The 71,024-nt window shown below is 40.3% G+C and overlaps 1 long non-coding RNA gene and 1 pseudogene across 2 annotated transcripts in view; both read right to left on the bottom strand.

The window, feature by feature from the left end:
• Positions 1-755, bottom strand: part of LOC309643114 (oxysterol-binding protein-related protein 9 pseudogene) — a 5,585-nt pseudogene extending 4,830 nt beyond the window's left edge. Inside the window, exon 1 of the transcript in view lies at positions 1-755. This exon is cut by the window's left edge and continues 4,830 nt beyond it. The product of the transcript in view is annotated as an oxysterol-binding protein-related protein 9 pseudogene (transcript).
• A 9,676-nt stretch (positions 756-10,431) lies between these two features.
• On the bottom strand, positions 10,432-56,909 carry LOC309643156. The gene is made up of 3 exons (XR_014253587.1): positions 46,296-56,909; positions 45,369-45,503; positions 10,432-22,702 (listed from the first exon to the last, which is right to left on the bottom strand). It is a non-coding gene; the product is annotated as an uncharacterized lncRNA (long non-coding RNA).
• Positions 56,910-71,024: the final 14,115 nt, after the last annotated feature.

The following is a 71,024-nucleotide window of genomic DNA, read 5'->3' as shown; positions in this document are numbered from 1 at the left end:
TATTAAGGGCTGTGGGGATGAGCCACTCTGATGGAATTCATCCGCATCATAGAATTCATCTTCACTGCTAGAATAAGAGAACTCTGGGACTGTGTTTGGAGACAAGTTGACATGGCTTGGAGAAGTCAGACTGCTTCTAGGTGGTGAGTGCCCACTGCCTGTACTATTTGGTGTTGGAGTCTGATGATGTCCCAAGGTAGCTAATACAGGTCCAACTGGTAGAGATGATGGACGCTCTGCTCTGACTTACACAACTGAGTGGGTTCTGGAGGTAAGACAGTCTGGGAAGGCATTGTGTTGATCACAGGTTCCAAGGGACTAGGTTGATATATTGCATCTACAGGATTAATAGTACTTTTAGCGATCTGCAGCAACACAATGCAGTGTTTAATTGATTCTGCCATGCTATTTGTTGTCTCTTTGAGAGTTTCAGTTTTCTTTCTCTGTTCATCATCTTTGCAGTTTTGAAGTTTGTCATCAAAAAGCTTTAACTGTTCTATCAAGATTTGTAGGTAAGCATCAGCCTCTGTAAGTTTCTTATCAAAGTCTTGGACACTAGGAACAAATCCTGAATCCAAACCTCCGCAAGCAGCCGTCAAGAAAGCCATTCGCCAAGGCCCCCGCCCTCTGGGCCTCCAGGGGAGGGAGCCGAGGGCTGCTTCCGGGCACCCCCTCTTCTCCTCCCTCCGCCGGATCACCGGGCTGATGTGCAGTCGGTCCGGTCAGCTTCAGCCGGTCCCCCGGGCCAGCCCCTCGCCCCCTGGAGCGACTCTTGATGGGAGGCTTGAATGGTATGAATCGGCCTTGGGAAAAGCCACGTGAAGAGTTGTGCAGACAAGGGAATAGCAGATATAAAGGAAAACCCCCAAATGATCTGAGACCAGTTTAAAAAAAACCCCAAAAATCCCTCAGGATACACATGTTTTTCTTTGTCTGCTCGTTAAGTTCAAGGAACACATTGTTCCCATAAAAGATGGACCTGCAGCTTAGAGGGGATGGTAACATGGGTAGATGAGAAAGAGAACAGACTTGTAAGATTTCTCTTTTCTTTGTGTCTTTGGAATGGAAATGATAGACTACTGTTGCTAAGAGGGAAGAGAAGATGAAGAAAGAGAATGTAAGAGGCATTGCCTACTTCTAGATGCTTTCAAGGATTCTGCTTGGTGGGAACTTTGTCCCATTTTTTTTTTTTTTCCATCCCTTAGAAATGATTGCAATCTTGGGGCAAAGAGATGATGTTAGCATTCCTATAATTCTTTTGCATAATCTCAATGGCCAGGGCTTTACTGAAATCTGAGGTTTGGTCATCATCATCTACTTGTTTTTAGAAGCTGTTTCTCCTGAAATTCTCTCTTCCTTCTGGCTTAAATTTCCCTTAAGGGGTTGATGAAGGGAGAGGTGCAGGTTAGATTATACTAGTAGAAGAGGGGCCAGGTCCTAAGAGAATTTGTCCCTAGAGGAAAAAAAAGAGAGAACAGAGGGACTCCAGCTGTGTGGGGCACAGAAGGGTGAGGCTTCAAGGGACCGAACTGGAAACCTCCATCCCTTTCTCCTCCTCCAGACCCCGACTTCACCTTCCTCTTGTGTCCTTTAATGCCCCCGCCCTTTGCTCTCCTTCCCAGCAAACAATTCAAATTTGGCTCCATCTTAGCCCCAGCAGGAAAACTAGTGCCCCAAATGTTTCTGGAAACCCGGGAAATGCCATTTTACAAGCACCAGAAGAGAACTCAGAAGGGCATTCAGTAGGTGTGCCACGTGGTCAGGTGTGGGAGTGTTGCTTTGTCCAATTCAAAATTCTAATGTAGTGTAAAATGAATTTTTTCTTCAGACAGTTATATATACGGTTATTGCAGAGTTTTAAAGCATGAATCTAACAACCAAAATCCCAGAATTTTTTAAAATTAATTTTCGCTTTACAATGTTGTGTTAGTTTCTGCTGTACAGCAAAATAAATCAGCTATGCATATACATATATCCCCTCTTTTTTGGCTTTCCTTCCCATTTAGGTCAAAATACCAAATTTTGAGCGCTTAGATTCTTAAAAAGAGCAGGACGCCTCTGAAGTTCTAGACACGGTGGTAGGTTCTAGGGACTTTGTGTGAGCTGAGGTCTCTGCTGTAGATGAAACCTGCTGAACCACTGCTGACCATCCTTGAGGAACTGTGGGAAGCAGGAGAGGTAGACACAGCGAAGGACTGGCACACGGGGACCTGATTTTCAAAAGGGGGAGAGCGGCAGTTTTCTCAAAACCTACGTGTCATTGAGCCTGCAATCAGTGTGGTGAGGCCCCCAGCTGCGCTCCCAAAGCTTCACCAAGGAAGAGATCATGTAGATAAGCATCCTTTCCTTCTCTGAAGGGGTGACTGGACTAACCAGTGGGGGTAGTTCAGTGCCCCTGGATTTCTACAGGATGTGTGCCAAGGCGGCACACAGCATCCTTGTGGCTAAGAGGAGGAGGTAGGAGCGAGAAGTCAAGGGTGTTGGCAACTTGTTGAATAGCCCCACGCAGAGGATAACAGTGAAATGATCAGTGTCTGTCTAGAAGGACAGTCAGATGGTGAGGCCCCTGGTCTCAGTATTGTCAACACTTTAAAAAACCAGGTATTATAGTAAATAGAAAGTATGCTAGTCAGATTTGCCAATGACACATGTTAAGATTTCACTTAGTGAGATGACAGAATTAGAATATACTCCCCATTCCAAGTGGAAAAAAAAAAATTGAAGTTGGTAGGATGGAACAAATTTGATGAGGTGACATTAAGGGAAATAAATGTGAAGTCCGTTATAGGGGACCAGAACAGAAAGACAAAAAGCCAAGTACGCAGATACAGGATGGGGTGACTTGGCTTAGATATTTGAGTAGCACTTAGGAATTTAAAGTGTCACTTGGATATAGTTGCCACAAAAGCAGTTCCGTGTTTACAGAAAGACAGTGCTTAGGATAAAGCTATTGCTAAGTGTGTTTCATCCTGTGCAGGTCAGATTATACTCCACCTCTGCAAAATGTTTCAAAAAATTGGAGCACGTGCAGAGGAAAGTGACGAGGACTTTGAAGGAAGGAAACCCAAGAGAATGAGGAAGTATTGGAAAGGAGCTTGTCAGGATGTCAAAGGGGAAGTAAACATTTCATTAGTGCTAAAGGTTACATCTAGGACCAGTAAGGGGAATTTACAGAGAGACACATCATAGTTTGATTTAAGGACTTTCTGTCAACTAGAACAGTCTGAAGTTGGGAGGCCAAGAGATTCCTATAGTCAGTGGTGTTTGAACGTCACTTCAGTCATCAGAAGAGTGTAGGAGAGTCATTCATGACCTTTAAGGCCCCCCTCAACCTTGAGAGTCTTTAGTTCTTTAGTTAGTAAACAACTAACCATTTATTACACAGTGACACGGATGTAGCTTTTTGGGTCACTTTTCAGCTGCAGTCTTAGGAGTTGTGGAAATGGAATAATAGAGACCTTATAATCCCTCCTGCCATCCCAAGGTGAAAGCCTAGAGAGCAGGCTACAGGCCTTCAAACATTTTTAACCATCTCAGTTCTGATGTCAGCAAGGAGAGAATTGGCAAACTGAGGCAACTGCTTGATTGATATGTATAAGGCCAAGTGGGTATAAAACCATTACCTGGAAACTGCATTTCAGCGTGGTCTCAGGTGTTATCTGGCAGAGGGCTCATTCAAGGCTATGGATGGTGGTCTGTCATTTAGCAGAATGTCATTGTGATCAGTGATCCTTTGCCTATTATAATTAATATCAACCTTTCTCTCAGTGCTGTAATTAAAAAAAATAGGTTTTGTTGGTCCTGTCAGGCTCATTGCATAGAAAATGCTTCCCAGTTTCAGATACAGTGGGGCTTAGGTGATGTGAGTGGTAGACACAACTAAGTGCTACCTTCTTTAGGTGTATAAACTCCCTGTTCCATCCACAAGACGTGTGTTTATTCAAGGGACAGGAATATTAATGATAACATGTATTTTTTTCTTTTACTGCCTTATATAAAATATATGCTGATCAATACAATTCAGACCTGTATTGAATATTAATTTTATATTTCATGGATCTTGGTAATTAAATTCAGTGCTGCACATTTACCTGAGAAACTGGTAAAATTTTCATAAAAATAGTTTACCATAAAAGTTCATAATCATTTTTGACCCTAGCATAATTCTTTTTTGCACTGACAGGACACGCCAAACAACATAAGAGTTAAATATTTTCTAACAATACTAAGCTCAGAAAAGAGCTTACTTAGTATTTTTTTCTGCTTGCCTTACATTTATATTTGTGTCACAATACAAATAGGGCTTTTACAGTTCAAGATTAATGCTACGGTTTTCTCTGTTCATTCTATATCATCCAAACTGCAGTTGGACCAAACAACAACAAAAAATAATGAGCCGAATGCTGAACAACTCATTGTAAAAATATTCATGGACATACAAAGTCAATATCTGAAAAAAGATCCCAGAATATATGAGTAACTCACCACTTTTATTTTGGCAAAACTTCAAAGAACTGTTGTCACAAGTCAATAAAAACATGTAAAGCCCCGCCAGAGATGAGCTCAGCGTAGAGAGTTTTTAGGGAGCAGTCCTACCGTCCTCATTATTAGTAGTAATAATGTAATAAATAATACCAGTAGCACCTGAATCTAGAGTCAAGCAGGTCATCCATCTGATATGTAAGAGGTCTGTTTTTCACTTTTCATTTGTAGGAGTTATTATATTTTTTAAATTAATTAATTAATTTATTTTTGGCTGTGTTGGGTCTTCGTTTCTGTGCGAGGGCTTTCTCTAGTTGCGGCAAGCAGGGGCCACTCTTCATCGCGGTGCGAGGGCCTCTCACTATCGCGGCCTCTCTTGTTGCGGAGCACAGGCTCCAGACGCGCAGGCTCAGTGATTGTAGCTCATGGGCCCAGTCGCTCCGCGGCATGTGGGATCTTCCCAGACCAGGGCTCGAACCCGTGTCCCCCTGCATTGGCAGGCAGATTCTCAACCACTGCGCCACCAGGGAAGCCCCTATAGGAATTATTTTTAAAGTTTTCTGCTGGTTCACAAATAGCTGATTACAAAGGAATGAGAACTAGTAACCTAATTGTGCTTCCAAGTAGCATCACCGGCTTAGTGTGCAAAACCAGTGGATTGAACGGCAGGCTCAAGGATTGCTTAATCTAACCGCTGCTCATCTTCCCCAAACAGCCTTGTCAGATGTAATCTGCTCTATGGCAACCCCTGCTCAGAAGGCAGCCTTGGAAGTAAAATGTCCACTGGTGTTCACAAAGCTCTCCTGTTTAACAATCACCGTGGTGTAGAAAGCAAGGACGATTCTTAGGTTTAACAAAGTAGAGTCCATGAATCCTTTAACCACGCCTGTAGGAGTAAATGTTTCTAGTGAAGAGCAACAAAGGGAAAAGTCAAGAAATACATTGCGTATCCTTACATAGTATGTCTGCTAATTTTTCTTTTATGACTTTCTTTGGATTTAATGATTAGAGGTGGGCTGCCTTGAATATAAATGTAAGCAATTGTTAAAGAAATTACTTCCAAGAAAACAGGCAGAATCTTTCCTCCATTAAAAGGTTTTCATCAGTTAAACACTCTCATATCTTAGGGCAGATTTTAGTGTTTGGAGAAAACGAGGTGCTGGAAGGTAAGATTATCACGAAATCCTAGGGCTGGGGGATCATCAAGAGGTCATTTGGTTCATCTTCCTGTCTCCATTCAAAATAGCATCCAGGAAAGAAAAGTGTTCACCCTCTTCTTGGAGCTTAGACCTCTTTTTGAAGATAGCCCTCTTTGTTTGTTTTTGTTTTTAATGAGTGCCTCATTTCTGAAGGAATACTGAAAAAATTATTTGGGGGTTGTATCATAGAAACACTGGAACTATCAATACAGTGAGGAGGGCAGCACCCTTTGGGTCTTCTATTCAAAAGAAACAACCCTGGCAACTGAATTGATGCTGTCAGTAACACAGAGGAAACTAATTTCTTAATAGAAATACTGGCCTGGAGGAAACCCGAGGCCTGGGAGAATGTGAAAAGAATACAGATTCAAACCAAGCATTAAAAGGATGAAAAATCCAGATGAAGGAAGATGATTTAGTATTACATTGCTTGCAGAGGACATTTTGGGAGAGAACTGAGTTAGATATTAAGAACTTATTCAAAGTGGGGAGGTATGGTAAACACTGAAATGAGTTCCTGTTTAGGTTATACAATTTCAGTCTTCGGTGATGATCTTTTTTTTAAAGAAAAGTTTCTAATATTTGAACTAGTTTAGGCAAAATTATTGGAAGTTGGAAAGATGACCTCATTAAATTAAATCAGAATGATTTAATAAACGACATTTGATACCTATTATTTTCTAAGATGAAAAAATAATCTCCAAAATTTTACGTCTATCTCCATAACATGAAATACAGTCGTCCCTCAGTATTAGCAAGGGGATTGATTCCAGGACCCCACAGATACCAAAATCCAAGAATGCTCAAGTCCTTTATATAAAATGGTATAGTATTTGCATATAACCTCTGCCCATCCTCCTGTGTACTTTAAATCATCTCTAGATTACTTATAATACGTAATACAGTGTAAATGCTGTGTAAATAGTTGTAAGTACAATGTAGATGTTATGAAAATAGTTGCTGGCATGGCAAATTCCAGTTTTGTTTTTTGGAACTTTCTGGAATTCTTTTTTCCTGAATATTTTCGATATGCAGTTGGTTGAATCATCTGTGGATGCAGGGTCTGTGGATTTGGAACCTGCGGATACAGGGGGCTGACTATAAGACTCCTAATACCTAACATGCATGGTCAAAATCCAGAATATTTTATCTGTGCATCACTAAGCTTATAATTAGTTAGTAGTACCCTCACTCCTACCAGCTCCAATTAAACAGATTTAAGACCTTTTTTCAGATTAGTTTTAGGTAAATAATATAAATGTATACTTGGAAGCAAACAAATGTGATCAATTAACAAAATGTGATCACTGGAATTGGACTCATAACTAATTCTATAGCCAGACCAAATAATGAGATATGAATAGACAATGAAAGACAGCTGTGAAACTGCTTGGTATAATAACTATTGTTTCTCTTTGCTTTTCCAATTCCCTGATAAGGAGTGTACAATAAATTCTTAAGTTCACTATGAACACATGTCGTTGTGTTCATAGTGTTCAGTTTAAAATCAGATTCCAGGGACTTCCCTGGTGGCGCAGTGGTTAAGAATCCACCTGCCAGTGCAGGGGACACAGGTTCGATCCCTGGTCCGGGAAGATCCCACATGCCACGGAGCAACTAAGCCTGTGCACCACAACTGCTGAGCCCATGTGTCACAACTACTGAAGCCCGTGCACCTAGAGCCTGTGCTCCACAACAAGAGAAGCCCTTGCAATGAGAAGCCCGCTCACCGCAAAGAAGAGCAGCCCCCTCTCGCCGCAACTAGAGAAAGCCTGCGCACAGCAATGAAGACCCAATGCAGCCAAAAATAAATAAATAAATAAATAAATAAAAAATCAGATTCCAAGATATACATACAGGTGAATGATCAGACAGGGTTTCTCCAAACGTCCACAGAGATAAGAGTACCACTTACAGCAGTGGTCCCCAACCTTTTTGGCGCCAGGGGCCGGTTGTGTGGAAGACAATTTTCCCATGGACTGGGGTGGGGGGATGGTTTCTGGATGATTCAAATGCATTGCATTTATTGTGCACTTTGTTATTATTACATTGTAATATATAATGAAATAATTATACAACTCACCCTAATGCAGAATCAGTGGGAGCCCTGAGCTTATTCTCCTGCAACTAGGTGGTCTCGCCTGGCAGTGACGGGAGACAGTGACACCCGACGTGTGTTGCTTATGTCCAGTCTACTCTGTAGTCTCGTTTTGGTCACTGTCACTGCAGAAAACCCTGCTTCACAGAGGTAGGATGTTGGAAGTGGAAGCAGGCTTTTCAGTGCTTTTGTGGCCATCTCAGGAAATCCTGCCTTGACTTTAATCCGGAACGTATAGAGATCTGAAGTTGTCTCAGACAAACTTTTCAGGCCACCGTCATTTGCAGTCTCAAGCAGTTGGTCCTCGTCTAGCACTGGCAAAGTCGATTCACCGGGCTTAGTCACAAATGGGTCGCGGATCCATTCCTTCCCAGTTAGGGGTCTTTTGTGGTTGGGAAGTAATGCTCAAGCTCTTTTGAAAGCTGGGATAGGTGATCGTGCACCAGCTGGGAGGAAGAAGGCCCTGGCTCAGTCTCTTTCAAAATCTCTGCTAATGTTTCAAACGTGTCAAAAATCCCAACGTTCACTCATCACCCTCATAGTTCCAGTTTGGCTTTGAATGCAGCCACTTTATCTGCAGACTTGAATACAGTTGTCATCCTCCCCTGAAGTGACAGATTGAGTTCACTGAGCAGGTTGAATATGTCACACAAGTATAAGCAAGTTTTGTGACCCATCCTGTGTCACTGAAATGTGCTGCCAGTAGTGACTGTTTTTCTAAAAGAAATCTCTGGAGTGGCTCTCGTAACTTAAAAACCCTGGCCAGTGATCTACCTTTAGAAAGCCATCTCACTCTTGTGTATAAGAGAAAGACGTGTGTGTTCTGCGTCCGTCTCCTCACAGAGCTGCATGAACAGACGTGAGTTAAGGGCGTGTACTTTATAACGTGGTTGATAATTTTAATCAGGTGACATTTTTCAGCTAGCCAGCATTTCTCTATGGATGACACAGTGCGTAGACTCACATTCAGAAGCGACCTCTTTGACCCAAGTAATGAAACCAGAAAGCCGTCCAGTCATGGCAGCCGCTCCGTCCGTGCATATACCGACACGAAATGACCAGTTCGGTTTTCCTGATATGTAATCATTCAAAGACTTGAATAGTTCTGCAGCTGTGGTGTTGGTTGGCCACAAAAGTGCACATTACATAGCCTCATGCACATCCTCCTGAAAAATACATCACACAAAATGAAGCATTGTTGCCTTGTTGTCAACATCAGTAGACTCATCAACCTGGATTGCGTACCACGGTGACTCATTAATCCTCTCTAACAATTGTGTCTCAATATCCTCTGCTGCTGTTGCATCAATTTGTCTAGTTATGGTGCTAGCCGAAAGATGAACACGTGCCGCCTTTTGAACTGCAGCCTCTCCTGAAAGTTCATGACAAGTGTCCTTAGCAGCAGGCAGGATCAACTATTCACAAATAGTAAAGGGCTTCTCAGCTTTAGCAATGTGGTTAGCCACTAAGAATGATGCTCTCAGTGCAGACACATTTGATGAAGTGGTGGCCTTCAATAATTGCTTCTGTTCTTTGTGTTCACATTTTTTTCTTTTGAAAAACTCCAAAGGCTTGTCGTTTAACGCAGGGTGCTTGGTCTCCATGTGGAGAAGCAGTTTTGAAGGTTTCATGGCTTCCTTGGGTAGCCGGTCACCACATATTATATAAAGCAGGCTTGGAGAATGTGAATCACCTGTTGCAGTGAACCCGTAATTTAAGTAGGAAACTTGGTATTTTCTTTTAAATGCGCCTTTCTTTTTGTTGGCAGTCTTAGAGTCTTCTGCTGTCTCATCATTGGGTCTTTCCCCCTTTACAAAGAAGCTCCCCAGCGACGTTTGCTTTTTATTCATTTTGGCTAGGGTTAGCTTGTTGGCTCACCATAACTGTGGCTGAGACAATGCTCATTGCAGGGAAAAGGCGCAGACGGAAGTGGTAAATAAAATAATGGGCAGACTAAAATAAGTGTCGGATTCTGACTTAAAGCCTGCCACCAGATGCAGCTGTACAATTGAAGTACATCATCTCACTTGCCACTATAAAGCCTGCCACCAGATGCTGCTTAATTGCCTCTTGCCACTCACTGATAGGGTGTTGATATGAGTCTGCAAGCAATTGACTTATTATGGTCTCTGTGCAGTCAGACCTCTCTGCTAATGATAATCTGTATTTGCAGCCGCTCCCCAGCACTAGCCTCAACTCCACCTCAGATCATCAGGCATTAGATTCTCATAAGGAGCGCGCAACCTAGATCCCTCGCATGCGCAGTTCACGGTAGGGTTCGCGCTCCTATGAGAATCTAATGCCACTGCTGATCTGACAGGAGGCGGAGCTCAGGTAGTAATGCGAGCGATGGGGAGAGGCTGTGAATACAGATGGAGCTTCGCTCGCTCGCCCACCGCTCACCTCCTGCTGTGCGGCCTGGTTCCTAACAGGCCAGCACCGGTCCATGGCCCGGGGACTGGGGACCCCTGACTTACAGAACACCCACTTCTTGGGTGAGATCTGGGTTTAGAGTTGTTTAGAAGAAATAGCCCATAGGACCAGTGTTCATTCTCCAGCAGACAGGGAACTTGTTGCTAGTAGTAGAAGGTAAGTAAAGACATAAGTTTAGTTGAAAGGACATCTGTCAGACCCGAGTTGTTTTTTTTTTTTTTTTTTTGGCTGCGTTGGGTCTTCACTGCTGCGCGCGGGATTTCTCTAGTTGTGGTGAGCAGGGGCTACTCTTCGTTGCGGTGCGCGTGCTTCTCATTGCGGTGGCTTCTCTTGTGGAGCACGGGCCCTAGGCGCGCAGGCTTCAGTAGTTGTGGCATGCAGGCTCAGTAGTTGTGGCTCACAGGCTCTAGAGTGCAGGCTCAGTAGTTGTGGCTCACGGGCTTAGTTGCCCCGCGGCATCTTCCCAGACCAGGGCTCAAACCCGTGTCCCCTACATTGGCAGGCAGATTCTTAACCACTGCGCCACCAGGGAAGCCCCAGACCCGAGTTTTATTCTCACCTCTATTACCTACTGGCTGGGTGAACCTGCACGAGGAACTTTATTTCTCTAAGGACAGCGTTAGACTCGCTGTCATTTCTTACAAGCATTAGTTTCCTTTCCTGTGGGGTGGGGAAGGCATTGTGATAGTATGTATGGGAGTGGCTGTATTTTATAAGCAAATATATGAGATGAGAAGTGTCTGTCTCCCTCTAGCCTCAAGTTCCAGAAGTGGAACTTCTACCTCTGTATGTGTGGCCAAGAGTTACATGACTTTAAAATGAGGTCATTGACAATACTCACATTAATTAAAAAGCTTTTTACAGCAGAATGTCAATATATTACTTTACAGTAAGAAATATATCTATCAAGCTAATGAGTTATATTGACTGCTGTATTTTCTCCCTGTAGGTACAGATATAGATGTAGATATAAATATATGTGAAGAAGAATTATAATCAATGAACTGGTTACCACGTGAATCTGAGTTCAGAACCAGGGGAATAAGTTGGAAGGTGTAAATGGCTGATGATTCAAAGCCATGGAAACCTAATGGATTTTTCTCTCTCTAGGGATACATTTGCCACATGGTCTAGAGACCCATGTTCTTGGGCCGGGATCTTCTTGCCCTTTTGGTGCTGGAAAGGCCCTGCCCATATTTGCTGCTTTGAATTTCCTTTTTCAGTACCAACTTCTGATGGACAAGAAGGAATGTCTTCCTTGTAAGAGTTTTTAAGTTCAGTGTACACTAAAGCTGAAATTTTAGGCTGAAATACCGTTTATTACTTTGCATGGAAATGCTAGGTAATAAGTGTATAAATGCTGGGCTGGCTTTATCTGGAACCAAGATTAAGTTTCAGCAACTTCTCCAAATGCACTTCCGAAAAATCATGAATACTTGGTAAGTTCTCTTTTTGAAAAGGAACACAGTGTTTCTACTCAGCATGAACATTATTTTTCAGTTTTTCCATATAAGAATCCTTCCTCGAAATGGTTCTTTTTCACAGAAGCTAACAGAATTATATAAAAAGATGACAATCAGTGAAAACAGAAATACCATAATAGTGGGTCCTGGGGTTACAAGACTGAGAACCTGGGAATCCAGCCCAGTTCAACATTGACAATAATGGGGCGCACATTCATGTCTCATATTCTGTGAGGGGTGGTGGAGATGAGCAAGTGTAAGGGAGTCTTCCCTGGCTCTCGGCCCATTTAGTCCATTGTTGAACCAGAAAGTGGCGTAAATTCATGGTTCTCCTGCAAGGCTGTGTAAGGACATGCAGTTCTCAAAGGAAAATGATACGTCCAATTTAGAAGTGGCAATATGGGTCAAATAAATGTAAATGGGAAGAATAACTGCTGTCGAAAAAGTCTTGGAGGCTTCCCTGGTGGCACAGTGGTTAAGAATCTGCCTGCCAATGCAGGGGACACGGGTTCGAGCCCTGGTCAGGGAAGATCCCACATGCCGCGGAGCAGCTAAGCCCGTGCGCCACAACTATTGAGGCTGAGCTCTAGAGCCCACGAGGCACAACTACTGAGCCTGCGTGCCACAACTACTGAAGCCTACGTGCCCAGAGCCCGTGCTCCACAACAAGAGAAGTCACCGCAATGAGAAGCCCACGCATTGCAGCGAAGAGTAGCCCCCGCTCACCGCAACTAGAGAAAGCCCGCGCACAGCAACGAAGACCCAATGCAGCCAAAAATAAATAAATAAATAAATAAATAAAAAGTCTTGGACTGGAAAAAGCCTTGTGGTATTAGGTATTGGAACTGCAGTATATGAGGGAAGCTATAATGGCATTTCATTTGGGTATTTTATTAGTTGGAGGGATTTTTAGAAGGTTGAAATTTGTATACTCCGTATATTGCTCCCATATTTTGAAATGTTTCTTTTAATTATATGTGTATTTTTTCCATTTTTATAGCAGAGTAAGATGGCTAAAACCTCCCAATTTCTGTCTCTGTCTTCATTATATGAAAGTAATCCACAGTGTCCATTTAAAGGTCAACTATATCTAAGTCTGAGTTAGAAACCTGCACACTGAGGTGCTGATTCCTTTTGTAACTGATCTCTAAGCAAGTAGCATGGGGATTATATTTCAATGACATTCCTCTGTAGTAATGCTCCTGTTTTTTTAAAAAAAATTCATTTTCAAAACTTCTATGCCTTGATTAAATAGGTACTGTACAATAGATCCCATAACGAATGACACAAATTAAAAAATATTACTTCATAATACATTGTCTTACTGGTAGATCTGATGTAATGGAGTTTATATTTCAGTAGGTACAACATTTTTAATAATAAAAATACTTGCATAAAATTCATATCATAGCACTTCCTGAATCTTAGGTGCTCTCTTAGTTTCAAAAATACATTTTAGGGGCTTCCGTGGTGGAGCAGTGGTTGAGAATCTGCCTGCTAGTGCAGGGGACACGGCTTCGAGCCCTGGTCTGGGAAGATCCCACATGCCGTGGAGCAGCTAAGCCCGTGCGCCACAACTACTGAGCCTGCGTGCCGCAACTACTGAAGCCCGTGTGCCTAGAGCCCGTGCTCCGCAATGAGAAGCCACTGCAACGAGAAGCCCATGCACTGCAACAAAGAGTAGCCCCCGTTCGCTGCAACTAGAGAAAGCCCACACACAGCCGCGAAGACCCAGCACAGCCAAAAACAAATAAATAAAATAAATAAATTTATTAAAAAAATACATTTTAATTTTGAAAGAGACAATTTCTGGGAAGAGTTTAAATACCCAGCACACACGATGTGTTGTGAATCATCTGCCTTTGACAGCTAACATGCCAGTAGTTACGCTTTATCAGAAACTTTTGCATGTGAAATTAGGGCAGGGACCCTCTGCAAGGAATTTTTTAGACTCTTAGTTTTATTGGCTAAATATAAGAGTCCTGAGATCAATAAGTGAAGGAGAATTACATACTATAAATTATCATGAGAAGAAAGCACATTTCTAATTAATTAATTTTTGACTTACGATCAAATGACTGAACTTTGTGGTGCTTTGTCCTCTAAATTATAAGATAAGCGTGGCGAAATGATAGTAGAGGGGTCTAGCTGAGTCAGTGCTTAGGAAGCTTTTTGAGAACCTTGGACTGTAAGTGCTGCACACGTTGAGGGGGCAGTTACAGGGATAGCATAGTAGAGTGCATTATGGAGAAATAATGCAAACGATAGTGTTGCCAGAGATGTTTCCCTTTCTGTTAAACCTTTAATATATCACTTAGGTGTGATTAGTTTCTTCTCCGTACAAGCAGCCACAACCGTCATCGCACTGATGGAAAAAATTGATAAAGAAGAGGAAAGGAAGAAACGAAGGCAGAAAAATAAAGAAGGCAGAAGGAAGAGAGCCAGATAGAAGGCACACAGTCACAGTTATTCCGTGGGCAGAAGTCACTGATCAGATCTGCTTGCTCTTCCACTCTTGCCAGGTGTAGTTATAAGCCTTTAGGTTCTTTATTTTACAGTTAAGATTTTAAACTCTGAAAATCTCAGCATATCTTTTCGCTGTCACTGGACAGGTGCCATGTGGTCATTTTGTAGAAGGACCATTTATGACCCACACGGACCAGAGAGGGGAGAAAGGGGGATGGTTGATTTAAATACCCTAATGCAGAATTTACTGTGGATTTAAAGTCTCTGACTTAATGTTGCATTAACTACTGGTGGCTGCTTTACTGCCTTTAAAACATGCATATATAACTGGATACTGTAATGCTTTGAGGGTAAAATATATACTAACTCACACTAAAATAAATACTCTTCACGGTGAAGTTCATGTAGACATAAATTAATCATTTACCAGTTAACCAATATGCACAGGAAAGAAATAGATCACTTATTAAAGGTTGCCTCATCTATAAAATGGGGAAAAAAACTGCTGATATATTTTACAGTGGTGCTGTGAGGGAAAATATATGAAATTATTGCTAAGCAGTCTATAAACCATAAAATACAGTATGAACATTAAATTAATAATATTTGTACTAATTCAGATTCAACACACTCTGCCTTAAATATATCTCTTTTCCTATCGAAGTATGCACATAACCAAGCTGAGGCTTTTTATTTAATTTTTATTGGTGTCTTTGGAATTCTGCAGAGCATCGCAGAAGTTACTGGTCATGTTAGAAACTTTTCAGTCCCAACATTTCTGAGACAAAGTTCTTGGCTGTTCACATCCCCAATCCCATTTTTAAAGTTCTTTCCCGAAGGGTCTTAGGTCTTTCACTTGCATAGACATAGCAGTTACGAAGGGGACATCGGTGTGAATTTTTCAATCAGGTGGAAGTGATGAACATGCTCTGTGGCTTGGTTTATTCTAAATTATGGACTGAAATCGGGAAGCAATGTTAAATTAGCGGGGGGGTACGTCGGGTCTCTGCATATTGCATCGAACTCATCTGAGATGTAAACGTTCTGTGCTTCAGCAGCGTGGCCTGAAGCAGCAGGGTTTCAAGGATATCATGCTGCTCAAAACGTTACAGGCTTGAGAGATAAATCAAGCTCCTGTTTCTCAGCTCAAGTTCAGAAATGTCGTTCAAGGGCACAAGGGAGAACTAAGCAATATAAAACATATTTCCCTCACTCTTCTACCTTTTCTTCTTCTTTTTTAATGGAATCTTATTATTTAGAAGAGCAGCTTGTACAAAACCTGTAATCCATTCAGCACATTTTTAACATTGTCAAGTGTCGCTTTGACTCTCAATGATGAAACACATCAGGCATTTCTTCACTCACCTCCTTTTTATAGCGGCCGTTAATACAGAAATACCTCCTCATCTTCCACTATGAAATGACAAATGGCTGACTGGAGAAATCTGAAATATTGCCAAATCTCCCCTCTGTATCGTGTGTCATCAGCAATGATACACAGCGACTAATCTTTGGTCATGAACTATATTTATGGCTTTCTTGTCATCAGGAGGTATGTATTTGCTCGAATCAGGTTTAAGGCTCTAATATTTATGCTAGGAATGTGTGTGCTAGAAAAAGTCTACCTAGGTCCAAAGGAAAATAACCCTCACATTTTCTTTCATTTAACTATTTTGAGCACTTACTTGGCATTTTCATCAGTATCTCTTTTTTGCATCAGGATTCACCCAGGAGTGTTCTGATTAGGAATCTAATCTATCCCAGTCAATTTACCCTTTTGCTGATAACAGTCTCCTTGTCTAATAGGAAAAGTAACAGGGAAAGGAACATGGCTAAAGTGCATACTTATCCCAGTCGAAGCTTATCAGAGATCAAAAGGAAACACAGTGAAACCGTTTCCTCCATTTCCTAAATCCAACTCGGGGTTAGGGGCATTGAAGTTTTCCTAAAGGAACTATCATAAGGGCAGAGCACCAGAATAAAAAACCAGGGAGGCAAAATTAAGGCTTAGAGGGAAACAAAATAAGGTCAGTAAGGCAACAATTCTACTTCAGTTCAAGTTAACTAATACCAAGTGCCTGATACCAGCCAAAACTAACCAAAATCACTGCCCGCATAGAGCTTACCTTCTAGTGGAGGGAGACAGACAATAAATAAATGAGCAATAAATGAGTCAGTTATATAATTTATCAGATGGTGGCGATTATCATGGTGAGAAACACATCAGGGGAGGAAAATAGGAATTGGTGGGAAGGGGTTGCATTTTTAGAAGGGTGGTTAGTGAAGATCTTACTGAGAAGTTGACATTTGAGGGAAGACTTGAAGGAGATAAGAGAGCAGCTCATGTGGATTCCCTGGGAAGAGTGTCCCACATGGGACATAGCATGTGCAAAGGCCCGGAGGCAGGAACATGCCTGCTGTGCTGGCAGAACTGTAGCAAGCTGTAGTGATTGGAGTGGAGTAAGTGTGGGGATGGGGGCAGGAGGAGAGAGTGGTCAGGGTGGGCTGAAACATAGATGGCCTGAGGACCATTGTTAGGCTCTAGCTTTTACTCTGATTGTAACAGGGAACCACTGGAGAGTTTTGAGTCAGGGAACAAAATGACCTGACTTATACTTTATTGACAGATTGGGAGTTTGGGATTGGCATGTACAGACTGCTATACTTAAAAAATAGATAACCAACAAGGGCCTACTGTATAGCACAGGGAACGCTGCTCAATATTCTGTAATAACCTAAATGGGAAAAGAATTTGAAAAAGAATAGATACATGTATATGTATAACTCAGTCACTTTGCAGTACACCTGAAACTAACACAACACTGTTAATCAGCTCCGCTCCAATATAAAATAAAAATTAAGAAAGAAAAGAAAAGAAAAGAAAATAGACGGTAGGGTGCAAGGGTGGAAGCAAGGAGATAATTAAAATGAAAAGTTCAGCTCTCCTCTCTGCATAAATTTAATGAATATGAGCCAGGAATTGGGAGACAATAGTTCAGAGTTATATGCAAAGACCCTGAAGTTGTAACTACACAAAGCTAAAACTGGTTGGAAGAGAGAGTTCAATAAAGCAATCCATTTCCTCAGCACCAAATGTTAAGTCTGAAAACATTTTAAACTAAGTTGATGAATAACCAATGATAAAATTTTAAGGCTTGGGGACTTTGAATATCTATTGCTAAGGAATAGATTAAAAAAAAAATATCCTTCCTTAACACAGGGTCTGGGTTGTGGAATCAAACAGATGCCGGTTATGATGTTGAAATTGTCTCCTCAAGTACCTTTTGGTCCTGGAAACCCAAAAAAAGAAAAAAACAAAAGAAATCAAGACCTTTTGGTTGGAAGCTGTGGAAACTTGAAGAGTTAAGGAGAATGCAAACCAGCAAGAAAAATGAAGGAAGCCATAATTTGGATTAATTGTGTTTTTATTTTCAAATTTAAAACATACGAATGATGGGAAGAAAAAAAATAGTTGAGTCTCCTTCAGGGAACAAAGAAATGGAGAAATGAAAATACTGACGAAAGGTGAATTCAGCTTATAGTCACCCTTCCTGGCAGTCTGAATTATTAGGTTATGCAGCAGAGCTCTCCCCATTTCTCCTGGGTGGTTTGGGTTTGGAACAAATTGGACCTGAAAAAGTGTCAAAATTCACAGTAGGATCACCTACTCACATCACCATTTCTCTCTCTGAAGTAGGTTACTACATTCACCTAGGGAAATTTCTATTGAATTATAATTAGGTGGCTAATTAAAAAGTAGATTATCAACTGTATTAAAATATGAGAGAAAGATGTGCACATCATTTGTTCTTTAATTTAGGAAATCCACTGTTTCCTTAAAAATATTCTCACTGGAAAATTCCATGTATAATATGTATGTTTTCTTTTTTCATCTTAAATCAGTTTTATTGAAGCAAGTCTAAGATTTTGTTTATTGAGGTAATGGAAATAATTTGAGCTTCCTCTGTTAATTAAAAAAAGTACCTATATATCATAGTTATCATTCTTTAGAATGAGAACTGATGGCCATGCAAAGCAATGCAAGGTTCCCAGAAGAAATAATAATAATGAAAATAATAACTGCTACCATTTATTCACTGCTAATATACGTCAAATGCTGGATATCTTATTTAATTCCCTCAACAATCCTATGAGGTAATTTTATGCCTATTAAACAGATGAGGAAACTGAGCTCAGAGAAGTTAGGCAAATTATTCAAAGTCACACAGCTTGATGGTTATAAAGCTGAAATTCAAACTCAAGTCTTTTTGACCTAAATAATCTTGCATTAAGAAGAGTTCCCCCACCCTCAAAGCTAAAGCTATATGGTTGCATTCAACTGGTTTTGAAATTGATAATGTTCATGTACCATATAAACAGTTAATCAGGATCTTATATTAATCAGAAGACCATATTTCCTAGCCATTTGTCCAAACATCAGTTTATTTTATAAAGTAAATGATCGTCAGGAGACTCCTGAGCCATTCCTAACAGCAGAAGTTAAAAAGTCACCTGTTACTGTAAGTTATTATTTGTCTTTCCTATTTCCTTCGAATTTCTAAGAAGGTAAAAATTAAATGATAGCCCTTGAACTTTGGTATGATCCTATTTATGAGCCTGCTACACTAGTCAAGTATTAAGTGGGTCAGTCTGTCCCTAAAAATTGGCCACCCCAAGTAGATGACATAGCTGACAGGCACGACTGACTGTGCTGGGATGGGCTTCCCGAATTGCTTATTCAGTCCTGATACCAGGCAGGTTACTTGGAGTTCCTTCTCAAATAAATAACGACAACAACAACAATGTAACGATACTAATATTTACTGTGGGCCTGTTGTGTGTCACACACTGTGCTCATTGCATACACCACTTCACTTTGCTCCGGGCTTTCTCAGTTTTGGTACTACCGACCTTTTGGGCTGGATGAGTTTTTGGAGTGGGGAGGGTTGTCCTGTGCATCTTAAGAAGAACTGAAACATCCCTGGTCTCTACTCCCCAGCTGCCAGTGGCGCACCCACCCCCTCCAGTTGTCACAGCCCAAAGTATCTCCAGACATTGCCAAACGTCTCCTGGGAGGGCAAAATCGCCCCCAGTTGAGAGAGAACCTCTGTTTTACTTCCTCAACAACTCGAGGGAGGTCAGTACTATTAGATTAGTAATATTACTGTTGAGGAAACTGTGGCTCCAGGAGGGTGAAGTAAATGCCTGAGGTCTCACAGTTAGTAAATTACGGAGATGGAATGCACGTAGATCACCTGCCTCTTGAATGCTGTTATTCCATGGTTGAAACTCATAAGTGAAGGAGTGCCCTCTTTCCCACCCTCTTCACTCTTATATTTCATCATGGGGTGGAGCAGTGGGAAGGAAGAGAGGGTGCACGAGACATAGTACACAGAATTTCTATTGTATCATGGTCTTTTATTTGACAGATTAATTCCATTTTAATTGGAGTTCTGAAAACTAACGAAAAAAAAATTACAAGTGTTAGATGGTCTGTTCTCAGGGTTTTTGAATCTGATTGAATTCTAACCAATTAGCATGCCATTATGGAGGAGTATTACGTTGAGAATCAATATTACACTAAACACTAATATTTTATTCAGTGTTAAAAATCTATACAAATGGTAATACAAGTGCTTTATTCCTACTTTCTCTAAATGAGAAGAAGTCCTTCCTTAGGGCAATTCCAGCTACAAAGAAAATGTTATCTTCTGAGGAGACTATTGGTATTAAACTTAACATAGATCATTGCTTAAATGAATCAGTAAGATTTAAGTGAATGAAGTTTGTTTATTTTATTGTAAAGTGTATAAGTTTTTCAGGGTATCAAAAATTGTTTTCCTTTTAATACCTATAGTATAATCCCATGTTAAGATGACAACAAAATTACATTATTGACCAATACTGCTAAACAGGACAAAATAACTGTCATATTCTGATTGTAGGATATCATTTCTTTCTTCCTTTTTTTCTACAATATTTCTACCCATTTTTTTATTCAGATATAATCTTAGGCTGGAATTGGAACCTATATCCAGATTCTGCATTTTACGTCTTCTTTGCAAAGAGGAATTAATACACCTAGATAAACAGTAAACTAGATAAACATCTAATAAGCACCTAGAAATAGGTCACCGAGGCAAGATTTAACACCAGGATTTTAGGAATTCCCTGGCAGTCCAGCGGTTAGGACTCTGCGCTTTCACTGCTGAGGGACTGTGAGGGCATGGCTTCGACCCCTCGTTGGGGAACTAAGATCCCACAAACCGTGAGGTGCGGCCAAAAACAAACAAACAAACAAAACCGGGATTTCAGATCTGCTTTGCATATTGTGCCCCTTTGTGCCTTTCCCAGCATCTGACCTTGCCACGTTCTTTAATTTCAGACCCTGGGTCCACTGTGTGCACCCTGTGGCTCTTCCTGGTCCCTCCCTTCATCTCGCCTGTCCTTCTTCTGCTTCTGCTCTCCTAACTTCAGTAGCTTTTTCAAGCTTCCAAGCTAGGGTAGCACCGCGAGATTACTATAGTTTGGATCTAATGAAGGCATTTACAATTTTTTTTTTTTTATCACTTGTGTACTTTAATTCCCAACTTCTCAAATATTTGAAAACCTTAAGCAAACTATGCCTTTTAAAACGTACCTAACTTTGTGAATGACTATACTTTGTTCTTCAGTATTAGAAAAGTTTTTCTCTATACTTTAGTGATCTCCCAGTTGGGTTGGCAAGATCAGTCAGTTAATATGCACATACTTTGAAAAAGCGACTCTTTAGGAAAGGGATGCTTATAATCCCATGGCATTATTAGGAGTTAAAAACTGCCATGCAGAACGAAAGCAGGAAAAAAAAAACTGAATAAATGAAACTAACCGAAAAATTAGAAATTGAAGGTATATTCAGCATGGCAATCACCATTACAAATAGGAAAATTTAAAGTAAGAAAACATTTAATTGGTTGACTTCTCTAAAATATTGATTGGATTTCATTAATAAACATTTTATGCATATGGCTATTCTGAAAGTTCCTTTAAAAAAAAGACTAATGCCTTAATGAGAGGTATTATCACATGAACATATTTGAATCTGGCTTATGAAAAACGGGACTTGAGAATTTAAAATGTGTGCATAAAATGCAAATGGATTTAATTAACTGAAAGCCCATAAGACAGAACTTCTTCAAATAAGCAATTACTTTGGGGACTAATCGTGTAAATAGGATCCTGATTCATTAGCACAAATACCCATATGAGAGAAGGATCAGCAAATTTTATTCTTTAGATTATTTATGCACACATGGTAATATCTCATTAATTTAGGACTTCAATAAATTTAAAATCTTTTGATAATTTGATCATGAGCTGGGCTGACGTTTACCTTTCTTTTGCAAACATTTTATTTATAGGTAGATAACATATGGTGTTTTAAACATTTATTTCCAGTCTTATGTACACTTTTAGACACAGAATAAGCTATTTTCAGTGAACCTCAGGCACTTTACAAGCTCCTACATACACCCAATCTATATGCTAATAACAAAATGTTCATATGATTTATTATAACAGGTCTCCTTAAGGATTTCTGTTTTATAATGTTTTGTTGAAGTTTCTATATGTAGTTTAAAGTAATAAAGCCACATTTGTTTAACAGTTATCTATAATTCATCCTTCCCACAAGTTCAAATATGCCCACATCCCTAATTCATTAGAATAAATGTAATTTTGCAATATTCACATCTCTACATATAGACAGAATTTTTCTTTTCAATATGCATTAGAACCCATAAAGAAAAATAAAATACAACGAAGAGTGAAAATAAATGATTTTGTGAGTGTGGGCAGAGGAGAGTGAACTGCTTCAAATCATTTTAAGTCCTTTAGGCACAATGCACTGGTGAGAACTCAACAATATAGCCCTTTCCTCAAAAGCCAATTTCGCTCGCTTCAGATGACTCAGTTCTAATCACTTGCAAAGTGATAATAAGTTTTTCCAATTAAAGACAGTCAGTGTCCAGGCCCAAAGGGGTGGATGCTTCAAACTAGGGCATCTGGGATGAAGAGAAGTGCCACTGCACAGCAGTCTGGCATTTGGAAATCTTTCTTGTATGTGGCCATGACTTTTCAGCGTCCACATGTCAGTTTTCTGCACAGATGCCACTCACTAAGGAATCTCAAAAGTGTTTATAAAGTGAATAGAAGAATTATGTTAATTTAATGATCAAAACTCATACATAGGTCTACATATGAGTAGATCAAAATGACTAAAATTCTAAACCATGTAAAACATATGTAGCATGGATTAAAAACCACAACTGAACTAAAAAATTGAAATTCCCCTCTTTTATGAAACATTCTGAGGACAGATCTAGATACTGGAAGTTATGTCATGTTCCCACAAGAAGTATTTCCATTTCTTTTTGAGTATTGTGCGAGGATTAGAACTACCCATAGTAGTAGTTACTTACCACATGAAGGGGAAGAATGAGCTTCAATTCCATTTTCATAACTTAATCAAGAGTACTTGCTGGAAGAGGCCTCTTTCATGTGCTTCTGGGTAGTTATAAAACCTGGGTAGGAGATACAAGCGTGGAATGTTTTATCATCAAGAAGAAAACTTTACAAGGAATAATAGTTTGTTACGTCAGTGATTGTTTCCCGTCGGAACGAGAGCTATCCCAGCCAACCGTATGCTATTTACAGATCAACTCGGTGCCCACAAAAGTTGGAGCAAGAAAGGCTGAAATGACTACCGCCATTAAAGAAAGGAGACCGGGGGCCGTCCACATCCCATTTGGTATTTGTCTGGGTGAAGTGAAGATCCTTAACTTTTTCACCCAGGCTCAGTTCCTTCATCTCTCTTGTGGGAGTACTCATGCCAGCTATTCGATGGGCCGCTCTGATGAGCAGATGAGACAATGTGTAGAAGGACATTTAGTTAACAGTAAAACGATTTCACTTATTTCTGCTCTGACTGTATCATAAGGATTTGAGGTGGCTTCCAAAAAGAAAAATGAAGAAATATGAATAAACATAAGAAAATAAGGTTGAGAGTAAAAAAGGAAGAAGTGTATATACTACCTATGTTGGTCAACACTTGAGATGATTGAAGTTACAATTTGGATTTGAATTTCTTGGTAATTTAGGAAAAAGGAAAACATAATTTCTTTTTAATCTCCTATTATTAGAAGGGAGAAAATACATCACTTCCCCCAAAGAAGCCAAGTATTTTATCCTCTTGATACGAAATTCATAGAAAATTCTTACATGTAAAACACGATACAGGGACACTGAGATAAAATGAGCTATCCCATTTGACAAGAGTAGAGCTGACTACCTACCATGAAAATGGAAGGGCAAAAGAGTACTTTTGCTTGGAGGTAGTTATTACTGCTATGAAAATTGTATTACTCCTAGAGACAAACCTGAAGCTTGAATTAGGGAAATCCTAAATGTAAGCCCACCTCACTCCCAGTTAACAAATGATCCAGCTCTCCTCCCTTGCTGTGCCTTCCTAACAAACATACAAGGAGCTCCTTAAGTCATGTTGTCAGCAGTGAGGATAGTTTCTGAAGGAAGTCACTGATTGCTCATGACTCTAGGCCAGTTGCTGTTCATGAATAAACAGGTGGTAGAGCTGCAAAGATAATGAATGCAGACGTGATATAGTACTGACCGCCGCACAGCCCATTTTGTGAGGCCATTCCAAAGGGAAAGGATGAGAAAGGGAAAAGATACAACCGCATGATTATACTGTAAACGAAACAAACCACAGCATGGAGCTCTTCCTTGAAATCCACATGTTTTCCTGACTTCCTTGAAACCTCACTTCCAATCTTACAGGAAACACCTCTTAATTTTCCTCTTTTGGCTCTTCTTCTTCTTCCCCTTAAATGTGGACCTTCCTGAAGGCTCTCCACTTGGCAGCAATTTCATTCACACTCCCACCTTAAATTGTCTTTTTTGATGCTTCTCCAGGCTGGATTCTCATCCCCATCCTCTCCCGAATTTGCTCTTCTTTTTTGTGCCTAACGTCAGTGGCATTGTCACCCTCTGTGGCTTGAACCCTTTGTGTCATCACCGCACCTCCACGCAAAACATACCCGCCTGACTATGGCCACTTGGCGCACAAACTTCACTTCCCTTTTACACGTCCAAGGCCTTTGGTGATCAAAAACTCACCCAGCCTCCACCATCTCCCATCCAGGCGATGGGCTCCAATCTCATGTACCCCTGCTTCCAGTCGCCATCATTTTGCAGATTTCGGGATGGATCCTAGTTTTCTTCCTAAACCTCACGCTTCCCCACTTGCTTGAAAACTTCAAACAGCTCTCCAGTCCCTGTAGGATCAAGTCTAAACCTTCTCAGCAGAACTTGCCGATAGCTGAGATCAATACATTTACCACTTTTCACAGAACCTTTCTAGTCCTACTAAGCCATTTCCCCTCTCTGTGCCCCCCTCCCCAAAAGCTGTTTCCTGTCTCCATGACTTTGGTTACTAGCTTTCTGCCTATGAAATGCTCCTCTCTTAACAACCAGTTCAAATACCACCTCTTTCAGGGATCTTCCTGAATTCTTGTGTAGAATCCATTGTACCCTCCTCTACAAACCCAAGGATCCTTAACTGTACACTCACTACAAGAATCACATTTATAGTACTCTGGCTTTATTTATTTATTTATTTATTTATTTTATAGAGCAATTTCAATATTTATTAAGTATCAGATTGTATTATACAATTCTATATTTCTGTCATCTGAATTATTTTTTCAAATCGAAATTGGTTTTGGTCTTTTCACTGCTAAGGAAATTTATATTACCTTATGCCTAGTAGTAATTTAATATGGACATGTCAATTTAAATCCTCAACAGTCACCATCATGTGAAGTCCTATTTTCTCTTTCCCTATCACTTCACGGAGGGTCTTCATCTTCCATTAGATTATTATTATTTTTTTTAACATCTTTATTGGAGTATAATTGCTTTACAATGGTGTGTTAGTTTCTGTTGTATAACAAAGTGAATCATCTATACGTATACATATATCCCCATATCTCCTCCCTCTTGCTTCTCCCTCCCACCCTCCCCTATCCCACCCCTCTAGGTGGTCACAGAGCACCGAGCTGATCTCCCTGTGCTATGCGGCTGCTTCCTATTAGCTATCTATTTTACATTTGGTAGTGTATATATGTCCATGCCACTCTCTCACTTTGTCCCAGCTTACCCTTCCGCCTCCCTATGTCCTCATGTCCATTCTCTACATCTGCGTCTTTATTCCTCTCCTGCCCCTAGGTTCTTCAGAACCATTTTTTTTTTTTTTTTAGATTTTTAGATATATATGTGTTAGCATATGCTTTTTGTTTTTCTCTTTCTGACTTACTTCACTCTGCATGACAGACTCTAGGTCCATCCACCTCACTACAAATAACTCAATTTCGTTTCTTTTTATGGCTGAGTAATATTCCATTGTATATATGTGCCACATCTTCTTTATCCATTCGTCTGTCGATGGACAACTTAGGTTGATTCCACGTCCTGGCTATTGTAAATAGAGCTGCAATGAACATTGTGGTACATGACTCTTTTTGAATTATGGTTTTCTCAGGGTATATGCCCAGTAGTGCGATTGCTGGGTTGTATGGTAGTTCTATTTTTAGTTTTTTAAGGAACCTCCATAGTGGCTGTATCAATTTACATTCCCACCAACAGTGCAAGAGGGTTCCCTTTCTCCACACCTTCTCCAGCATTTATTGTTTGTAGATTTTTTGATGATGGCCATTCTGACCTGTGTGAGGTGATACCTTATTATAGTTTTGATTTACATTTCTCTAATTAGTGATGTTGAGCATCCTTTCATGTGTTTGTTGGCAATCTCTGTATCTTCTTTGGAGAAATGTCTATTTAGGTCTTCTGCCCATTTTTGGATTGGGTTTTTTTTTTTTTTTTTTTTTTTAATTTTATTTATTTATTTTATTTTTATTTAATTAATTAATTAATTTATTTATGGCTGCATTGGGTCTTCGTTTCTGTGCGAGGGCTTTCTCTTGTTGCGGCAAGTGGGGGCCACTCTTCATCGCGGTGTGTGGGCCTCTCACTATCGTGGCCTCTCTCGTTGTGGAGCACAGGCTCCAGACGCGCAGGCTCAGTAATTGTGGCTCACGGGCCTAGTTGCTCTGCTGCATGTGGGATCTTCCCAGACCAGGGCTCGAACCCGTGTCCCCTGCATTGGCAGGCAGACTCTCAACCACTGCGCCACCAGGGAAGCCCGGGTTGTTTGTTTTTTTGGCATTGAGCGGCATGAGCTGCTTGTAAATTTTGGAGATTAATCCTTTGTCAGTTGCTTTGTTTGCAAATATTTTCTCCCATTCTGAGGATTATCTTTTCATCTTGTTTTATGGTTTCCTTTGCTGTGCAAAAGCTTTTAAGTTTCATTAGGTCCCATTTGTTTATTTTTGTTTTTATTTCCATTTCCCTAGGAGGTGGGTCCAAAAGGATCTTGCTGTGATTTATGTCATAGAGTGTTCTGCCTATGTTTTCCTCAAAGAGTTTTATAGTGTCTGGACTTACACTTAGGTCTTTAATCCATTTTGAGTTTATTTTTGTGTATGGTGTTAGGGAGTGTTCTAATTTCATTCTTTTAAAAGTAGCAGTTGTGGCTTTATTTTTGATAGCTGTAAATACAGCATCGTGAAGAGCTCTCAGAAAGCTTATAATCTAGCTAGGGAAACCCTGCTTTATTCACATTTCTAACTGCCCTGGTGTAATACTTTATGCTTGAATATTGTGGGTACCATATAAATAATAGGCGATAAGATGGTTTTTTTAAAGTCAAATGGCACCATGAAAAGCTCTGAAGATAGGGTTACGGACACCATTTTAGAAAAAAAAAACCCAAATAGAGGTAGAAGTGTTACTTTTCTCTCTTCATTATTTTAACATATGTGTTTGATCAATTTATAAAAATCAAGTAATTGTTTACATCCTATCTCCCATTAGGGATAGAAAATGTCTTCCTGGTCCCTGTCCTGTTGCCCTACGCATATAAGATAGTTTCCTATTTGTTGAATGAATAAGTGGTGACTCATCCACTTATCTCTCTCCAGTTGGCCTCCAATCTTTCTCTTCCCCTTTATAGCCGCACTGCTGTAAATAATTTCCGATGCTCGTCTTTCTTTTCTTACCTTCCAGTCTGCAGCTCACACCACTTCAGTCTGACCTCTGCCTTACCACGGTGCTCACTGTGATGAGATACAGCCTTTCACTCCTTTCCCTCTGGGTGGGCTCACACGTTGGTGTTGCCCAGGGGCAGGGAGGGAAGTTGAGGCTGCAGCTCATGCCACAGAAGTTGCGGAGAATGTACTCTGCAGTGTCTCAGCCCGTGGCCTCCTCCCCCACCACAGCAGTGCTAGCAAGTGGGTGAGGTGAGTCAACACTGCTTCATGAACATTCGGTTTATTTACCCTGCTCACAAGAGCACCATCGGGCGGGTGAACAGGCAGCTCATAGAATTCCCTGGTGTCAGGGTCAGATTTTCTCTCCACTTCACATCCCCAGAACCTCAGACTGTTCTGTGCACAGATTCCACCCAGTTCCACTCTCTCTCGTGGTTGCCAACATGTCAGAATGGCTTTCCTCTCTATCACACCTGCTCCCGAACATCTTCTTAAGGTATATGTAAAATATGAACATGTGAAATAGTCTCAAACACACATGACCACATTCAGAACCAGTTACAGGTCTGTTTCCCAGACATATCATTTAGTAATTTCTCTTTATTTTTTATTTTTTTCTTTGTTGTCATCCATTTTATACACATCAGTGTATACGTGTCAATCCAGATCTCCCAATTCATCCCACCACCACCCCCGCTCCCTACCGCTTTCCCCCCTTGGTGTCCATACGTTTTTTTCTCTACGTCTGTGTCTCAGTTTCTGCTCTGCAAACTGGTTCATCTGTACCATTTTCTAGGTTCCACATATATGCGTTAATATACGATATTTGTTTTTCTCTTTCTCATTTAATTCACTCTGTATGACAGTCTCTAGGTCCATCCACGTCTCTACAAATGACCCAATTTTGTTCCTTTTTATGGTTGAGTAATATTCCACTGTATATATGTACCACCTCTTCTTTATCCATTTGTCTGTTGATGGGCATTTAGGTTGCTTCCATGACCTGGCTATTGTAAATAGTGCTGCAATGTACATTGGGGTGCATGTGTCTTTTTGAATTGTGGTTTTCTCTGGGTATATGCCCAGTAGTGGGATTGCTGGGTCATATGGTAATTCTATTTTTAGTTCTTTAAGGAACCTCCATACTGTTCTCCATAGTGGCTGTATCAATTTACATCGCCACCAACAGTGCAAGAGGGTTCCCTTTTCTGCACACCCTCTCCAGCATTTGTTGTTTGTAGATTTTCTGGTGATGCCCATTCTAACTGGTGTGAGGTGATACCTCATTGTAGTTTTGATTTGCATTTCTCTAATAATTAGTGATGTTGAGCAGCTTTTCATGTGCTTCTTGGCCATCTGTATGTCCTCTTTGGAGAAATGTCTGTTTAGGTCTTCTGCCCATTTTTGGATTGGGTTGTTTGTTTTTTTGATATTGAGCTGCATGAGCTGTTTATATATTTTGGAGATTAATCCTTTGTCCGTTGATTCATTTGCAAATATTTTTTCCCATTCTGACAGTTGTCTTTTCGTCTTGTTTGTAGTTTCCTTTGCTTTGCAAAAGCTTGTAAGTTTCATTACGTCCCAGTTGTTTATTTTTGTTTTTATTTCCATTACTCTAGGAGGTGAATCAGAAAAGATCTTGCTGTGATTTATGTCAAAGAGTGTTCTTCCTATGTTTTCCTCTATGAGTTTTATGGTGTCTGGTCTTATATTTAGGTCTCTAATCCATTTTGAGTTTACTTTTGTGTATGGTGTTAGGGAGTGTTCTAATTTCATTCTTTTACATGTAGCTGTCCACTTTTCCCAGCACCACTTATTGAAGAGACTGTCTTTTCTCCATTGTATATCCTTGCCTCCTTTGTCATAGATTAGTTGGCCATAGGTGCATGGGTTTATCTCTGGGCTTTCTATCCTGTTCTATTGATCTGTATTTCTGTTTTTGTGCCAGTACCATATTGTCTAGATTACTGTAGCTTTGTAGTATAGTCTGAACTCAGTTTCCCCTCAAGACTGCGTTGGCTATTCGGGGTCTTTTGTGTCTCCATACAAATTTTAAGATTCTTTGTTCTAGTTCTGTAAAAAATGCCATTGGTTATTTGATAGGGATTGCACTGAATCTGTAGATTGCTTTGGGTAGTATAGTCATTTTCACAATATTGATTCTTCCAATCCAAGAACATGGTATATCTCTCTGTCTGTTGGTATCATCTTTAATTTCTTTCATCAGTGTCTTATAGTTTTCTGCATACAGGTCTTTTGTCTCCTGAGGTAGGTTTATTCCTAGGTATTTTATTCTTTTTGCTGCAATGATAAATGGGAGTGTTTCCATAATTTCTCTTTCAGATTTTTCATCATTAGTGTATAGGAATGCAAGAGGTTTCTGTGCATTAATTTTGTATCCTGCAGCTTTACCAGATTCATTGATTAGCTCTAGTAGTTTTCTGGTGGCATCTTTAGGATTCTCTATGTATAGTGTCATGTCATCTGCAAACAGTGACAGTTTTACTTTTTCTTTTCCAGTTTGTATTCCTTTTATTTCTTTTTCTTCTCCGATTGCCATGGCTAGGACTTCCAAAACTGTGCTGAATAATAGTGGTGAGAGTGGACATCCTTGTCTTGTTCCTGATCTTAGAGGAAATGCTTTCAGTTTTTCACCATTGAGAATGATGTTTGCTGTGGGTTTGTCGTATATGGCCTTTATTATGTTGATGTAGGTTCCCTCTATGCCCACTTTCTGGAGAGTTTTTATCATAAATGGGTGTTGAATTTTGTCAAAAGCTTTTTCTGCATCTATTGAGATGATCATATGGTTTTTATTCTTCAGTTTGTTAATATGGTGTATCACATTGATTGATTTGTGTATATTGAAGAATCCTGCATCCCTGGGATAAATCGCACTTGATCATGGTGTGTGATCCTTTTAATGTGTTGTTGGATTCCGTTTGCTAGTATTTTGTTGAGGATTTTTGCATCTATATTCATCAGTGATATTGGTCTGTAATTTTCTTTTTTTGTAGTATCTTTGTCTGGTTTTGGTATCAGGGTGATGGTGGCCTCATAGAATGAGTTTGGGAGTGTTCCTTCCTCTGCAATTTTTTGGAAGAGTTTGAGAAGGGTGGGTGTTGGCTCTTCTCTAAATGTTTGATAGAATTCACCTGTGAAGCCATCTGGTCCTGGACTTTTGTTTGTTGGAAGATTTTTAATCACAGTTTCAATTTCATTACTTGTGATTGGTCTGTTCATATTTTCTGTTTCTTCCTGGTTCAGTCTTGGAAGGTTATACCTTTCTAAGAATTTGTCCATTTCTTCCAGGTTGTCCATTTTATTGGCATACAGTTGCTTGTAGTAGCCTCTTAGGATGCTTTGTATTTCTGCAGTGTCAGTTGTAACTTCTCCTTTTTCATTTCTAATTTTATTGATTTGAGTCCTCTCCCTCTTTTTCTTGATGAGTCTGGCTAATGGTTTATCAATTTTGTTTATCTTCTCAAAGAACCAGCTTTTAGTTTTATTGATCTTTGCTGTTGTTTTCTTTGTTTCTATTTCATTTAGTTCTGCTCTGATCTTTATGATTTCTTTCCTTCTGCTAACTTTGGGTTTTGTTTGTTCTTCTTTCTCTAGTTGATTTAGGTGTAACATTAGATTGTTTACTTGAGATTTTTCTTGTTTCTTGAGGTAGGCTTGTATAGGTATAAACTTCCCTCTTAGAACTGCTTTTGCTGCATCCCATAGGTTTTGGATCATCGTGTTTTCATTGTCATTTGTCTCTAGGTATTTTTTGATTTCCTCTTTGATTTCTTCAGTGAAGAAATCCTTGGTTATTTAGTAACGTATTGTTTAGCCTCCATGTGTTTGTGTTTTTTACATTTTTTTCCCTGTAATTCATTTCTAATCTCATAGCGTTGTGGTCAGAAAAGATGCTTGATATGATTTCAATTTTCTTAAATTTACTGAGGCTTGATTTGTGACCCAAGATGCTGGAGAATGTTCCGTGCGCACTTGAGAAGAAAGTGTAATCTGCTGTTTTTGGATGGAATATCCTATAAATATCAATTAAATTATCTGGTCTATTGTGTCATTTAAAGCTTCTGTTTCCTTATTAAGTTTCTGTTTGGATGATCTGTCCATTGGTGTAAGTGATGTGTTAAAGTCCCCCACTATTACTGTGTTATTGTCGATTTCCTCTTTTAGAGCTGTTAGCTGTTGTCTTATGTACTGAGGTGCTCCTATGTTGGGTGCATATATATTTATAATTGTTATATCTTCTTCTTGGATTGATCCCTTGATCATTATGTAGTGTCCTTCCTTGTCTCTTGTAACATTCTTTATTTTAAAGTCTGTTTTATCTGATATGAGTATTGCTACTCCAGCTTTCTTTTGATTTCCATTTGCATGGAATATCTTTTTCCATCCCCTCACTTTCAGTCTGTATGTGTCCTTAGGTCTGAGGTGGGTCTCTTGTAGACGGCATATATATGGGTCTTGTTTTTGTATCCATTCAGCAAGCCTGTGTCTTTTGGTTGGAGCATTTAATCCATTCACGTTTAAGGTAATTATCGATATGTATGTTCCTATGACCATTTTCTAAATTGTTTTGGGTTTGTTTTTGTAGGCCCTTTTCTTCTCTTGTGTTTCCCACTTAGAGAAGTTCCTTTTGCATTTGTTGTAGAGCTGGTTTGGTGGTGCTGAATTCTCTTAGCTTTTGCTTGTCTGTATGTAAAGCTTTTGATTTCTCCATGGAATCTGATTGAGATCCTTGCTGTGTAGAGTAATCTTGGTTGTAGGTTTTCCCTTTCATCACTTTAAGTATATCATGCCACTCCCTTCTGGCTTGTAGAGTTTCTGCTGAGAAATCAGCTGTTAACCTTATGGGAGTTCCCTTGTATGTTATTTGTCGTTTTTCCCTTGCTGCTTTCCATATTTTTCTTTGTCTGTAATTTTCGACAGTTTGATTACAGTGTTTCTCGGCATGTTTCTCCTTGGGTTTATCCTGTATGGGACTCTCTGCGCTTCCTGGACTTGGGTGGCCATTTCCTTTCCCATGTTAGGGAAGTTTTCGACTATAATCTCTTGAAATATTTTCTCGGGTCCTTTCTCTCTCTCTTCTCCTTCTGGGACCCCTATAATGCGAATGTTGTTGCGTTTAATGTGGTCCCAGAGGCCTCTTAGGCTGTCTTCATTTCTTTTCATTCTTTTTTTTTTTTTTTTTTTTTTTTAAATTAATTTATTATTTATTTATTATTTATTTTTGGCTGTGTTGGGTCTTCGTTTCTGTGCCAGGGCTTCCTCTAGTTGCGGCAAGCGGGGGCCACTCTTCATCGCGGCGCGCGGGCCTCTCACTATCGCAGCCTCTCTGGTTGCAGAGCACAGGCTCCAGACGCGCAGGCTCAGCAATTGTGGCTCACGGGCCTAGTTGCTCCGTGGCATGTGGGATCTTCCCAGACCAGGGCTCGAACCCGTGTCCCCTGCATTGGCAGGCAGATTCTCAACCACTGCGCCACGAGGGAAGCCCTCTTTTCATTCTTTTTTCTTTAGTCTGTTCCGCAGCAACGAATTCCACCATTCTGTCTTCCAGGTCACTTATCCGTTCTTCTGCCTCAGTTATTTTGCTCTTGATTCCTTCTAGTGTATTTTTCATTTTAGTTATTATATTGTTCCTCTCTGTTTATTTGTTCTTTAATTCTTCTAGATCTTTGTTAAATATTTCTTGCATCTTCTCCATCTTTGCCTCCATTCTTTTTCCGAGGTCCTGGATCATCTTCACTATCATTATTCTGAATTCTTTTTCTGGAAGATTGCCTATGTCCATTTCATTTAGATGTTTTTCTGGGGTTTTATCTTGTCCCTTCATCTGGTACATAGCCCTCTGTCTTTTCTTGTTTTTTATCTTTCTGTGAATGTGGTTTTTGTTCCACAGGCTGCTGTATTGTAGTTCTTCTTGCCTCTGCTCTCTGGTGGATGAGTCTATCTAAGAGGCTTGTGCAAGTTTCCTGATGGGAGGGACTGGTGGTGGGTAGAGCTGGCTGTTGCTCTGTTGGGCAGAGCTCAGTAAAACTTTAATCCGCTTGTCTGCTGATGGTTGGGGCTGTGTTCCCTCCCTGTTGGTTGTTTTGCCTGAGGCGACCCAACACTGGAGCCTACCTGGGCTCTCTGGTGGGGCTGATGGCGGAGTCCCGGAGGGCTCACGCCAAGGAGTACTTCTCAGAACTTCTGCTGCCAGTGTCCTTTTCCCTTGGTAAGCCACGACTGCTCCCCGCCTCTGCAGGAGACCCTCCAGCACTAACAGGTAGGTCTGGTTGAGTCTCCCCTGGGGTCACTGCTCCTTCCCCTGGGTCCCCGTGCACACACTACTTTGTGTGTGCCCTCCAAGAGTGGAGTCTCTGTTTCCCCCAGTCATGCCGAAGTCCTGCAATCAAATCCCGCTAGCCTTCAAAGTCTGATTCTCTAGGAATTCCTCCTCCCGTTGCCAGACCCCCAGGTTGGGAAGCCTGACGTGTGGCTCAGAACCTTCACTCCAGTGGGTGGGCTTCTGTGGTAAAAGTGTTGTCCAGTTTGTGAGTCACCCACCCGGCAGTTATGGGATTTGATTTTATTGTGATAGCGCCCCTCCTACCGTCTCATTGTGGCTTCTCCTTTGTCTTTGTATGTGGAGTATCTTTTTTGGTGAGTTCCAGTGTCTTCCCGTCGATGATTGTTCAGCAGTTAGGTGTGATTCCAGTGTTATCGAAAGAGGGAGTGAGAGCATGTCCTTCTACTCTGCCATCTTGAACCAATCTCCAATTTGTCTTTATTTTAATTCAAAACAAATGTCTCCTTTGTCAGTCTTCCATAGTCAAGGCAACTGACCACTCCCACCTTCTCAAAAGGAAATCCTTGTTTCCTTGCCCCACGAGCCAGCAGTCTCCTGGGTTTCCTTCTTTCTCTTGGTGCTCCCCCTCTCACCCTCAGCAGGCTCTTCCTTCACTACATGGCCATGATGGATTTGAATTCCTCAAGGCTTTGGTCGTAGCATTCTCTCCCATCACTAACTTTATACCCTTTCTGTGGCATCATCTCCACCTGTGGATCCTGTCGATCATATCCAGACCAGTGAATGTGAAGTTGAATCACAAGTTTCTATCTCTGGTTCGGATCCCAGAGCTTTCTGACCAGCTCCACACCCGTAATCTCATGTCTGCTTGCTCTGCCCTGTGATGACTGCAAGCCACCTGAAACACAGCATGTCCAACACTGAACTTACAAACTTGTCTTCACAGACTTGCTCTTCTGCCAGTGTTCCCTGACACTTCCTCGTGGGCTCCGCATAAACACTGCAGAAGGTGACCTGTCAGTTTCACCTCTTGCACGTCTCTGGAATCCACTGACCCCTTAGAATTCATCCTTCCTCCCCTAAGTCAAGCTACCAGTATCTCTCTGCTCAAAAAGTTCAGTTGGTCTGCATAACTTTTGCCCCTGGCCAACCAATACTCTGCATTGTAGCCAGAAATACTTTTTTGAAATACACAATTGATGATGTGACTGACTGTAATCCTCCCCCTCAAAAAAGCCCCCCCAAACCAACCTTTTTATTGGCGCTATGTTAAAGGGATGTGCTTTGCTATGGCTCAGAAGCCTTTCACGGTGACGGCTCCTGATTACGTCCTCAGATTCACGTTGTTTATCTTGCTCCCTGTCCTTCGGCCACTTGGCTTTCCTTGTCTCTCACGTTGCCCCGGCTCTTTCCTGCTTTCCTTACATTTTGGCTGTCCCATACATCATGCCTTCTGCCTGTACTCCTAGTCTGTACATCATATAGATCTCATTTTCTAGAATCTTGTGTCTCTCCTTTGTAGCATTTAGAACAGCTGCAATTTCAAACCTACTTGGGTGATTCTTTTACTGTTTGTCTTCCCCACCAGCCTGTAGGCCAAATGAGGGCAGAGAATACCTGATGCAATTCATTGCATCCTAACAGTGTCTGGCACATAGTAGGTACTCACTAAAGACAGCTTTATTGAAAACATGAGTGTATGAAATGAATATGAAAATAAACCCCGATATAAATTCAGCAAGAAAAATGTACCCATAGCCCAGTGTTTAAAAATTCTAAAGATAAACACAGTATTGCGATTAGAAACAAGAGCACTGAAGGCTTTTGATGGATTTAGGAAATCAAAGTAGGAGGGCTTCCTTTCGCACCCAGATTCAGCAATGGGTGGATGGGAATGATACGGATTTTTTAAGGAAAAATTTTATCTGGGCTGAAAAGCAAGTGGTTTTAGCACATAAAAATATGCTAAGATATGAAGGTAGTACTTTCTAACCCTACTCCTGCCATTTTTGTCACTGCATATATTGAACCAGAGCCATTGTAAGGGCAGGAAGAGAAGAGAAGAATAGGACCAAAGACGAGCTGGGGAGGCAAAGGAGAGACGAGATTTCAAAAACGTTGATGTCTCTGGATTGTGGCTATTCTGCTGGGCATACCTTTTTATATCCTTGCTTCTAAAATCCATGTCATTACATGCACTATAATTGTCTCTGCTTCCATATGGTGACAGAATTCTATCAACTGTATCAGGATCTCAATAAATAGGCAAAACAAAAATGTTGCCTAAGTTGTCTTCCCTCAGTTACATTCCAAATACAGGACCCACCCCCACCAATAATGAAACACAAATTTTGTCAATTAGAACAGTATCAGTTGTGAATGTACTTTTGCAATTATGAGAGTAAAAACATTCCACATTGAAATAAGAAATGCCATCTGATTTCGATTTAACACAAAGGGGGAAAAACACATTCCATTTAAGAATGACAAATAAAGCTGTCAGTGTGATCCATTTATAGCCCCTCAGAGAATGCCACAAATCCACATAATGTTCTGAGAAGCTAGTTATTGTATTTGCTCTCTCGAAGAGAAGGCATAGAAGTCCCAGATGGACTGCTATTCAAGGAAACTAAGGTTAGCTGGAAGAACTTACGTTAGCGTCCTAGGTGCACACCCCTTAAAGGGGAGCATGAAAGCTCCAGTTGTTGTATTTAACTTGTGTGCAGCAGCAGGAGGGGTGGAATGCTGCAGGACTGATGGGGGTGTAAGAAAATGGAGAAAAACCTTTGTCTCCCTTGTCTGTTCCCCCCATCCGTCCACCCTTGAGTTCTAGGAGGGTCTTACTGGCCAAACAAAGCCTCTTTCTGCCAGGCCTGCTGCTCACAAAAATTACAGAGAGCCGTCAAATCTTGATTATAAACATTCACAGTGCTCGTTCTTTTTGAACATTTTACTATAGGTTATTTCAGGCTCAGGTATAAGGGCACTTACCAAAAACAAACACTGGAAATGTAATCTCTATTCCTTATTCCTGCACTCAAGCTTCCTTCTTTCAAGCAGCAGTGTGCTGTTAAATACATATACATATAATCATATATACGTATATATAAGATATGACCCTCTGCAAGGCATAACTGATTACTTTTTTCTCCTTTGCATTGGCTGCTAAAACACTGAGAATAAAATTTGTTACTGTCTTCTAGCAAGAGTATTGAATTTCATGGCATAAGTTTTGAGTATGGTTAGAATGGGCATCATCAGAAAATCTGGAAACAACAAATGCTGGAGAGGGTGTGGAGAAAAGGGAACCCTCTTGCACTGTTGGTGGGAATGTAAATTGATACAGCCACTATGGAGAACAGTATGGAGGTTCCTTAAAAAACTAAAAATAGAATTACCGTATGATCCAGCAATCCCACTACTGGGCGTATACCCAGAGAAAACCATAATTCAAAAAGACACACGCACCCTAATGTTCATTACAGCACTGTTTACAATAGCCAGGTCATGGAAGCAACCTAAATGCCCATCGACAGACGAATGGATAAAGAAGATGTGGTACATATATAGAGTGGAATATTACTCAGCCATGCAAAGGAACAAAATTGGGTCATTTGTTGAGACGTGGATGGATCTAGAGACTGTCATACAGAGTGAAGTAAGTCAGAAAGAGAAAAACAAATACCGTATATTAACACATGTATGTGGAACCTAGAAAGGTGGTACAGATGAACCGGTTTGCAGGGCAGAAATTGAGACAGAGATGCAGAGAACAAACGTATGGACACCAAGGGGGGAAAGTGGCGGAGGGTGGGGTGGTGGTGTGATGAACTGGGAGATTGGGATTGACATGTATAAACTGATGTGTATAAAATGGATGACTAATAAGACCCTGCTGTATAAAAAAAATAAATAAAATTAAAAAATTAAAAAAAAAAAAAGATTGACAACGGAGCCATTAAACCCAGCCCTGAATTGGATTGATGAGGAGACTGAGGCAAGAAAATAGCGAAGACTGTCCTGAATCAGCCAGTCTTGGTAGCAGATAAGGGAGAACAGCCCCATTCCTATGACTCTAATGCACCTCTTGTCACATTTCACCCTAGGGGGGAAAAAAAAAAAAAAGTTTTGAGTATGATTCTCTCTCCTGGCCCTATCTTAACATTTCTAGCCTTATTTTTTTTTTTTTCCTGTGACTCATTTTTTTCCTACCTTTTTGAAATCTATTTTATATTGCTCTACGGTATGTATTTTTATTAGCCTTTCTCTGTAAGCTTTAACTCCTTTCCAGTATATAAATAAAATATACAACATTTATAGACAGCTTTTTTTTCCCCCTTTGGAGGGTTGCAGAATTTTCCCAAGGCAACACATAATTCATTACCGTAAATGAACATTAGGACACTGGTGTTCATAGTAATTAAAATTTTTTGTGGTATTTAGCTCAATATTTCAGTTAAGTTTTCTTAATATTTATACATACACTTTTAGAGCTGGAATTCCTAGCCTGAGGTCCATGGACTCTCAAATTATATGCAAAAGTTTGTGCATATAAATTTTTATTATGGAGGAGTTTCATTTTAATCCAATTCTGAAAGGTGAATTAGGCCCAAAAGATTAAAAATTACTCCTTTGCAGTGGAATAACCCTGGAAGACCAGATCTTGGTCTTCTGACACTCAACTAAGTGACAAAATATTTACTGACTACCTACTAAGCACCTAGCACTGTAATAGTTACTCGGAAAACAGCCGAAACATGTAGACTTGACCTCTGACCTCAGGGTACTCCTGGTCCAGTGGGGATGAGGGAAGGCAGTGAAAAAACAATGTGAAATAAGTGGATGGTAATGTACTGTAATGAATAAAACAAAGTAATGTAATAGAAAATGAATGCGATTGGATGGTCAGGGAAGACCTCTCTGAGGAGGTGTAACCTTAGCTGAGCCGAGCAAGATTGGAGGGAAGAGCATTCCAGAGAGAGGCCAGCTAATGCAAAGACCCTCATGGAGATACAGGCTTGTTGTAATCCATCTCTCTTCTAGAAAATAGGAATGGTCGTTCTCCAAATTCACTTTTCAAATTCATGTTTAGTGCTTCAGTCTAGAAATATCAGACTAATGATCTGTGTGAAGGTTAGATATCTTTTCCTTGTTTTCGTTTTCTTTTTTTTAAAAAGTTAGATTTCCTAATGTGAGGGAAAGGTATTTTCAGAAAAAGAGTGCCATGTATTTTATTATACATGAAATTCACTCGATAAATAGTTGAGTCTACCATCTTGAAGGCACTGTGGGAGATGCCCTCAAGGTGTTCAGCACAGGCCAAATAAAATATAACTGCCGTACATGTAACCATCATGTACCTTAAACCGATCTTGTATTGTTCCGTAACATAGGTTTATGAGCCAAGTAAATCCTAGGGCCCAGATGCTTTCATGTACAGCTTGAAACCCAAAGCTCTTTAGCAAGCCACCAATCATGCTATAAAAGTTGAAGATGGATGAGGAGGAGAAAGGAACACGTAATGAAAATTGGGGTTAAAAATTCTTTGAAATAAGGACACCATACTCTGTGGCTTGGAAAATGCCCTACACAGCCCTGGCTGTGTAAATCAATAAATTAAGATGTGACTGAAGATTGTAAGTATCTCCCACATTATTAGCTGTTTTCCTGAATTAAACTGTTTATAAATATGTTAAAGAAATAATGTACTGGTGAGATGAAGACAAGACTGAGGTCACAGAGTTCTCTGTGATAGTCAAAGTGTGCCGGGTACTGTGTGAGACCACCATGCTCACGGCCTTCGAGGTAAAGGCTGTGACTACTTCTGGTGTACAGATAGGGAGAAACTGAGGTTTAAAGAAGCAAAATGACCTGCCTGGTCACAGAGCTAGTGGGAGGAGCCAGCAGGGTTTGGTACCTAAGAAGCGTGACTCCAGAGCCTCCAACGATACCACCTCCACCGTTACCAGTTAGCTCTGTGAAGGGAGGTGGTTTTGTGAGTTCTATCTGATAAACTCATCTGCCTTGCTGCTTAAAAGGCTTTGGGGAACAACATTCTGAATGATTAGTCTGAGCTCACTGTGTGCAAATTAATTTAAATACTAGCCAAAACAAAACAAGTAAGACAGCAAAAGCTGCTATTAAGAGTAACAGGTTTAAAAAAAAAAAAAGGTTATTTGACTTTGGATCAGAGTAAATTATTTGGGTTATTTGTAATACACCCTCCCTTAGGAGAAGTAATGAAGAGTTTGAATGTATTTATTTTAAAATTCTCAGTCAAATAGAAAACGAATTTATGGTTACCAAAAGGGATAGCGAGGAGGAGAGGAGATAAATTAGGAGTTTGGGATTAACATTTACACACTACTGTATATAAAATAGATAGACAAGGACCTACTGTATAGCACAGGGAACTATATTCAATATCTTGTAATAACCTATGATGGAAAAGAATATTTAAAAAAAATATATATATATATAAAATATCTGAATCACTTTGCTATACCCCTGAAACTGACACAACATTGTAAAGTAACTATACTTCGATTTAAAAAAAATGGTAAAAAAAATTCTCAGTCAAAAGTACAAACATGATTTTACTAACTTGTTTCTGCCCTCACTGATTTTTGATAATGAAATTTCAACTTGGAAAAGGGACATTTTAAAGCTTTGTTCAAATCTAGATCAAGCAGTCATTTTCCTCGTCTTTCACTCTCCCCGAACCGTTCTTGCAGGCTGCTCAGAGGCTAATCCTACTTCAATAACAAGAGGAGGAGTGGCTGCAGTAGCGTATCATAGTTCCAAGTACCGTTGATTGAATATTTACGCAGTATCATGCACTGTGCCAGTCACTGTACAACTTCACTTTATCCTCACAACAGCCCCGTTAGTAGCCTTTATTATTATTCCCAATTCCCAGCTCAAGAGATGGCGGCTCACAGAAGTTGCCCACATGTTGAAGGCTTCCCAGCTTGTTAACGGAGGAGCTTATACCAGGCCCGTTGATCCCGGAGCCCAGGGTCCCTGCAATCTCCCCACACCATCTCCCTTTGTTTGATCATGTTTTCTCCCCTAATTGACCCACGGATGAGGTCACTCTATTTCCCAACATAGGCTGCCTAAACCCTTTAGAATCCAAGGCTGTCCATGATCTGGACTTTTTTTTTTTTTAACCTGTCCAAGCTAATTTCTCTAAATACCCTCAAACCCTATGGGAACCTGCTTCCTCTTAAAGCTTCAGAAGCCCCTTAAGCCCACAATCCAGCTTAAATTCTACTGCTCTTAAAGGCCCTGTTCAAATTCCACTGATCCAAGCCATCTTCCAGGCCTCCCCAGCCCAGAGTAAATACTTGAACAGCTGGCCTCTGCTGGCTGGCGACCCTGGTGTCCTCAAGGGCTTTGGCAGCCTGGACTCCATGGAATCGTATGAGAGTTCTGTTGGAAAGTGCCACTGGACATTTTTCTCAGGAGCATGTCCAGAGCTTTTGTCAGTTTTTTAAAGCTTAACCACCACACACAGTCACACAGTTCTGGAAACTAATGACATTAAATGCTAATGTTTCTCGAGCAAGGTGGCCAGATTTAGCAAATAAAAATATTATATGGGATATGCCTATACTAAAACATAACTTGTTGTGTGTTTTAAATTCAAATTTAACCGAGCCTCCTGTACCCGATCTGCAACGCTGTCCTTGAATGTTTCGTGGATATTAATCTTATTTCTCAACTGTATGGAATATAATCATCTAGAGGGCATGGGGCTTCATTACTTCTCCACCAAACTTAACCCTCAACTTTTATTGCTAATTACTGATTCATTTTTGTGGTCCAACAGAAACATTTTGGAACATTCTTTTTTTTTTTTTAAGATTTTTAGAAATTTCATGTAATGTCTGAAACATTTATATTAATATATTTCCATACAAATAACCCAAAGAAAGTTTAGTATTAGTTGTTTTTTTGTTTATTTGTTTGTTTTTTTATACTGCAGGTTCTTATTAGTCATCAGTTTTATACACATCAGTGTATACATGTCAATCCCAATCGCCCAATTCAGCATTTTTTGGAACATTCTTGATTTGGGGCCAATATCAAACCTAGTAGCTAAATCATGATACATATATGGCTTTTACTATAAGGAAATGGATGTCCATCATACCTAATAAACTCACTTTGATCGTCTCTTCTACTTGCTGGATTCAAACACATCGATTTTTTGTTTAAAAAGTCCTCTTAGAAGGAATCTGGGAAAGTTCAAAACATACCCAAATTATTATTGGACCTCAAAGTGAGATATTCCACCCATTCGACTGAGAAATCACGGAAGGTATCTGTTAAAAATGCAGCTGTCTGGGTCCAGTCTCAGACCTATTAATTCAGAATGGCTCCAAGCTATCTGGGTTTTTAAAAAGCCTTTAGGATGATTTTTATGACCTATAAAGTTTAAGGACTGTTTTTTTATGGGATGTAATACTCTAGCAAGGATTGCTCTCTACGTTAGAGGTGAAAAGTTATTTTTGTCCTTAAAAACAAGCCATTATTATTTGGAGTTCAAAATATCAATCATCTTTTAAATGTATCTGGAATCTATCACACTAGTGTTAAATGCTCAGCACTGTAGATTTCCCATTCGGAGCTCCCAAGTGTTTGACTTGGTAAAGTAATGATAGGTATTAAAAGGCTACCTGATGGATCATTAAAATAGTAAATGAGTCACTGAAGTTTATAGAGGCCATAAAAATTAAAAAATAAGATTATATGAAGTAGGGTGCTTTGCTATGTACCAATGCTGCTACCCAGGATTGGTCTGGGAAACCTAAGGATCTTTGGAATTTCTGAAAGAAAGCAGCATGGTCCACCACTCCCTACCCCTGCTGACTGGGCGGTCCCTGAGATTTTTGATTCTTGGTGAAAAGAGTGCTGGTCTGGAAGTTGGAAGGCATAGGTTCTATACTTTCGGTTCTGTGTTTTTCTGAGCTTTCGTCTCCTTGTCAACAAAACAGTGGTTTAGACCATTGGATGGTCCCTGAAGTATCTTCTAATCTCAAGTGTCTGTTATCATCCTGAGGTTGTTTTCTCTGCTGTAGAATATGGGGGTTGGACCATGTGCCTGTGTCCATTTGTCCTGGTGTCCAAGGGTAGCCCCGCTGTCTCCATCACTATCCTTGGGTCCCCATTCATAATTTGGACTTACTCTAGCAGCATAAGATAGATGATAGCTCATTTAGGTTATCCAAGGAAGGGACAATATATTGGCCATCAGCACATGTCCTTTCTAAGAGACAATTATTCATTCAACATACATATACTTATTGATCACCAGCTGTGTGTCATGGTGCTAGACCCCGAAAATAAAATAATGAAAACAGACAAAAAGAGCTCTCGGCCTCATGCTGCTTATGATCTCGTGGGGGAGTGATGGGGGTGGTAAGACAAAAACAACTGCAATGAAGAGTAGCCCCCACTCGCCGCAACTAGAGAAAGCCCGCACACAGCAATGAAGACCCAATGCAGCCAAAAATAAACAAACAAAATAAAACAACCACCACATGTAAACTGACACATAAATAAAATAACCACTGTTTGTAATTAGTGGTCTGAAGGATCACGAAGGATGAGATAGAGAATAACAGAAGGCTGAGCAATGACAGGGAAAAGCCTTGTGGGGTAGATGATATTTTCTTGGACCTAAAGGAAGAAAAAAGATAAACGAGGGAATAGGGTTGGAGGAAAGGGCAGGGCAGAGGAGAGCATAGTCAGGAGTCCCCTGGGAGGAGCAGCTTATGTGCTTGGCAGCCAAAATCCTGGAATAGTCCCTTCCGTCCCTGAGAGATAATTTAATCCAAGACTACAGTAAGGGACTCAGAGGCCCAGAGAGTTTAAGGGACTTATCAAGGGGCGAGTTAGTTAATGGGAGAACTCTTGCATGCTTCAGTCCAGAAGGGGAACCTCTCTTAGGGACCACAGTGCATCAGGAAGTGCCTAGGTGCCTTGGTCCTGAGCTTCAGTTTCCTCTTGTGTGAAACACAGATGACATCTACTGCCTCAGATCGTTAACGGGATTTAATGAGATAATGTTGCACAGTGCCTGGTAGGTATATCACAGCCGCCTGATAAATGCAGACTCTTGATTTTTCACCTAGTGCGCTTTCACTCATAGCCAGCTGTTGGAAAATAGGTAGAGCAGATAAAGGAAGAGAGGTGGCAGAGGGGAAGTTCTGGAATACTGGGCTGGTGTCTGTTTAGCAGCTATCCGTCTGAGAGGCTGAGTAAAGGAAATGAGAAGAAGAGGCCACTGGAAGTGGGAAGGTATCAAGGAAAAGCATCCTCAACTTCATGGTTTCCCTCACCCCTTAATCTGCTAGTGGGGAATCTAGAGTTGTCTTTGTAAGACCGAAAAGACCATCCATAGCAATATTTATACTTAAAATTAGCATATAAGAAACAGGTTTTACTCTAGGAGACTGGTAAACAGAAGAATGATACACTTCATTATTAAATACATGCAAAGAGAACAATGTTATGTTAATATGTCACTCAATCCACTGGGAACAAACTAATTCAATTATCTGCAGAATATTAAAATGATTGCTGGTGTTAAGGATGCTTAAAAACCAAGCCCATGACATTGGAAGAATGAATAATTTATCCAGGCAACTATGAAGCTTTTCTTCTTTGTTTACGAACAAAACCACAGATTGAACTTCAGCCTTCAAATACCAAGAGGCGTATTTCATGGATTTTAGCGGACAGCTATAAGGCCATCCCACAAAACCTGCTTGCCCTCCCTGTTGACTTATCCAAAACGTAAGGGAATAGTTATGGTTCAGGCACACTTGAACCAGGGCTGAATATTTCTCAGTTTCAAAGTTCACTGGGTCCCTTTTCCCCTAGCCATAAGGTAAATGCCATTCCATATATATAGCTTTTTGAAATGCTGCTTTCTTTATGATTCCCTGCCAGTGGTGCCTTATGGGAGACATTTTATTTCAAAGTTTCATAAGATGAGAATTGAACTCATTATTTTATTCCAGACTCATTGTTTAATTGACAGGAAACATGCATTCTAAATCATCTTGTATGCATGGCAGAAGCCGCTACATAAATTTAACAATGGGTGGATTATTACTATTTAGCATATTTATGGAATTTTATATTCAGGAAGCATTTTACAAGTCTTTTATTAGTTAATCCTTACACTTCCCTGTGCATCTGATAGGTGGTAAACAATGCTTTGGGTTCTAAATTGCCAATACGTGAAAACTTTAATGAGGAAAAAAAAAAAATCTGCGCCGTTCCTCCGTGCTCCCAAACTTGCCAAGAGCACATTTCTGATCCCTTTTTTTTCTCACTAGAGACCAAGGCTAGAGGCCTGGGAAATGGGCTTGTACCCTGAAATATAAAAGGGAATATATTGGGCTCTGTCGCGGGTCAGGTGGCCAGCACCAGAGGAAACCTCACAAGACACCAAGGTGATACGACAGGATTCCCAACAAAGATGCATCCCAGTAATACCGCCCATAAAAAGGCACATAAGGAAGCAGTTAATTTTTCTAAAACTATACAGTGAACTTAGTTTTCAAATCTAATGATGCCATCCATACCCTCTGGACTCACTATCTAATGATAGCACCAGTTAACTGTGAAAACGCATACACGTATATTGAAAAATAAAACCTATTTCAAACTAAGAGAGTCTGTGTTTTCTTCTTTTGAAAACTCACACGTTTTAAAAACTAAGCTCCCTTCAACACCCACCTCGAACTCTTCAGAATCCTCCAGTCTACCCCTCTTCCAGACACCAGAAGGTGTTAGAGAGCGGGGCAAGGAGAGCCTCTGTGGATCAAAGTTTCCTTCTGGACCCAAACGTTTTACAGCCGGGGGCTTTCAGAGCTAAGGAACCGAGAAAAATCAATCTCGCGTCACCTGAGGGCCGGACACCAGGAGCCGCAGATGCTGTGCCTACTTTCTGAAGACCCCGGCGTGGACACGTCCAGCCCAGATTCTAATCTCTTGTGACTGACGTGACTCTATCCCTCTAATCCCTCAGGCCCCCGCCTGCGCGAGTGTGTGTGTGTTGGGGGACAGTTGGTAGGCAGGTGCAGAAAGCACCCACAGTATTCTTCTGGAAGCAAGCACCCTGTGCGGCCCCGTGCGCTCTCGGTGCCGCGGGCAGCTGTCAGGAGGTCAGTGTAAGGTAACCAGGTCACCTCCCTTTCAGGGGTGCGGGGGGGGGGGGGTGCAACGAGCCCCAGCGTCCGCGAGTCTGCGGATGCAGGAGGTGCGCCGAGAGCCCCCCTAACCCCGCCCCCGCACCTCCGGCACGGTCCCGCCCGCGCTACCTGGGGACGCTGGAGGCCCCGTGGCGGTGGCTTGGCGGCTCGCGGTCCTGCTGGCCGCGGCTCGGGGCTGGCGCGCGCGCTTTGTGAAGCCTCGGGGGAGGGGGGCCGACCCCGCCCCCTCCTGCCCCCCTCCACCCGCCCCCCGGCCTGCTCGGGAGTCATCCGGGCGGGGCCCTGGGCCGCCTCCCCGCCTCCACCTCCGGAGCTGTCACCCACCCGCCCACCTTGCGCCAGGGCGCCCCCCACCCCATGCTTGGCCAACCCGCGCATGTGACTCCGCCCTTTTCTGCGCAGGGCCCGAGGCGCCTCGCCCCGCCCCAGGGTCGGCATCCGAACCATCCACCTGTGGGATTGCAGGGGGGCGACTCTTTCTGTAACTGGAGGCCAAGTCTCGGGAAAGTTTCTGGTCATGTCAAGGGTCAGCCTTGTCTTGTAGGGACCTTCTCTAGCCAAGAAATGGGCAGTCAAGCGATTCTGTCTGCGGGTTGTGCTGACATCACAAACCATACATCGCTCGGTGTCGTGTCTCTCTCGTAGTTTGCACAAAGGCTCTCCATCATCCCTGCAGCCTTCCGCGCGTTCGCCTTTCAAAGCCCTAGTCCAGTGACATTTCCGTGAAAGGGTTAAAGGAACTTAATTTTTAAATAAAAAGTTAATGCTAGAAACCAATACATGGCGTGTTAGCTGTGCCCCCAGCTCTAAGTATGGTCACCTTTGAATAATTCAGACTTTCCAGTGACCAGGAATACCTAGGCTGGTCACTACCTTGTCTCCACGTCACTACAACTTTCGGTCTCTTTATTCTTCTTTTTCATTCCCCAGTGATAGGAAGCAGGGGTGAAAATGAAATGCAACAAAATCAATTTGAAGAGCTTTTAACAGCTGGTATAAAAGTTTATGGGAGAGGCAGTCTGCAATCACTGAAAATGAATCAAAAATTGTCTGTAGACCTCACACTTCGGTTTTACTGTTTTGCTCGAGTTTGAATAACGGAGGGCTAGGGGTATCTATTATTTTTAGCAGAAATAATACTTTTCTAAGAATTATTAAATAGATTAAATGTATAATGTGGTTATGATACCATGTCAGATCAGGGTAAAACTGTCTACAGAAGAATGTGTTAGCCAGCTGATAGCATAGAAGACACAACATCTTTTTAAAGTGGTAAAGTTGGTTTTGTCAGTCAAAACCAATTAAATAGAGTTTAAATAACATGTAAGGATAAGCTGGAAAACATTATACAATCTTTATAGTCCTGTCCGCCATCTAATGAAAATATTTCCTTTTCAGCATCCCCACTTCCTTCAACTGTTTCTAATAAGATGTAATTTCAAGATTGCTCAAAGCTTTGGACATTTGTCATTCTTTAAAGTATTCAGTGAAGGTTCCAAAAGTGGCTGGCATTGTGCTTGGTGCAGGTGATATAAGGGTGAACTAGACAGAGGGATACAAGCCCTGCCAGGAGCTCACATTCTAATGGGGGAGAGATAGCTGCTGACTAAACAAGGGCAAACATAGTTAATTTCACCTATGAAAAGTTGCATGCAGAAGTATAGAGCGCTAGGAGAGGACATCCTCCAAGTGGTCCTTTACATTCCTCTTTTGTTTTGAACCCTAGAATTAACTTCAGTGCAAAGTGTTGGGGGAGGGCATCCTTTCTTTCATATCTCATATCCAGTCTATCAGGAAATCCTGATGGCTCCATCTTCAGAAGGTGTTCCAAATCTAACCTCTTCCACTACCCCTCTTCCAGACCAGCATTACCCATTTGGATTTGTGAAAAGACCTCTAAACTTATCTTCTCATTCTCACTCCTGCCCCCATGGTCTGTTACCCAGGTAGCATTTAGGGTGACCCTTTGGAAGTATATGTGTTAGTTCATGTCAATCCTCTGCTCAAAAACCACCCATTGGTTTTCCCTGGTGACAACACAGACTTGACCTTAGCCACCAAAGCCTTACCTGCTTGCCCCTCACCTCTGTTCCCTCCTTCTCCATCACTCTCCCCTCCCACAGCCTCTCTGGCCTTTCTGTTCTTCTTTCAACCTTCACGCTCCTGCCTGTTGGCCTTTGAGCCTGGATTTTCTTCTTCTAAACATGTGTTTAGAGGCTTGCTCCTCAGTTCCATCAGATGTTTATGCCTTTGTCCTCTTCTCAGAGAGGCAGTCCCCAACCACCTACTCTACAATAGCCCCATCTCTCAACCCTCTCACTCCCTGTCTCTAATCTACGTAAGTTTTCCTTTTAATATACATGTGCACAAGCACACACATGCACACCTATTGTCTGCTGTCTCTCTTCTAGAATGAGAACAGCAATTCGGCTGTAGTGCCAGGCACACGGAAGGCACTCCATAAATATCTGTTGAAAGAAAGCATATAAATTATGTTATGGACTGAATGTGTCTCCGCATAATTCATACATTGAAGGTCTAACCCCCAATGTGACTGCATTTGGAGATAGGGTCTTTGGAAGTAATTGAAGTTCAGTGAGGTCTTAAGCATAGGGCCCTGATCTGATAGGATTAGGACCCTTATGAAAAGAGACACCAGAGAGCTCACTTCAGGGTGGGAGGAAAGGCCATGAGCACACAGTGAGAAGACAGCTGTCTGCAAGCCAGGAAGAGAGCCCACACCGCAATCTGAATCCGCTGGCACCTTGATCTTGGACTTGCCAACTTCTAGAACTGTGAGGAATAAATTTATGTTGTTAAAGCCATTCTACCTGTGATATTTTATTACAGCAGCCTGAGAAGACTAAGACAAATAAAAAATATAAAAGAAGGAGTTTAGGTACAATCTATACTTGTACAGCGGCTAATCATTTCAAGATCGCTAATTCACGGAATGGTGTGATGTTCTGAGCTTTAACCAATGAACAAACTTTGCAGCACTTCCCAGAATAAGCTGAGGCTTGAAGATTTATCTTATCTGGACCTGAGAATAGAATACGTATTCAAGATAAACAAATGTCTTTTACAACTTTTTTGTTGTCTGTTTCTGAGGTCATGAATGATTGAAGCTCAGAGCAGAAAGAATGATCCAGCAATATGGTGACAAATGGTGTTTCAAAGAGAGAACTCAGCCTCTTCGTAAAATTTCCCTCCTGGTCAAGCTGAAGGATTCATATGCTGCTGTGTGCCTAGAACATAAACATGGCTCACTGATATTCAAACAAAGGATCGGATGTTTCAGATAACAGCTTTGGTTACCTACCACTACTGTTTTTACTCTTGGTCTCCAAAGTAGGCTGTGGGGAATAAATACTAGAACCTCCATTTATGTTGTTTTATTTAAAAAAAAAAAAAAGCTCTTGCAAATATGTAATATACAGATTGATACTGGCACCCTCATTTGCCCATAGGTCATTTGGTGGCCTGTCCTCCCTTGTAGAGGTGTCTTGAGGACATCCTGGGAGATCCACAGCATGCACAGGCTAACATGTGGTCCTTACGCTTATTTCTTTCCATTGTGTTGCATCTTATTGATTTTTTGTGTGTTCAATTAAGGAATTTAGGATTCTATTACCCAGTTTTAACCAAACCAGCAATCACAAAATGGAAAAGTGGCTTAAAAGGATTTAAAAATGGCTCAGATAATTAGATAATACTAATAATGCAAGCATAAGCAAACAATAGAAAATTGGTGGAATTGAAGCATTTGCTACTGTTAGTGAGAATTCTTAGCCATAATGGGAGGTTAACAATGCTGATGATCTATTTAATTCAGTCTACCAAGAAGTCAGCTTCTCCCTCTCATTGAAATAGTGAAGAAAACATATGAAGTATTGATTTATATCCACTTTTATTAACAACAAGCGTTGCCTTAAGTATATATGGTACTTTGAGATACAGGCTAATGATAATATGAAGCATTGTACTAGCAAGAAAATAACAAATATGATCTAGTGCATCATTAAATCATTTTGAACAGTTTTATTTGTGTGTATGTTTTATAATGTATAATGGTATATATAATAAGCTACCTGATGAATAAATAGATGGATGAATAAATATTGAGGATATACACAGAACATTTTTAACTGATGGAGTGTCCTATTGGAAAAGTTTGGAAACACTGATTTACATAAACAGGGATAAAATAATTTATTAGAACACCAAACCCTGGTCCTGCAAGAAAAGAACAAATAACACCTACTCAGGGAATGGATTATCCAGAACCTTTTTATATCTTTCTTCTCTTTACAGTATTTTGATCATTCCTAAATTTCAAGGGAAATAAGAGAAGAAAGCTTGTTAATTTGCCATGGCATTTGGCAGAAAACATTAAACTTGCCAAAAAAAAAAAAAAAGAGTTTGGGGTTTACTTAGCGGTGTTGGTTACCCTGCTCTTCTAGTTTTGAATTACTACCGATCATGATAGTATGACTTTATATTCACCCATCTTCTTTAAACTGGTTGATTTTTTTCTTACAATGGAATGTGCCCATAGAGCCTGCGATTTGAAGTAATATTAAAACACGTTCATAGCGGCTTCCCTGGTGGCGCAGTGGTTGAGAATCTGCCTGCCAATGCAGGGGACACGGGTTCGAGCCCTGGTCTGGGAAGATCCCACATGCTGCGGAGTAACTGGGCCCGTGAGCCACAACTACTGAGCCTGCGCGTCTGGAGCCTGTGCTCCGCAACAAGAGAGGCCACGACAGTGAGAGGCCCGCGCACCGCGATGAAGAGTGGCCCCCGCTTGCCGCAACTGGAGAAAGGCCTCGCACAGAAACGAAGACCCAACACAGCCAAAAATAAATAAATAAATAAAATAAATTAAAAAAAATAAAAAAGAACCACCTTAACAACTAATGCTTCCATTAAATACACCATTGGAGAGATTTAAAAAAAAAAAAAAAAACACGTTCATACTCCTCTCACATAAAAGAATGGTTTGCCCCATTTTTTCATGCTCTCCAAAAAAATCCCCCTCCCCATCCTAAAACTTAACACGTTGCTCTGAAGGATGACTTTATAACGTTTCTGTTATTCAGCCACCAACGTTGTACAACAACTGTTATCAGCATATCTTTAGCAGAAGGACTCTCTGTTTAGCTGTATTTTCTTCGATGAGTACCATCACATCATAACATTTGGGGGGTGAAGAGAGACCTGGCTACAGTTCCTTGTGTGAGTGAAGGCGCTGAGGCTCAGAAAACCAGAGGGCGTGCCTGTGGTCACACTGCTGCATCCTGGCAGAGCTGAGACGAGACTCAGAACCTTCTGATTCTTGTTCTGAGTACCGTCCACTGTGATAGGCCACCTCACAGGGAGCCTGGTGAGGATGTTGTTTTTCTTCGCAAGTGTGAGTTAGAGAAAGTAGGACTCCTTGGGCGCTGCCTCATCGTATCCATACATACATGTGTCAGGCAGCCCAGGGTGCTTGAATTCCCCAAAGACCCCTACCCCAAATGGTGCCCATGAAGGAAAAGGGATCCTTCTCTCCTAGAGGTTTGTTTATTTTACAATTAAGAAAGGGCGAGAAGAAACCTTACGGAGTATGTAATTTTTCTCTTTGGGGGCTCAGAATTTAACTTGCCACTAAGCCGCTGGCAGCAGCTGTTTTCCCAGTTAGAACTTTAAGCTTCACAAAAAAGTATTATGTTGGTGATACAATCCTAATGAAAGAATAGTAATAAAAATATCAGTAAGACACAGGCAGGCTGAGTAAACTGGTTGGTGGGGATTATTGCTTACTACTTAGCAATAATATGTAATAGTTTGGTAGAAAATTTTCAAGGAGAGTGATGAAACCTAATTTCCTGAGGTACATAAAATAAGACCAAATAAAATAGTGAAGAGTGTATTGTAAAGATAATCTAGTTGCCCAGATGGCCTTTCCTTAGTTACAGCTTTTATGGTTCTCAGAATGTGTATGTTCTTTATTCTTTTATGAGAAAATAAAGATTTTCTTTCTCCCAGGGGTATGAAGTTACCCTGCAGTTTAGTTGTTAAAATATGCTGAACAATTTTTTTTTTGTTACTTCTAGGACACTCATACTTATTCTGGAACTCACCTTAGTTCCTGTGTTTTCCCCCTACATATGAATTTCTGGCTCTAGACTCCAGATTTTAAACTTGTTAGTTATATTAGTTACGATATTCCTGATAAGCTAGTTAATATTAGATTTTATGGCATGGGTTAAAGGAAAAAATTGCTAAGATTTGGTTATAATCTTATCACTCTAACTTTGATTCTTCCCCTGCCCCAAACATTAGAAGCTGCAATAGGGTAGATAGAATATTTCTGAGAGAAATTCGGAAGTTTATCTGTAGTTCGTATAAATGTGACTTACAAGTTCTGTAACCAAATTCCCATGGATTTTGTAAAAGTTTCATTTTATTTTCTTAATAACAAAGTCTCAGAATTTGTAAAGTTCATATTTTTACAGTACTATGCCTTCTGGGTTTTATTGCAAAAGAAGACAATGTATGATAAAATGACACCTCTGTAACGTCTGTCCAGATAGGTTTTGTACAAGTGGCACCATCTTTTTTCCTTCCATAAAAGTAGACAAGTCCTTGATTATAAGGATTCTGCTTCTCTTTCTCAATATGCAGCACTTAATAAAATTATTTTATGATTGTAATGTGTTCATTTCCACCTATAACATGCTTTGTGAGTAGAAACTGTAGAGCTGGAATTTATTGCAAGTATTATCTTGAATTCTGAAACCATACTTTTAGAGTACCAATATGAGAGAGGAAATTTCACCTTGGGAGAATGTGCCCATTGAGGAGATGACACCCATTGATATCGCTTAATATTAGTATATTAAAGTCTGATCCTTCATCTCTCAAAAACTCCATTCTTTTCTGGGATAAAGCTGATTGCTTGGGGTGCATAAAATCCATTTGCTTTTTGGGTTTTTGTGCCTTGGTCTTTTGGGGTACCTTATGCATTGCAGTCTTTCTAGTCTTTCTCGCCATATTCATTGTTAAAAATGATGCATTATCTATATTTTAAAAAGTTATGTTGTAATCACATCACTTCCCTGCTCAAAATGCGGCTTCCACGCACCTAGAATTAAATGCTAACTCAGCACAGGCAACTAGGCCCTGTAGGAGTAGGCTCTGCTGACCGCTTTGATCGTTTCTACAGATGTTCCCCTGGGTCACCAAGTTCAGTGACTCTAGATGACTTTCTGTTTCTTGAAGACAGCACACTCATTCCTGACCCTGCACCTGTGAACTGGTATTTCCCTCAGTCTGGAATGTTCCTAGCCCAGATTTTCAAATGACTGGCCCCTTCCCAATATTTCTTTCCTCATCATCCATCTAATGTTGCCCCCCATGCCCCGAACACCTCGCCAGTGCTTCTCTGTCACTTTAACCAGTTTTTATCTTCATAGCGTTTATCACTTTCAAAAAGGATATTATTTATTTGTTTACATGTTTATGACATGATCTCTATTAGAATTTAATTGCCATGAAGTTAGAGACCCTGTCTGTATTGTTCATACCTGTATAACCATTATTTAGCACAGAATTTGGAACGTAGTATGTGCTCAGTAAATACTTATTTTTAGTGAAAATGTGGATGCCACAATATAAGCAGTAGTTAAAAGATTAAGATTGTAGGGCTTCCCTGGTTAAGAATCTGCCTGCCAGTGCAGGGGAGAAGGGTTCGAGCCCTGGTCTGGGAAGATCCCACATGCCGCGGAGCAGCTAAGCCCGTGCACCACAACTACTGAGCCTGTGTTCTAGAGCCCGCGAGCCACAACTACTGAAGCCCGTGCTCCGCAACAAGAGAAGCCACCGCAATGAGAAGCCCGTGCACCGCAACGAAGAGTAGCCCCTGCTCGCCACAACTAGAGAAAGCCCCTGCGCAGCAACAAAGACCCAACACAGCCAAAAATAAAATTAAAATAAAAAAATTAATAAATTAAAAAAAATATCAGGAAAAGATTAGGATTGAGATCTGTGATTAAATCTTGGCCTCTTGCCATATGCTCTTTCTCAAGTTCCTTGGTTGTGTCAATTACAATAAGATGGTAAAAATACTTATCAATCAGGTCTGTGGTGGGTATTCATTGAGGTAATGTACAGAGTACCTAGCACATGCCTAACACATGGCAGTTGCTCGCTCAGTATTAGCTATCATAGTTTTTCCTCAAGACAGGAAAGGAACAGGCTGGGCCGGAGACCAGGTGCACTCTGAAGCCTAGGGTAGGCCAGGGGTCAAAAGCCGGGAAGCGGATTCTTTGATCAAGTTCAAAAGCACAAACATCCAATGTGGAGAATTTGGGGAGAGCAAGGGAGAGCAAGAAGCAAGGTAGAAGGTTTAAGACATTTGCTGCCAGTGGAATCGGAGTGCTCTGAGCCCGTTTTTATGGGCAGGGTTGCATAGGGATAACACTGTTTGGCTTAAAACCTCAGGATCAAGGCTAGAAACATTATATTTATAGCTGAAACATATTACTTTGTTGGTTAATATTTGAAATTATTTTGGATATTATATGTATCCTGTTCTAAATAAGAAAAGCCCAGTTTGATTATTCTGTAAACTACCCCCTTTTTTACGTCTTATTGTTTCACTTTCACCCTGAAACTTGAAGGCCAGGTAAACCTTATTTGATGACTTGATGGTAATTGGTTCTAAGATAATAAAGGCATAGATAGTGCTTAGGGCACTAGCAAATAATATGCAAACAAAGTCCTGTTGAAGACAATTTATCTTTGTTGGTTAAAACATGAAAAAGGAAAAGAAGGAACAGTGCAGTAGTCATGGGAAAAAAATTAAAACTTTCTTAGAATTCCTTACACATACTTAGGACTTTGCCTGGCCATGTTGACTTAACTTATGGGCAGAGGGGTCAGGGCCAAACAAAATATCTCCAGTGCTTGGGCCTCCAAAAGTTTTAATCCAGTCCTCTTTAGACACATTTTAGAAAACAGGATTGAGGATTTTAGAACTCAAATCTTATGTCCCAGTTCAAAATTTTCCCCTCAAACCCTAAATAACTTTTCCTTAAAACCGAAGGAAACAGAACTAAAACCGGAACCAAGAGAACCGCACAGCTAAATCTTTTCCGGAAGGAGTGGCGGGGTGGTGGGTGGTGGGGAGGAAGAGTGTTATGAGTTTTAAATTTTTTGTTTTTATTTTTCTGAGAAAATCTCTAAATAGAGAAAATGTGGAGAATTGACAAAAAAAGCACATTCTAATTTCTGATGTCATTTTAGAGTATTTCCATTCAGTATTTGTTCTCGATGCATTTTTTTTAATAGCCCAGCAGTACTCTGTTAAGGAGAGAAGCAGAGGGGATAATCAGTTGCTCTGGTTAGTTTCAAAGGTAGTAGGAGTTAAGGTAGATTAGGTTACTTTGTGGTGACAACCCCTCCCAAACTCTCAATGCGTCTAATATAATAAAAGTTTATTTCTTGCTCATGCAGGGACCCAGTGGGTTTGGGTGGCTTCATGACAGTTCTCCTCTTTGAGGTGCCTTGGCAATGCGGGCTGTTTTGATCCTGTGATTCTGCCATCTCTGTTGAAGATCTCCTTGGTGATTGCAGAGCAGAGAGGGAGACCATAGGGGCCTTTCCCGTTCTCTAGCACTGAGAAGTGATACCCATTATTCCTGCCCACATTTCGCTGGCTCTAACTATTCATATGGTCCCATCCTAACTAAGTGCCTGGGGAAGTGAAGTTTTCCATGTGCCCTGGGAGGAGTGAAGAACGTGATACTAGTGTGGACTAGCTGTGTCTATCATTCCTTGAAATTGATTTTTTTTTTTTTTTTTTAAAGCTGAGAATTTAGCTCAGAGCTCAAAATTATTCAAAAGGGGGCCTCGACACTCGTGTAAATTTATAACCGGTAAAATTGGATTATTGGCCCCTGAAGGATTCCTCAAGGATTGCACTAAAAAAATTCGTTCTTCAGGCAGATGTGACATAGCCAAGTATACTGTCATCATGTCATTGTATTTATGTTCTTTCGCTTCCTTCAGAAAACTGCTCTGTGTTTGCTGTTTTGTCTAACCTCCTCCACTTTGGCAATGACTCCAGAAGGACTGGATTTAGGCTGTTCCATAGTCTTAGACTTGAATAAGTGGTAGACTTGCAATGCTTCCCTGAACTCATACATGAAAACCCCCAGACAATTAGGTTGAACCTTATGAAATTATTGCTATTTAACCATTTTAAAAAAAACTTACAAAGGTGGCAGTTTTATATGGTTCATCCTTATAGTTAAATACTAGTTATAAAAAATAACTAGGATATTGACATTTCCCTTATTTTACCTATTTGCCTTGATGTAACCCTAATTGAGGTCTTCTAATGGGAGCTTTGAGGAATTTTGTACATAGAATTCTGAATTGTAAGCACCATGGTTTTACACAGCCTCTTCAACCATGACCAAGTGGTTCACAACATGACAAGTGGTTAATTTTAGTGAATTATTTAACAAGTTAATTATCCACAGTTTCCTCAGAGCATGTGGTTTTTCTTTAGGTCAGGTACTCATTGAATGTCTCTTAACCGCATGACTTACGGTGATGAAAGATACCTGCCCTTCATTCTTCAGTTCAGCCCAAACTTAGTGGCTTTGCGATAATAAACCAAAGAAGCCTAATTTTTTTTGTGTTATGTTTTTTTTTTGTTGTTGTTGTTGCAACTTCCCTGAAAAATGACACATTTTTTTCCTCCCCAGTTGACCTCTTTTCTAATGATGAGAGTCACTGCCATTTATTGAATATGTGCTTTGTACCCAGCATTATACTAAGTGCTTTACTTATATCACCCATCCTCACAACAACTCTGTTAGGGAACTAATGTAACTCTTTCTGTTTTATGAATGAGGAAAACTGAGGTTTAATAAAATTAAAAAACTTACTCAAGGCTTTGAATCTAGTACATGGCAAAACTAGTACTGGAATCCGGCTCCACCTCCTATACACCCCTAAGTTCACAACTGCTTACCATGCTGCCTCGGCTCCCCTTCTCACTCAGTTTCTTTTTTTTTTTTTATAAATGTATTTATTTATTTATGGCTGTGTTGGGTCTTCGTTTCTGTGCGAGGGCTTTCTCTAGTTGCGGCAAGTGGGGGCCACTCTTCATCGCGGTGCGCGGGCCTTTCACTATCGCGGCCTCTCTTGTTGTGGAGCACAGGCTCCAGACGCGCAGGCTCAGTAATTGTGGCTCACGGGCCTAGTCGCTCCGCGGCATGTGGGATCTTCCCAGACCAGGGCTCGAACCCGTGTCCCCTGCATTGGCAGGCAGATTCTCAACCACTGCGCCACCAGGGAAGCCCTCAGTTTCTTTTTAAAAGCAATACGGCTCTTAAAAGTGTACTCATGTAAATTCACCTTTTGTACTGAAGTATCATCTATCTCAATTGAAGGGAAATTTTAGTAGACTGGTTTTGCGAACCAAAACATGGTACTGCTATAGGCCTCAGAGGTCTGAATATATAAGGAGTTCTAAGCAAAAAACTGAGTTGTTGGTTCTAGTATCTCCGCCTGGATTTTTATGTAACAAAAATAGGCTAAGAAATATTTAACCTTTCTTAAATCTAGGTGTTATGAAACAGTATCTGTTTTATTATTTTCATAATTAAAAACAGAATAAACTAAACAGTCCAAAAGATAAGCTCTTGGAGAGCATGTTTCGTAGAGTATGCCTCACAGGGTCTTCAGTGTGACAAACCTTAATAAGTTTTAATGTGTAAATAGAGCAGTGGTTTGAAATGGATTACAATGCATTGTTTTGTTCTAAAGGCTATTTGGGTGAACTCTTATAGTCTCAAAGTACTTATTTGCTTCCCAGAGTAAATATTCCAACTACTTAGGTTTCATAGTTTTAAAAGCAAGGAATATTTGGCTCTTAAGTTTCATATAGTTTTGGCTTCAGATCATAAAACCAAGAAATCTTTCTGGCTTGTAAGCTGTCTTTATTAAGACAGTATGTTAAGCATGTCTTCTAAGAGGCTCATAGATTCTTTAAACTTTCAGAGAGAATGTGGTTTCATACCTGTTTTATGCACATAATTGTTATGAATGTGATAATAATTGGACCAGTAAATGGAAACTAATAAAGGCAACAATGAATATCAGACTTTACGTATTTGCTGTTTTACAAAAATCAATTCAGAAATGGATGGGGTGTAATGCAGTACTATCAAAACCTTTGTGGTTAAATTGACTTTTAATCCTTTTTGCTGTATTATCTTTTGGCAGCTGGAAAATCTTTGATTAATCTTTGCGAAAAGAAATTAAACTTTAAACCTTACACACTAAAAAGAAAAAGCTGTTAAGGTACACAGTTAATAAGCTTATTAACTATAAAGTTAATCAGTCAACATTAGCAAATTCACAGTTGGAAAACTATGCTGATACTTATATAATACTATATTATGCTCCTACTTTGATTTACTCTATCTGCTCATTTCTCAGTAATAATGATTCAATATATTTTTGATAGCCTATAATTCCTATTGCACATATTTCAGTTTGCACTCTCTGTGTACTTTTGGTTTTAAGACAGAGTTTTAAAATTATATGCAAACTTGAATTTGGAGAAGTAATTATACAAATACAAAAAGTATGGTATCTTCCAAAAGGAGCAAGTTCATCCTCTCCCCCCAAACACAATCATCTGGAGTGAAATTATCTGGGTTCTGAGTTGTAGCTCCATCATTTGTTAGCTGTAAACATTTTAGTTATTATTTAACTTGTCTAAGCCTTGGTTTTCTTATCTGTAAAATGGGGTTAATTAAAGCTTCTACTCATAGGATCCTTGGGAACATTCATGAGATGATCCACGTTAACTCATTTAGTGCTGGCACGGTAACTGGCACATGGCAAGTGCTCAGTAAATCTTAGCCATTATTTTTATTAGCATGACAGTAATTTTTTAGGAATAAAGGATTGTCTGGTTCTTTTGAAGTTTATATAGACATAAATATGTCCATGTTGATTATGTGGGACTTGATGAAACACATAGTAAATACATTAAGACTGTTTCTAATAATTGTGGTTTATTGGTAGCATTTATAACAGTAATATAAAGTACTGCTTATCATAATGAAGATCCCCATGAACAAATCATATTTGTAATAATGAGTATAATTAGAATGAATTAATAGCATAATTAGAATTGTGATGACTGTTTAAAAAGTGAGCTAGAAAGTATTAACATTATGTGTGTGTTAATATGGGTTGTTTACGCCAATATGGAATCGTGAATGTGTGGAAGTTGTGAGACAGCAATCGAGAAACTGATGTTGCCTGAAAAAGAGAACTGCACGTAGGGAAAGTATTCCTCAACCAGAGGAATGGACGTGCCTGAGGGCAAAAATACACCATGCTAAAGTGAATACCCTGGCATCATATGATAAGTCAAAGGAGGGCAGGACATCCCACCAGGAATCAATATTTCTGGTGCTATTCCATATCACTCAGAGTAGTGAACTGTTAACACTTGACAAAGTCCCTATTGAAGCAACATAGAGACAATTTGCATGCAAGGCATGCCATACCGCTGGATTTCACATAAAGGGAAACCATGCAAATACTGTGACTTCTTTGTTGGAACTGCAACTGAAGTATAAAGGAGTCTTCATGCTTCCTCTCCTCTGCGAGACCTTATTAGATTATATTAGACCTCATTATGTTACATTAATTATGAACTGGTGGAATTATGAAGGAAAATACAGTCACCAGGAATGAGTGATTTTTATAGGGGTGAAAATTTGAGATGAATGAAAGGGTAAAAGGACAGAAAGTTGGAATTTTATCATCACAGATAACTTGTTCCAAACCTTTTTCCCTGAAAAAAAATTTTTACTTTGTTACCAGATGTATCATTTATTTGGCCACTATTATACTGAAACTACTCTTTTTGATTCATGTAATTAGTTACAATTGATGGAAGACCTCCTAAGTGCAATGAATAGGTACAGAAAGTTGGGATGAATCAGGCATAGATCTTACTCTCAAGAAGCTTATGGTCAAGAAGGAAGGTTAAGAGTATAAGATAAAGCAGGAAGAGATCAGGCTATAAGAGATGTACTGTGAAGTCCATTATGCTGTAAATAGGCAAAATTACATGTAAGTGCTAGCTCTTCTGATAAGGTTCAGGATAATGATCTCTGGGCTATTTACAAAGATAATGTAAACTTATACGTAATCTCTTCTTACTCTTAGGCTGTGGCAATCATCCGTCCTGTTCATATATCAAACATTTATAGAATGTCAACTCTGCCAGGCACTGAGCCTATAAAAATGAATTAACCTTTTATGGAGTTCACGGTGTAGTAAGGGAGACATCACATTTTACTGTAGTTTTATTTACTTGTCTCAGTGCTAGGACTGAAATACGTACCAGGTGTATAGAGGTAAATGGGGTAGAAGTTTAGGGTAGAAGCATAGTAATTATTGTTAAGATTGGCTTTAAAATGATCAATTTAGAAATGTAGAGTTTTAGATCTTAGGGGTCATGAAATTGACCTCTTACATTTTACCCATGAAGAAACGTTCAGAGAGGGTAAATGACTTGTTCAAGGTGACACGGCTTATTGGACCCACCCCTGGTTCTTTCAGCTCCACTCTGTTCCTCTTCCGATCAAGCCCACTGCCTCAGGAGGGTTAATAGTTAATGTAAATGTTTTATGTAGAGCCTGAGCCAAAGAAAGCATGCCCAAATTGCTCTTTAAAAGGGAAATAAATTAGAGATATGAGCAGCTTAATGGCAGGTACCAGATTAGAAGTAGATTTACTCTGCAAAGACCAACAAAGGAATTAATGCAGCTTTATGGAGACATCACCTTACAAATTAGGGAGTTGTCAATATTCCACATGGCTCTGATGTGAACACAGAGAGACATTTTATAGAACATTGGAACATGTCAAAGCTGGGGGCAGATTCATAAAAGCTGAAAGGAAAATGTCCCAAGTAAGGTGACTATAAATGGAATCTGATTCCTTTGCAATCTGGAATTCCTTGTGATCAGGCTGAGGGAGGTTTTCAATAAATTAAGACTCCTCTTTGGCTACTTAGTTTTTTGTTTTTTTTTGCCAGACAGGCATGTGTAGGCCAGTGTTCAACAGTTACTACTAAAATAATATTTGGACTCTAGGATAGTCTGCTGTAGTAAGAGCATCCTGGAAGCATGACATCTACTCTGCCATTGACTGGCTGTTGACTTAGGACAAGTTACTTCACCTTTGTGAACCTCAGTTTCCTCATTGATACCGTGACATATGGAAAATGAAAACATTTAGGATTCCTTCCAGCTTTAAAACTGTGTCTTTGCAGTAGATAATCCTTGCCCGTTCAGAAAGTACAACCACAAATGGTTAGCTGAGCTTTGTGTTCTACTTAATATGCACTGGTAAATAAAGTTGCTGATAAGTAGGAATAGAAAGAAAAATGATAGCTCAGTCATTTTAATGAGAATGCTGCAAGCATATGCAATGGCTTATTATTAAACTATTCCACTAGTGGAGAAATTGGAAATATCACAATAAAAATTTTCAATTTTCCATTTCAGTAACTTTATTGAATTGCCAAGGCATATAACAACAGCCGAAGTTGATACATTAAAATGTGGATGTTTAAGAACAAAGTTAATATGTGATATTATTGTTTCTCGTTTTAGTCCCTTTCTGCCAACCCTCTCCAAAGTTAAATAAATCTTCTTCTTTACTTATTGCCAAAAGTGTCTTACTATTTCTGATAGTTTGAATATTTTTTCACCTAATTCTGTATTCATATGTAAAGATAGTAAATCACTGTAGATTTCTGTTTCTTCACTGCCAAGTGTAATACAATGTCAGTATTCCCTTGGTTTCCACTGAGTCTGTCTTCTGGTTTCTATTTTCAGTTTATGATCCTTGTGTCTATATCTGGTAAAAGTCTGCTTATGTTTTTCAAATAAGATGTAAGGCAGTCTTTTGACAAAATGTTTCTGAGTGGAACCTAAAGCAATCTGATTTATTATAATTTTAGATATATGCTTCCTAAGAAGGCAATATAATGTTTTTGAAAAGGACAGAGATGCTATTTGGTTTCAAATATGTTACATTTTATGTATTTATTCTATATTTAATAATATTCTCATCCTTTTCTTTGATGCTAATGTTACTGTAGAAGCTGTCTCGCTCCTGACCCACATTTCCTCTTTGTGTTTCCCTGCCAGGACAGATGAAATTTCTTCTCCTGGGCTCTAGTCTCTGTTTTCTGCATCACTTTTGGACCTTCATCCTGGCCACTAGGGGACTTTGGCTTTGATCATATTCTAAAGATCTGGCAATTCATTAGAAGGAGCGATATTGTTAAGAAGATACACAAAGAGCTCATAGTCTTATTATAACCCGTGTTCCTTTATCTTAAAAATACTCTGAGTACATGAGTATGATCCACAAGGAAACATGATCAAATAACTCTGAAGATCATCACCGATGACCCGAATTCTTGCTAGTATTTGGGGAATGGTCAGCTCTGTTGGCAACATCCTTCAAAGAAGCAGTGATTTCTAGCGAGCCTCAGTGGTAGCTGGACTGGAGATGGTTTTGCCATCATTGAATTCCATGGGAGGTGGGAGGTCCTCTGATTAATTGGACTCTTGATTTAGAAGAGGAAAGCATCTCTCCTCTAGAGTGGAAGAAACCTCCCTGGGGAGTAGGAGGTATAATAAAACTGCCTGAAATCAGATTTTCCTTAGCAGTTTAGGGATGGGTTATACAGAAAGTGAACTGTTAACTATTTCTCTTTGAATAGAGGATGGGGCTCAAGGGGAAGCACACAGCCTCCCTCCCCACCTCACCCCCCTCTGCTTCTCCGCTTTTAGGACAGATCTTTAGAAGAGGAAGAGCAGATAAAGGAGAACCCAGCATTTGACATTGCAGAACCTGTCTGAAGATAACAGCCCCGTCCTTAGATGAGATCGGCCAGGCCTTGCCTTAGGGGCTGCGATGGGCACTGACCAGGGCTAATCTCCAGGGCCTTGTTTGCTTCAGTCTGTGTCGTGGAGATCTGCTTCCCATGAGCTAGCTGTGTAACTGATTTCTAATTAGCTTCCCAACCATGTGCATGGCATGAGTCCTTCATCAAGGGTCACATCTTTCTGTATTCTCCTGTTATTTTCCTCAAAATTCATGCCTGGAGAGCACAGACTTTTTCTGAGTCTGACCAATAACTACATCCATCCTGAGTCTGACACGCATGATTTTCATTTAACATGTAAGAAGTGCTTATTGATCACCTTACTGCGGTACGGTAATTAGAGATGCAAAGATGAATAGGAAACAGTCTCTATCTTTGAGGTGCTTCTAGTGTAGGGGGAAAATAGGTACGTAGGCGGCTATAATAGTATGTACACTAATGCAGTAAGCACGGTCATGCTATAAGAACACATTGGAGGAGCACTCATTTCATTATTAGGCGCTACCAAACAGTCTAAAGCAGAGAAGCTTGCTTTGTTTCCGTTTTTCAAAATCACCGTCATCGAGACTACTCTGTATAACTGACCTACTTCATCATATTCCAGTACATCTTGGATGTCTTTTTCCAGGACTCCTAGACCAGTGAATGATGGTGTGTGCAGTAGTCACACACTGGGGAGGCTTTCCAGCTCACAGAGTTCCCCTGGTTCTACTCACCCTTTGTCCTTGCCATAGGTGATTACATCAAAGATTGAAACTCCTTGGTAACAGCCAATCATACTTTCTTTCCTGGGAATTTGAAAAAATGTGATTGGGGTCATGCACATATGGAAGCAAGTCGGAACCCTTAATGGCAGCTTCTAGGGGCGGGATCCCCAGGCTTCTGTTGCTGAGATTCCCAAATCTCAGCCCTGTTCTTGTCCTTTCTGAGAGCTGGTGGTTCCTCATCTTTAATTCTACAAGAAACTCCTGTATTCTTCTAATAATTTTTTAAACTGAAGTATAGTTGATTTACAATATTATATTAGTTTCATGTGTACAACATAATGGTTCAATATTTTTATAGATTATACTCCATTTAAAGTTATTGTAAAATAATAGTTATATTTCCCTGTGCTGTGCGATACATCCTTGTTGCTTATTTATTTTATACATAGTAGTTTGTATCTCTTAAGCCTCTACCCCTATCATGCTCCTGCCCCCTTACCTGTCCCCACTGGTAACCACTAGTTTATTCTCTATGTCCGTGAGTCTCTTTCTATTTTGTTATATTCATTTGTTTGTTTATTTTTTTAGATTCCACATATAAGTGATAACATAGAGTATTTGTCTTTCTCTTTCTGATTTCTCTAGGCATAATATCTACCACATTGTTGCAAATGGCAAAATTTCATTGTTTTTTTTTATGGCTCTGTGTGTGTGTGTGTGTGTGTGTGTGTGTGTGTGTGTGTGTGTATACATAAAACATCTTCTTCATCTGTTGATGGACACTTAGGTTGTTTCCATATCTTGGCTATTATAAATAATGCTGCTATGAACATTGCGGTGCACTTATCTTTTTGAATTAGAGTTTTAGTTTTCTTCAGATATATACCCAGGAGTGAGATTGCTGGATCATATAGTAATTGTATTTTTAGTTTTTTGAGGAACCTACATATTCTTTTCCACAGTGGCTATAGCAGTTTACATTCCCACCAACAGTGTACGAGGGTTCCCTTTTCTCCACATCCTTATTTGTAGACTTTTTGAAGTTAGCCATTCTGACAGGTGTGAGGTGATATCTCATTGTGGTTTTGATTTGCATTTCTCTGATGATTAGCAATGCTGAGCATTTTTTCATGTGCCTGTTGACCATCTGTATGTCTTCTTTGGAAAGACATATGGAAAAATGTCTGCCCACTTTTCTTGTGTTGTTTGTTTGTTTTTATATTGAGTTGTGTGATCTCTCTATATATTTGGGGTATTAGCCCCTTATCAGTCATATTATTTGCAAATATTTTATCATATTCAGTAGGTTGTCTTTTTATTTTGTTGATGATTTCCTTCAATGTGCAAAAGCTTTTAAGTTTAATTAGGTCCCATTGGTTTATTTTTGCTTTTGTTTCCATTGCCTGATGAAACAGATCCAAAAAAATAAATTTTGCTAAGTCTTATATCAAAGAGTGTACTGTCTATGTTTTCTTCTGAAAGTTTCATGTTTTCCAGTTTTATATTTGGGTCTTTAATCCGTTTGAGTTTATTTTTGTATATGATGTGAGAAAATGTCCTAATCTTATTCTTTAACATGTAGCTGTCCAGTTTTCCCAGCACCACTTATTGCAAGACTGTCTTTTGTCCATTGTATAGTCTTGCCTCCTTTGTCATAGATTAATTGACCATAAGTGTGTGGCTTTATTTCTGGGCTCTCTATTCTGTTCCATTGATCTATGTCTGCTTTTCTGCCAGTACCATACTGTTTTGATTACTGTAGCTTTGTAGTATAGTCTGAAGTCAGGGAGCATGATACCTCCATCTTCTTCTTGTCAAGATTGCTCTGGCAATTTGGGATCTTTTGTGGTTCTGTATAAATTTTAGGATTATTTGTTCTAGTTTTCTAATAATTTTTTAATACTTAAATTATCCTTTTTTGGTGCTTGCATCCCAAGAATGCTTGTGATGTGTTTGTATATTATTTTGTTTTATTTGTGTAATCTAGAGAAACGTATTACCTACGCTCAGGTAGTACCCACCAATTCTGTTATTAACTGCAAATGCTGTGAGAAATGTGTTTGACTTCTTACAACTCTGTTTCTTCAGACAGTAACAGCAGAATTCACATCCCCCTGGTTTCTAGGTCTAATGGTCAGGGGAAGAGAGAAATGGTGTCAGGACATCTTTCAGAGCTTTTTCTGCTCACCTCTTTGTACAGAGGGTGCCTGCTCAACTCAAGGGTAAATGATCTTTGGGAGAAGAGGACCCCATCCTCATATTTTGCCATTGCAGTGTTTCCTAGCAAGCCAGGACTCTCACTCTTAGTTCCTAAAACTGATCCGGTTCTGATGTTTGCCTTAGCTGGGCCAGGAGCCCCACCCACACCGACTCCCTGTCAGGCCAGTCCAACTCTGCCCATTTACTGGGAAACTTGTTGTTCTCCACTGAGTTTTCCGATAGGTCTTGCATCTGTGTACCTGAATTACTTCTATGAATTGATGACTGTTGGTGGATTTTGATATGGCTCCTCTCCAAGATGAGGCCTCTTAAATCCCCATCTCATTGTCTTGCGCTGCAGCTTGTGTGCAAGTGGCACTGTCTCCTTTGCTAATCTAGACTGAGGACTGCCACTTGGTGAGGCATCTTAGTGTTCTTATGTAAACCATTAGACTGGAAACTTTCTATCTGTGTCCTCTGCATCTGGCAAGTCTCCCGTCTTCCTCCTCCAGGAAACCTTCTGCCACCACAACTCAGAGTGATGACACTATGTGATTTTGAAATTTATGGCATTGAAAAATATATCAGTGATTCTTAAAAACTTAATTTGAGCCCCTTTCTTGATATGGAATTGTATGTGAAGATCCGCTATAGAAAGTGAAAAACAAAAACAGAGAACAGAAAACAAAAAGCACGAGAGTGACTCCGGTGGAGGTGGAGACCAGGATGGGGGGCTCAGCTGAAGCCCCACTTACTTGGTGCTTCTCTTTTTTGTGCTGCATCCTTGACAGTTGCCCCCACCTGAACAACTGGGGTCACCTGAACAGCTGGGGTTACCTGGAGCACAGTTTGCAAACTACAGGTCTCAATATCATTCATTTAGCATTTAATCAGTTACTGCTTTTTGACATTTCTCATACTTCAACCACAATACATTTTGAATGGTTATTTCATTTTTCAAGTATATGTTTTAACTTCCCCACTAGATCGTAATCTCCTTGATAGTAGGGAAACTATGTTGTTTTAGAGACCAACCACATCCAAGTGAATACAGACAGACGAGGTCAGGGCTCAGCTTGTGGAAAGAGAGCTCTGTTAATAATTGACTGATTGCTGATTCTGTCTGGTCTCTAACACTCAAGAGAGCAACCTGAGCTATGGATAAGTAATAGGTCTAAGTAGCACAATCAGGTGGTAAGTTGGGCTCTTGTTCTGGAAGGTTGAAATATTGACCCCATCTGCTGACATTCTTCCAAAAGAATGTCATGAGGCACAGTGATTCAGAAAACTGTGTGTACTTTTTACTGATGACAATGTTTACTTGCTGTAACTGGCCAGATACGCTAGTATCAGAGTATGGCTCCACCTTTTATTCCAGGTATGACTTTCATGTGAGCAAAGTTTCAAATCACAAGCAGAATTGAAAGCAGATGCTGTTCTGGTCCCTTCGCAGAACACTGTTCAGTACCCAAGAAACCGGAAAAGATACAGGAAACCAAACCCTCTTATCAAAGCTAGCATTATGACTAATTATATGGAGAATGAATGGGAAATATTATGTGCAACACTTCAATAGTTGGCTTGGGATGAAATTTTTCATTCTGTTCATTGGTCTTACCACTGATTAATAGCCAGCATGACTCAGAAATGTATTTGTACCCACAGTAGTTGGCTAACTCACATGATTGAGTGTTATTTATTCAACATATGCTATCTAATGATGGTTGTATTTTTCACTGTGCTTTATAATCAGAAACCACTTGTTTCTTTCAATATGAACTAATGCTTTATAAAGAAAGAATAAGCTTATATAATATCTACTACAGAAAGGGATTTCTTTCATTGATATCTATTTTAAAGCCTCGACTTGTTACTTAAATAAAGTTAAAACTAGCTTGAACAAGGCTCTTGAAAATATTTAGTGGGGAATGATTATATGCCAGTGACCTCCTGTTGCTTAAAAATATCTTCATATTTCCAAAGCCTAGGGTAGTACAAAGGACTGGTACCATTACAGAGGAATTATGCTCTCCTGGCCTTTCGACAAAGGTTTCTTGACAGAATCTTTGAGTCCAATTTGTATTATTAATCATAGAGGGTATGCATGTGTTCTCTTCTGAAGAGGGACTCCGTGCCTGTGATCTCACTCCACTTGGTGAGTGTCCTGTACGGAAGTGAACAGAAATGGCTGCGATCCTTTTGCAGCTCGAGCAGCTAAAGGACAAAGAAGTGGATGATTTGTCACAGTCACAAGTGCACTGGGTTGAAATGAAGATTTCTGGTCTCCTAACCGTGCTCTGTCCACCAGCCATGGATTCACAGCCTTACTTGTCCACCGGCATCCATCTTGATGTATGACACACTCCAGTGGATACCATGGATCACCACAGTGCCTGTGTGTGTGTGTGTGTGTGTGTGTGTGTGTTTGTGTGTGAGAGAGAGAGAGAGAGAGAGAGTGTCCAAAGGGTAGGTATCACAATCATGGTGGGGTTATTGAGTTTAGTTTTTAAATGCTCCAAGAACAAGTCTCCAACTCTTTGAAGCTCATGGGTAGTATTAATGTATTTTCTGTACTTTTTCTAAATATTTCTTTCTATCCCTCCTGCATCTTCCCCTGGGAGTCCGGAAATCTCTTATTCTGGAAACTAAAATGCTTTCTCATTAGACTTACTGTTTATATAATACATGTCAGCTGCTTCATTTATGCAGTGAACCCTTTGCCATGTTGATCATTTTTGGTTCAGTTCAAAGCCAACCTGCCAACTGATGGAACCCAACCTCTCTCTCCTGACATATCGGATTTGACTTGGCTCCTACTGTCCATTTCCCCACACCCTTGAAAAAGCACAACGTGTTCGTCTCTGTCTTCTTCATTTGCTGCTCACTCCTTGGATCCCGGCTGAATCGACCAAATATTTCCCATGTAGCAAGGATTGCAAGGTCGCCCTGTCTTCCTGGGCTGAGGGCAAGGGAGGGATGAAGAGAGTGTGACTGTCCATTGCTAGGACAATGAAGTGTCCTGCTCAAGACATGCTTGGTGGGATGTAGAGACTCTAAAGGAGCAGGACTGGATCCTGAAGAGTGTAGGAAGGCATAAGCCGAGCTGTGAGGTGGTCTGGGATGGGGGTGCTGGGCAGTGGCGGTGTTGTATTCGTTATCCCATACCCCCCGCCTTCCAGAGGAAAAACCATTTGTAACTGTGAGAAACGTGACAGCCTCATCAGAAGTACGTGCAAGTATTTGTTCATTCAGTAAATATTTGTTGAGCGCTTCCTAAAGTAGAGAAGGTAATAACACATAACAACGTGCTGCCAGTGTGCCAGGTGGTGTGTGGAAAGCTTCACATCCATTACTTTATTTAATCCTTAAACAAACGGAAGCACATCGTTATTTTGCAGAGGAGGAAATTGAGACCTAGAGAGGAAGAGTAAAATGTCTGAGGTTGCACAGCTTGTAAGTGAAAGCTGGGTTTGAACACACGTCCTCTGACCCCAGAGACCCCCGTATTTGACCACCATGCTCCATTACCAGGGATCCCACACTGAAGATCCTCTAGAGTGTAGAGCGGACGTCTGCCTTTGTGAGAGTTCCCTGCCATTAGGATGGCCAACTGTCCTGGTTAGCTTGGAACTGTCCCAGTTTTATCATCAAAAGTCACTTCCTGGGACATGCCTCAGCCCCCAGGCAAACTGAGGCAGTTGGTCAACCAGTGCCGCTAGTGCAAATCTGTTTCTCATTTGGGCACGGAGAGGCCTGTTACAGCTGTCCAAGGGATTGATGTCTCCCTGATACGTGAGTTCTGTGACGTCCATACTGAAGGGGGTCAGTGGTGCGGAGTCCCCAAGACTCTTTGGAGTGTACTTTTCAGCCCTCCTAGCTGTCCATGAGGATGTAAATGTAGCACCGGGACATGGCTCCAGGGCAGAGAAGACTGAGCATGGACGGCAGTCAGGGGGAGTATTTTCTACTCTCTCCTAATTTCCCTCTCCCCATCTTTCATGACCTATTACCCCCACTTTTTTCTCTATTTGGATTTTTCTTTTAGGCAAAGATTTCATTGCTTAATAGTTGACTCTCCAGTGAGATAGGTGAATCCTGCTATAGCTCTCTCAACAACATATGCAGGTAGAAGTGTATTAAAGGAGACTAACTCTGTACATGATTAATTTTCTTTGAGGATATCCTTTAGTGCAGAGAAGGAAATACCTCTCTTCTTGCCTGGCAGCGGTTCTGGTTGCCACCTATCAAAAGTGCAGGTTTAAACTGATGGAAACTTTGAATATTACATCTGTTTTACATCCCTTCTTCTCCTTCCCATCATCTTCACACACATTCTAACTGTGTTTTATTTATAGTTTGAACTGTTCCCTGTTAGACTGTAAACTCCTCGAGGGTGGAGACCACACGGGTTTTATTTTTCACTCTTTTTTTATTACACGTTAGCACAAAGCATGACATATGGTATTCACTCAATAATGTTTTCTTTTCTTTTTTTAAAATTGAAGTATAGTTGATTTACAATGTTGTGTTAATTTCTGCTGTACAGCAAAGTGATTCAGTTATACATACATGTGTATTCTTTTCCATTATGGTTTATCACAGGATATTGAATATAGCTCCCTGTGCTATACAGTAGGACCTTGTTATTTATCCATCCTATATATAATAGTGTGCATCTGCTAACCCCAAACTCCCAATCCATCCCTCCCCCACCCCCCCTCAATAAGTATTTCTTGAATGAGTGAATAAATTCTGTATCGGAGAAACAATGGCATTTAATTTAAGTTCAACTTTTTAGACTTGCCTTGTGAAAAGCAAAAAGGGAAGAGTTTACAAAGTAACGTGTGTGATCCCAAGTTGCCATCTATAAACTTCTCCACTGTGTACAAAAGGGCTAACATTTATTGAGTGTATATTATGTGCCAAGTATATGCGTCTATACCACACATACTCAAGTTCATCCATTTCCCACCTAATTTCATGAAAGATAAAACAAAGGCAGAAAGAGATTAAATAACTTGTCAAATATTAAGTAATAAGTGATCTGAACCTATTGCTGACCAGAACTTACACTTCGGAAACCTGACTCCGGTTCTTAACCACTATGGAGAGCTGTCCTATCTACATGCTTTACGGCGGACTTCGTGAGTGTGGCTCAGCATCTGACTCTGGGCTGTGCACCAGATTCCTTATGAGGCCATAGATCAAAATGGAAGGGTCAGAAGGTATCCTCTCTCATCCCCAAAGGGCTCTAGAAAGATGCTTATATAATCCAATTTGT

The sequence above is a fragment of the Balaenoptera physalus genome (genome assembly GCF_965194825.1).
Source record: "Balaenoptera physalus genome assembly, chromosome: 14".
Classification (NCBI taxonomy): domain Eukaryota; kingdom Metazoa; phylum Chordata; class Mammalia; order Artiodactyla; family Balaenopteridae; genus Balaenoptera; species Balaenoptera physalus.
This window is presented reverse-complemented; position numbering and strand designations above follow the sequence as displayed.